General features: G+C 36.3%; 3 protein-coding genes and 1 pseudogene across 4 annotated transcripts; 1 reads left to right on the top strand and 3 right to left on the bottom strand.

The window, feature by feature from the left end:
- Positions 1-16,717: 16,717 nt before the first annotated feature.
- LOC143592945 (palmitoyl-acyl carrier protein thioesterase, chloroplastic-like) lies at positions 16,718-19,309 on the bottom strand (annotated as a pseudogene). The gene is made up of 6 exons (XR_013146014.1): positions 18,790-19,309; positions 17,948-18,081; positions 17,667-17,780; positions 17,395-17,566; positions 17,244-17,312; positions 16,718-17,046 (listed from the first exon to the last, which is right to left on the bottom strand). The product of XR_013146014.1 is annotated as a palmitoyl-acyl carrier protein thioesterase, chloroplastic-like (transcript).
- Positions 19,310-23,807: 4,498 nt separating this feature from the next.
- LOC143592943 (uncharacterized) lies at positions 23,808-24,506 on the bottom strand. Its single transcript, XM_077072719.1, has one exon. It carries the CDS (start codon positions 24,504-24,506, stop codon positions 23,808-23,810), a length of 699 nt encoding a protein of 232 aa, XP_076928834.1.
- A 7,617-nt stretch (positions 24,507-32,123) lies between these two features.
- LOC143592944 (nudix hydrolase 20, chloroplastic-like) lies at positions 32,124-33,665 on the top strand. The gene is made up of 4 exons (XM_077072720.1): positions 32,124-32,197; positions 33,086-33,201; positions 33,283-33,403; positions 33,492-33,665. The coding sequence occupies exons 1-4, from the start codon at positions 32,127-32,129 to the stop codon at positions 33,559-33,561; spliced, it is 378 nt and encodes a 125-aa protein (XP_076928835.1). The 5' UTR covers positions 32,124-32,126; the 3' UTR covers positions 33,562-33,665.
- A 384-nt stretch (positions 33,666-34,049) lies between these two features.
- On the bottom strand, positions 34,050-36,594 carry LOC143592942 (3-hydroxyisobutyryl-CoA hydrolase-like protein 3, mitochondrial). Its single transcript, XM_077072718.1, has 9 exons — positions 36,480-36,594; positions 36,367-36,419; positions 36,174-36,308; positions 36,004-36,100; positions 35,761-35,890; positions 34,742-34,920; positions 34,543-34,667; positions 34,367-34,468; positions 34,050-34,224 (listed from the first exon to the last, which is right to left on the bottom strand). Exons 1-9 carry the CDS (start codon positions 36,592-36,594, stop codon positions 34,123-34,125), a joined length of 1,038 nt encoding a protein of 345 aa, XP_076928833.1. The 3' UTR covers positions 34,050-34,122.
- Positions 36,595-71,447: the final 34,853 nt, after the last annotated feature.

The following is a 71,447-nucleotide window of genomic DNA, read 5'->3' as shown; positions in this document are numbered from 1 at the left end:
CCCGCCTGTTTACAGTCAACTTGTCGATGACCTGTCTCACCACATTTAAAACACTTCACCCCGCTACTACTAGCCCCCTTATAAGTCGACCCAGTTTTGTTGACCCCCGACCTCTGTTGACTAGGCACGACACGAGTTCCTCCACCACCCGACCCTGAATTTCCTCCAGCAGCGGTTAGTGAATACAAACCGCCCACCCGACGGTTTTGTTTTTCAAAGGCCAACGCCCGTTGGTGCGCCTCGGCGACTGTTAACGGATCAAAAAGATTTACAGATTCCATGATCTGAACCCTTAAACCCCCAATATATACCGAGCAATGAGTTGTTCATTGGTTTCTTGAATATCATTACGAGCTACCAAATGATAAAACTCGGTCGTATAGTCATCAACCGATTTGGATCCCTGCTTCAGATTCTGCAAACGTTGATACATTAACCGTTGAAAGTTGTGAGGTAAAAAAGTATCCCGCAAACACTTTCTCATCTTGGCCCATGTCAAGATCCGTGACTTTCCGAGTCTATTTCGTGTCATCTTCAACTGTTGCCACCATGCCGACGCCCTCCACGTAGCCTGGTAGCGATTAAAGGTACCCGCTTATTTTCAGGAACCTCTCGGAATTCAAACACCTCTTCTACAATAACCAACCAATCAATGAACCCTTCCGGATCTAAACTAGTCCCATCAAATTCTGGGATATCAGTTCAGATCTCAGCATCCCAACGCTGGTTGCCATCACCAGGTTCTTGCCTTGATCCCCTCTCATACCCCTCTTTGGAAGACGAACCATCATGACCAAAAAATGGATTATCGAAGTCACGCCCCACCCTGTTTTCAGGTACCTGTCTTCTATGATTCATCAAGTCAGCCATTCGATCAGTGAGTTGATCGACCACTTGATCCAATCATTGCTCCACCCGTGCCATAAATTGTTGTTCCAACTCTCGTTCATAAACCTCATCGAGTGGTCTTTGTTGTCTCCTTGGTGGCATTTTAGAGCCAGGAATTCGGCTCTGATACCAACTAATGCAGCGGTATAAACAAGATGAAGATCGAATCACGTTGATTCGGTGAATACCCATGACGAACTTCGAAACTCCCAAATCCTACCCAAAGGTTCTAGGGAAAATGAAGAGAAAATTGATAATTATTGTAATTCAAGTCTAACCTTTTGGGATTACATTACAAGCATATAAAAAGACTTCCAAATACGAAATGGGCCTAAAACGGGCCATGGGCCAAACACAAACCCAAAAACAAAAACAGAAAAAGTGCTGAAAAAAGATAAAAAGGCCCAAAACTTTATTTAGGAGGCGTTTTTGGGCTTCAAACAGGGGCCAAACCACCGTAGGCGTTTGCCACAATGTGCTCCTTGTCTCAAGCTTCGATTTGACTGGTAATGGGCCTGAAACGGAGCTTCGTGGGCCACCTTTTATTGCGCGATCTTGGGCCTCCAAATACATAATAGCCCGGTCTTCAATACTTGGGCCCACATCAGTAAGCCTTTAATGGCCATTCGTTAACCTTAGCAAATTGGAACTCCTTCGTGTCCAATTCGTTAAGGATTCACACGAATTAGATCAGCGAATCATTCACTTAACGAATCAGATATGGATTCGTCAATTTGAAACGAACTAGAAGTTAGTTCGTTATTTTTTATAGGTAATTCGCTTGTTCTTCTTCGTTAACTTATTTACTTGATAGCGAATCAATTGATTCGTTATATTTCTGTAGTGAATCAGATTGATACTTTAACGAATTACATTTCAAAATTAATTAATTAATTAATGTTACTTAATATCGTAATATAATAAATATTCCAAGAAGTCTAAACGCATCGATACATTGATTACACACGAAGTCTAAAATTAATTATATTGTCTTTTGATAGATATATATAAGGGGTTAAAGTATATAAACCTTGTCTGATTTCTAAAACTTTCACATTACTTATATTCGTTTATATTTATACAGTATAATGGCCGATCAAATGGATCAAGACCCACCTGCTGCTCCCCAAGAACATCAACAACATCAATAACAAGTTGAAGTAAAGTTGCTACCATTGATAAGAAACACAACATATGTGCTTATGTTGATTCAGATGTTGCTAACGAAGCTCAGTTTGGGACAATGTTAACAATTTTACGGCGTTCGGTGATACACTATGCTATAACTACTCGACCCACTGTTTATCTGAGCATTATTAGGCAGTTCTGGAATACTGTTGAGTTTGTTGAAGTCGAGAATCACATTCAAGTCACTATCAACCAAACTCCTATAACAGTGGATGTTGAAGTGATTCGAAGGGTGCTTTGGTTTGGAGACAATGATGATAACCCAAGTGAGTTCGACAAAGAGTTTAATCAAGGGTTTGTTTACACGTGTACGTTATGGTGGAGATATTGAGGATTCTATGTTTAACAAGAATGGTCTGTGTCCACCCTACAAGTATCTTCTACATGTGTTGATTCATTATTTGGGTGGTCGTCGAGGTAGATTTGATGAATGCCGAATCAGTTTGCAATCAGCTTTTGTGGCACTTGTTCTGAACAAGCCATTTAACTTCTCAGAGCTGGTCTTCGATCATTTGAAAGAGCAAGTTCAGCAAACGGATCAGAAGAAGAAGTTCTTAATGTATCCCCGATTTCTGCAGTTGATAATTCAAGACTTGATACCAAATTTGGTTATTGATCAAACATTGGAGGACGATGTGCTTCCTTTGGAACACATGAAGGCAAATACTGTGCGTAGAATGTCGATCTATCGCAAGAAGAAGCCACGGGACAAACGTATGATTGGTCATATTATCAACCCTGATTATGAATGTCCTCCCGAGGATCGTTGGATCCATGATGACTCGGATTCCAAGCGTGAGGGAGGAGAAGGTGGGAATGATGGAGATGACGATGGTGATGATGGTGGAGATGGTGGACATGGTGGTGATGGTGATGCAGCTCTTCGAGAACAACAAGCTGCAGTCAAAGCCGCGTTAGCTGCCACAATTGCAGCTCAACGTGAACGGAAACGAAAGGGTAAAGCACCAGCTTCTGAAATTCCAGCCAAGAGACGTGTATCAGCTGGAGCTGGTGTAATTATTGGTGTTCCACCGCCTCGTACAACTATGTCTCAACGCCCAGCAGTGCCGCTTACTACTAGCACTCCGGCGCTTACCTTGACGACGACGATGGTCCCTCATGACAGGCTTGGTATGATTCCACAAATGGCTTTAGCTGAAATACCAATGCCTCTGCTACACGTTCCACTGTTCCTCCAACACCGTCCATGAGGCCTCCTCCACCTAGTGATGTCTCTTTTATGAGAATTACACGGCCTCAGGGACCAGTCCAGCCTGTTCATCCATCCTTGTACAATATGCCACAGAATTGTCACACAGACATGCTTTTGAACCTGCTTCACTTGTATGAAAATCAAATGTCTGCTGACCGCCTGAATCAGGAATGCCTCATGGAAAATCAAAAGAAACTGATGGGATATGTCTCTTTCTGCCAGAAAGAAACGAAAGCCCTACTTGAGATTGTTACGTCTTAGGGGGTGAAATTAAAAGAGCAAGAGGAACTTATCCTACTATTAACTTGTAAGGATGATGCACTAAAACGACTCAAGAATGATAATGAAGATCCTGATGAGTCTGGTGCTGGTAGTGAGACGAAACAAGCTCATGAATCATCTACATGTACAGGTACTGGTTGTGGTGGTAATTCAGATAAGCAGATTATTATTTATCAAGACTATACAGCTGCCAAACCTATCGAGATGATAGAAGCTGATACAGTCATATTTGTTGATGGATCAGGGATGGTTAGGAGTATAGTGAACAGGAATGAGATTGAGGTTGGTCAGTTTGTTGAGCGAGCCTTAACACGAGAGCAGATTTCATTACTGCTTGGTCTGAATGACGAACGGTTTGACCGTGTTAGAGGGTGAGCCTGATGTTGAGGTATTAAACGATGAAGAGATCTTAAATGATCCAACTGTTGAGATGAACACGGATTATATTTATGAAGACGGGGAAGTTGAGGCTGAAGACGTCACTGCTGAGGAGTATCCTGACTTGTTTCAACACACAAATGTTGATCAAGGTGCTCCAGCTTTCAATGAGAAAACGTTTAAAGCCGCTGAGGATGATTTGGAAAAGACGTCCAAGGGTAAGAAGGTGGTTGATACGAGATTCAAATCAATCGAGAATCCAACCGATGCTGATATTGCTAAGTGGTTCAGCTATAAGACGGTGAGTAAGATTATAAAGGCTTATAGATATGTGGATCAAGAACAGAAGGATGAAGCTGCTGCTCGTGCAAAGGCCAATCAAATGACTTCATTCAAGACTGTATCTAAAGTTCAAGGTGACATTGTTTCTTGCCTTTTCGATTCTAAATTAAAAGTTTGTATTGTTAAGTGGGAAAAAGGCGTCCAGTATTATGAAAAGATGACGGACGTTCTTTCTTTACCAAGATGGGATGTGAGGACATTCGCTTGTCCTCCTTTCATCAATCGGGGGGGGGGGGGGGGGTTATCGACATGCAGAATGGTTTCATCAACATCTGATGTTCGAAGTCAATCATGGTTTCAAGTTTTTCAAGCCCCATGTCTCTACACGTAAACGTATTGATGAAATTGATCCAAGGACGGGCTGGAGGAAGCTTGCTCTCAAAGTCAAGCTGCCAAAGACCTTGAAGCGTGTGACAAAGACGCTGAATCAACACATGGCCAGCTCTTTCAACCGCTGGTATTACGATTACCGAACCGGCGAGGCCGTCATTGTCTTGGGAAAGGATCTGAATACTGAGCTGATTAATATTATCGATCCAATGTGGCTCATTAATTTAACCGAGACCGATAATGATGTGCTGCACAAGAACAAGATTCTAATTGAACGCAATGAAGACTATGATCTGGCTATGCAATTCCAACGCGTTGTGCGTATATGTTATGAGAACGGGATTCATAGCTGCAGAGATTGGCAGTCCAAGCGTTTCAAGTGAAGATCAAAGACAAAGAGCTCAAGACGAGGGGTGTCTGTTAGTACACGGTTTTGCATCTCGAGTCTTTGTATTTAACGTTAATGTAATTTTCGTTAATTTATGTAATAAATTATTAAGACTTTAAGTTAGTTCGTTAATATAATGTCTAGTTCGCTAAGGATGTTTAGTGAACTAAGACCTAAATTATTATCCCTCCTGATTCGTTAATGATGTTTAACGAATCAGGGGGTGATTCGTTAAGAGTATTTCATTTAATGTATGTAACGAAGTGGACTCTAGCTCGTTAGGGGATGTTAACGAACTAGGTCCATCTTCTATTTATATGTGAACACTGCTCACAATTAATGTAAGTTTTGAGAATACTATTATCGAACCTCTGTCCATATCTACTCTCAAGCTTCATTAACGTATTCAATCTTAATATTATACATGCACATATATACAACTAATACTAATACTAATATATAACATATAATCAATAGCATCATGAACTAGATCCGCATAATCAGTTAAGTAATCTTAGATCTGAGATCGATTTAGGCATTCACAGGAATACAAAGAAGAAGAAGGTCCCGAAAAATGGACAGCCTCTTCAACGTATCACAATCACGTACCCCCCCCCCCAAGATAGAACAAAAATAGAGGTTCATTTAGGGTTAGGAACACTTTCTGATGGACCAGCAGCACCTTTCACTTTCGCTTTCTCCACTAAAACATTCTCAGCATTATGGGGCTAAACACCAATAGGTTCTTTGTTACCCTCCACTTTCTTGGCAACAGGCTCCTTGTTCTTCTCCACCTTCTTATCAGTAGTTGTATTAATAGGCTTCTTAGCAGCAGTCTTAGAGACTTTCTTAGAAACATTGACCGGAATATCCTTTGTAAAGAGGGCTTGGAAGGTACCTCTAACGGTGAAGGAGAAGGGCTTTTGGAAAGCTTCTCCACACCAGCAGGTCAAAAGCCGGTGATTGAAGCAACAAGGGCAACATCCTCATCCAAATCAATGGGATCAGTAGTAGTGGAGCTAGGAGCAGATATTCCTTTAAATCTCTTGCTACTCCGAGCAGGAGTAGAAGCAGCCTTCCTAACGATACCTTTGGGAATAAAACCAGAAGAGGTGGAAGTGGGAACATGATCACCAGATCGACGGAACTCCTTAGTATCCTCAACAACATTAGGAAGACCAGGGGTAACCTATGCAGACACAAAAGTAGCAACAAAAAATCTTCAACCTGTAAGGCCCTGATCCCGGTGCCCTACTTGGATGTTGGATTTACTTATAAACATAGTTCTAAATATCAAAGTGAATTAAAACTTTTCGCGTAATATAAAACTTCATCCATATATTACATAATCATTCATATCCTTCCATAATAAACAAACTTTTATTTTTAAACATAATATAAAAAGTCATATTAAAACATCACGACATTCCTTTAAAGATGCGAGCTTCTTCAGTCCAATGCTATGTGTTTGCATTCAAGCGAGCTGCCTTAGCCTATTCACATGCGTGCATACTAAAAGTCAGCTACGCTGAGTGAGTTCTAGGTAATCAAGCAACATACAATACATTCACATACTTACATATATACATATCCGAAGATACATATTACATACTTAACGTTTTTACCTTTCCTTCATACATACATACATACTTTCATACTTTCATTCTTCATACATAGCTATCTATACATTTTTAAGAGCATCTTGCCCGAAAACCTTCGCAGATATTATTAAGGTCTGCAACCATGTAACCTTCGCATATATTATTAGGGTCTGCAACCCTGAAACCTTCGCTGATATTATAGGGTCTGCAACCCTTTAACCATTCGCAAAATTTATTAGAGTCTGCAACCCTTTAACCTTCGCATATATTATTAGGGTCTACAACCCTTTAAGCATACAACCATACAATCCATACATATATTTCCATACAACCATACACATCATACATACTTTTAGTTATATATATATATATATATATATATATATATATTCATTTACATCTACGTACATACTCTTAACCCTTTCTATATCATTATAATATCATTCATATAGCATACACCTACCACTTAAGGTAAGTGTATTAACTAAACACATATGAGTATGCACAAAGCCCCGAAAAACATAACAGAGAAAGGGGCTAGAAACTCACCTGTAGTCGATTTATTTCGGAATTGATCGTAATGCTCTTCTTCTGCTGTGTGCGACTAACTGTATTAAGGCACATTGGTTAATTATTACTTCTAGAGTTCGTTTTCTCTTTTAGCCTTTCTTTCTAAGTCCTTCACGTTTTAAACATTACCTTTCATTATTAGTTATTTACATATCCTCAGCTCATATATCATATCATTCCATATCTATAGTTTACATACGTATATGCTATATATCTTTCATTTATTTGGAAAATAACTCTGGACAGTATAAGTTTTAGTGCATATAAATCCATACCAGCGTATAAGTCATTCCCTGTGTAAGTCAGCACGTATAAGTCAGTAAGCTCGTATAAGTTGGTCCACGTATAAGTTACTCGAATAATTTTTACGACGTGTAACTTATGCGCTCCGTATGAGTTATGCGTAGCATACTTATGCGATATACCCACATATATGCCTGCACAACTTATGCGTCCAACATACATATGCGCAACACCTATGCGCTTCTGTACATATACGCCGCCATACATATACGTCCGCACATACGTTGTCTTACATATGCGCTGCTGATTTACATATACACTCCTGAACATATGCGCCCGGATAACATATACGACGCATATGTCACACCCCAACCTATGGCTGTAATGTCGGGGCGTGAACTGATTGTCACAGCTCACAAGGTTACTATCATGAAATTATAAAGCGACAATATCTAATTAATTATTTATTATCAAACAACATTTATATACAACAAAAATAAAGAAAATTACAAATACAAAACCAACTATTCTTGTATATGTTTTATCCTAAAGTCATCTCTATGTGAGCTTCAGTTCGATAAGCAATCCAAATCTATAACCTGCAAATGCGTACAAAATATATGTTTGTCAACAATACATATTGAGTGAGTAGATCACCAGTTTTGACACAAACAAAAATGGTAATAATATATATGATATAAGTGAATAAAAATAGGCAAAACTGTTATATGTGAGTATAAACAATTAAACCATAGTACATACATAAACAATCAACCATAAAGAAAGGGCTAAACCGTTGCCATGCGAATGGGCATTGGCTACCAAAAACGAGGTGTCGGTGAAACCATTGCCAATGTGATCGGGCTCCGTCCACTACGACGGTCGTATGATAATACTATATTGGTTACCAAAAACGAGGTGTCGGTGAAACCATTGCCAATGTGATCGGGCTCCGTCCACTACGACGGTCGTATGATAATACTATAGTGAGATTATGTTGGACCTCTCCGAATGCGATTCAAGTAAGCAAGTAAGCAAATAGCAAGTAACAGATCATTCAATTGTTACACAACACAAAGATCACAGTTTGCATTTGAGAAATAATAAGATAAATAGTATGATAAATGGTACGCAAGTGTCCCCAAAACATTTGAAAACAAGTAAAATAGGGGAGTGATTACTCACTAGATCGGATGTACGAAATATAGCCATATAGATGATGATGATGAGAGTATCATTCGGAATTTACCGTCAAGGATTCCTAGTTAAATAATAGTAATATGAATTAATTATAAAGATAAAACGTGATTTAATGAATGAGGATTTCGATGTGATTTGAGTTAGGTTGAGATTAAGATGTTTATTAATTGATCGATTAATCTCTACGGTCATTGTTATTATTAGTCTTATTAGTTATAAATTCCTCAATACTTACCCATGATATAAAATATAAATAAATACTTAAATAATTCAATTAATATATGCTTTTAATTATTTGAATAAATAACATACAAATATATGAATAAATAGATATTAATAATGTGTATTATTTAAATATAATAAGTAGTATGATGCAAATAAATATTTTGTTTATGCCTTTTAAAGAAAACATCTATTTAATACATTTATAATATACAATTGTTACAATTTAAAGTATGATACATGTATATAAGTAGTATATATTTTATATAATAAATTAATATAACCAAATTTTATAAAGATGTTCTATGACTAGAAAACACCAATAATGATGTCAGGTTTTAAATAGGTTAGAGTTTATTAGTAATATAATTACAATGCTTACATATACATAAATATATATATATACGAAAACAACGGAAGAGAATGGTAAAACGTAACTTAGAAACGTTGATTTAACAAAATCATGTTTGTTTTGTATTTAATAATAATAAATCATTTAACATTAAATCTAAACAATATACAAATAATAATAAAAAATAAATAAAAAAATGACCAAAATTTCGCCACTGCCGGATTCGAACCCGAGCAGGTGGCCGGCATAGCCCAACAAGCACGCAAGCACAACCACTGTTCTACGAGTTCAGATGTTAATCAAACACAAACATATATATAAATACAGTATCTAACTTGCCCCCCAAATTAAGAACAAACCCTAGAATTAGCAATTGCCCAAACCAGTTTATGTTCGATCAATTAAAGTTAGGGTTATTGTTAATGAGATCAAGACGAGTCAGAAACATATAATTTATACCTGTAAAAGATTTGAATTGATGACATAATTATACGATAAACAGACGGCACGAACAGGTCTTAAAAAATACGATATACGGCTGCTGTAGTTGCAATTAATCATGGGGCTATGGTTCGCGAGATCAGGAAAGAGGTACATACACGTTTAATTTGATTGAAATCCACTGGTAATGGTGTTATGACCATATCATATATGACGGGTTGTTTAATATGGAAATTCGTATCTTCACGATCATCTATTCCTAATTAAACGAGTCGTTAAGACCGATTATGGCAAGATTATCAAAGTGATTAATTCGATTACCAAGTTTATAACGAGAATTGTGGTCCAAGGTGTTAAACGAGTCCTCGGGTATGATATGGGTTGAGTTTTTGTGAAATTGGGTAAATGGGGTTTAGATACTAATAATAATATTATTAACAAATAACGAAAGAAACTCCAGAGCACTAACCTCTGTAATAGGGAAGGTGACAATCATACCTAAATAACAAAAGAAGCTTAAAAACAAACATGTAACATAACTTTGTCATCCACAAAGATCTTGGGTTCAGTGTCTAATCCATTTGGTACCCAGGCCTGGGTAGGCCAGAAACACCTTCGGGAAATTCATGTGAGAACTGAGCCCCGGTGCGGAAGCGTGAATAATCGGTATTAATGGTGGAGCTCGGATCCGGGTTAGGATCGAATCGCACTCATAAAAACTCTTGAACAATAATAATAAACGGATATGAAGAGTTTGTTTCGATTAACAATAATAAATAAAGTAGGATGAACAATTGTATGTAATCGAAACACAAAAGATAGATGTAGTAGTATGATTTCATTAACCGAATGATTGTCATGAAGAACACTCATACATACATTCATACATACATAATCATAATCAAACGGCCACCCGAGGAGAGCTCTTCCCGAGGGCAAACTCTCAACACAATAAAAAATCCACAATGCACACATGACCTATACAAATTACCTAAATCATCTATTTATACTAGTCTTGTGCCTTGGTCTTCACTCCACCGCCACTTGGATAAGACCAAAGTAATACAATATAATATAATATTTCACCCATCAAATGCTTCAATTACTCGTTATAATATCTTGTTGTCTTTCTTTAATTTCTTATTATAAACGAGTAACGATTTGATGCGTCGGTCTAAAATATAATATTCAACAATCTCCCCCTTAGACTGATGCCATCGAATCACTTTCACGATCACCTCATAACCCGATGCCTTTCATAGAAATTCTCCCCCTCACAATAAGCGTCTCCCATTTTTCATTTCAAATCATTTTCTCTTTATGTCTTTCGGATATATTTGTATAGGCATAAGATCAAGTATTCAAACTTTAATGATCAACTATGAGTTAATCCGAAACCGCAAAAGGAAATAAACTCAAAAATTTTCCTTAAAGTGAGTCTTTCACTTGATTCGACCAAAATTTGCAATGAAATTCCATATAATTTTTCTCCCCCAATTTCGTTGCAATGTCATAAACGATTGTGTCCTTAAATCAAGTGCGGGTGAACATCTTCAATTCAAACAATCTTGACAATCTCTATCAAGAATTGTTGATAAATATTCAAAATAAACGAATTAAAATATACCTTTTGTGGTTGAAAGTTGACATTTGAAATGATCTACTCTTAAAATGATCCGGAAAAATCAACCATCTTGTTCTTGTAAGCACTTTGTTGAAGTTGTGAAATTTTCATGATTTTTGCCCAATTTTTGCTCAAAAATCTTAAAAAATGACCAAAATGCCCCGTTGACCCGACACAGTCAACGGCTGAGTTGACCAGAAAAGTCACTTCCAAACGTTCACTCATACTTGGGCAACAATTTTCATTTAGAACACACGGTCAAAAAGTCAATGATTAAGCGAGTATACATTCCTTTCTTCATCTTGGCCCGTTTGACTTTGAAAGTCAACTGCATCAATATCCAAAAATTTCTTCCAAAAACTTGAAATATTTCACAAACACAAACTTTCTATTCACTAGCACACAGTGTGCTTGAGAGTAAAAAGATGCAGTGATTTCATGAAGGTTTTCATTACTAGCACAAAGCATGCTAGTGAGCAAAAAGTGTGCTGGAGCCTCCATACTTAGAAGATTTTCCATCAAAACTTATGATATGCTCGTGCACACAAGATGTGCTCGAGATGAATACTGATATGCTCAATAAAACACGATGTGCTCGAGACTTAAAACATCACATGCCCGACAAGCACTTATGTACTCGAAACAAAAATTAAGTGCTTGTGGTCAAAGTTATGTGCTCTAAGCCTTAAGAACTTATCTTTTTATGCTTGGGCTTGAATCACTTAACATTTCGAGCATATAATCCTCGTATCTTCGGTTTTAGAACATGTACCAGCTATAAAAAGACTGAAATACCCTTGTAAATAATCAGCCCGTTAACAGCACCTTTTAACAACATTAAATCATCAAATTTCAGTGCATTTTTGGCCCGTTTCAGCAGCAAAATCAGCACGTTCAGCTCGTATATCAGCAAAAACAGCAACGAATCAGCAATATTCAGCACATTTTCGTTCGTTTCAGCAATTCTCAGCACTTAAAAAGTGTGTTTCAGCACGTTTTCGTTCGTTTCAGCACTTAAACAGTGCGTTTCAGCACGTTTTCGTTCGTTTCAGCAGTTAAACAATGCGTTTCAGCACGTTTTCGTTCGTTTCAGCACTTAAACAGTGGGTTTCAGCACGTTTTCGTTCGCTTCAGCACGTATTCAACATGTTTTTGACCCGCTTCAGCACGTATCAGCTTTCAAAAATAACCAGATCAACAATATTTTGTTCGTAAATACACATATCAGCAGCATTAAACTTGTATCAACAGTTGCACTCAAGTGCTCGGGAAATATCTAAACTTGTTAAGTGCAGCAGCTACTGGTACTTCATTCAGCCACATTTAAAAACTGCAGAAATTACTAGAATACCCCAGCCGTGATTAACTACTCGAACACTTGTTTTGCAATATTAATCTGTTCGGGATAATTGCAATTCATATCTGCTACAACATATCAGCAATAAACATTTATTGAACTTTAATCATAGCTGCAACAGTTGTATCAGACTTGGATCAGCAACTATGTACTCGAGCCAGCTTGTACCCACAGATCAACAGTTGCAGCCTCAGTACATGACCAGATCAGCAGCAACCTTCTCGAATTATGCGGCAACATACCAGCAGATCAACAGCTAACTGTTCGGTCATAAAGCATTCAGTTTTTCAGTTTGTACCGGCACAGAAGTTACTATATTACCCCTGCTGCATCAACATGTAATTACCAAAACTGTTCATATATCACTGAATCAGTATTGGCCCTTGTATATGTACAAACATCAAATTATATCAGCAATTGTTCAAGTACGCAACAGCAACAACATCAACTTGTGAATAACTGCTCTGCTCGTGTACAAAATTCAGACCCTGCTCTATATGCATATCAGTAAAATGTTCAAACACGCAAATCTACTCGAGAATATATTAGCATCAGCTAACAAGTTACTCGAATATCACCATATCTGCAACTAACTACAACATCTAACTATTATCACTCTTTTGATCTCTTGACATGTTCGTGATTGAATTTTAAGTGTTCGAGACAGAACAAATATGCAGCAATTGTTCAGAATAAAAACCATCAACTCAAAACTTGCATCAACAACCCATAACAACTTTGCAGCAACATACTACTCGTTAAGAATACAGCAGTAGTTGTTCAGGCCCAATACAAATATGTCTCTGACTAATCTAGCTGTGCATCATTACATGTACTGAATGAACAACAGTTTTACATACCCAATCAATTATAAACTAATGAATTAAATTCTATTTATGACTGATTATAAAACAAAACGTATCAGCATTTGATTTGGATTATGAAAGCTCATGACTTAAAAAACCGTTTTCCCAAAATTTCACAAATAAACCCTAATTTCTTAAATCCAAAATTGAACTCTTGATACATGAAATTAATCATAGAAATCAGTCCATATCACCATGAAATCATTATTCTAACACTAATTTATCATCAATCTCATCAAACACTCAGATCTAGAACATCGATATAAACGAGTTCGACTGGAAACGAACCGAAATCAGTAGATCTGGAAGAAACTGAATGTATAAACATGAAATTGATGTTGAATCTCCGAACTAATCATCGACCCAAACATCAATCCACATCCATAATCCTTCAATCATCAAAGTTCATCCAAATCCATGTAAAACCCCATAAAAAACTTCAACGAACTTCAAGTTTAACTTTCATGGCAGATTCAAGAGCAAAATGAATCAAGTTCAGCGGTTAAGCTGAACGATTTGGTAACCTCAATCTGATACCAATTGTGAGAACTGAGCCCTGGTGCGGAAGCGTGAATAATCGGTATTAACGGTGGGGCTCGGATCCGGGTTAGGATCGAATCGCACTCGTATTCACTCTTGAACAATAAAAATGGACGGATGTGGAGGGTTCGTTTCGATTAACAATAATCAATAAAGTAGGATGTACAATTGTATGTAATCGAAACATAAAAGATAGATGTAGTAGTATGATTTCATTAACCGAATGATTTTCATGAAGAACACTCATACATACATTCATAAATACAAAGGAACGGCCACCCGGGGAGAGCTCTTCCCCGGGGGCAAACTCTCAACACAATAAAAAATCCACAATGCACACATGACCTAAACAAATGACCTAAATCATCTATTTATACTAGTCTTATGCCTTGGTATTCACTCCACCGCCACTTGGATAAGACCAAAGTAATAAAATATAATATAATATTTCACCCGTCAAATGCTTCAATTACTCATTATAATATCTTGTTGTCTTTCTTTAATTTCTTATTATAAACGAGTAACGATTCGATGCGTTAGTCTAAAATATAATACTCAACAATTAAAAGTTTGCAACACACAGATCGAAGGCTATTAAGGAAGGTAGCGTCAAGCTCCTCGGCCTTCGGCTCAAGAGTGTTCAAAGTAGGCTCATGCTTCCTCCACACCGGAGGAAAAGGCAAAATAGAATCCGACACAAAAAAGAAATTATCTTTCCACGGAGAAGTAAGTCCAACAGTGCTCGAAATCAACTCAGTCTCACATCGAGTCTTCTCCATAGTAAACCAGTTTCTATTCTTTGCAAGTTGATAGAACCATCGATACATAGGAAGGGAAGGTTCATTGCCTAAAGCACGACAACCAATCTCGAAATGCAGAACTCTTGCTACACCAACAGGAGCTAATTGTCCAAGACAAACACCTTGATACTCCAAGACACTTAAAAAAAAGCTCAAAAAGCGTATCGAAGGTTGATTGATCAAAGTATCGAGTGTTAAGAGCGATTTTAACTTTAGGACGGCTCGAAACAGGAGTAGAAGGGTTAGGCAATTCATGCTTCAATTCAGCCCCAATCCCGTAGTCCAAGCAAATTGATCAAGTTCTGTGTGGGCTAATTTTGAAAATTGGGTAGCCATATCGCCCTTAGAATCCATAATCAGAATGTATCTTTGGAAAGGAGAAGAAGGAATTAGGGATCACCAGATGAAAAAGGGAAGTTACAATGGAGAAATAAAGGGAAATAAAGATGGAGAGAGGTTAATAGCGGTTTTATAACTTATAGATGATTTCTTGAATTTCAAATCCCCAAGGATAGGGACATGTGGAAGGTTAAGATTGAACTAGCCAAAACTATAACCGTCAGCCTTATAATGAACTCCTGACGCAGGGTCTAATTGGTTAGACACAGCAGGCAACAACCGTCAAACTAATAGAAATAAGACCTACAGGTCACTACGAAGCTTCCAGCGTCCACCCTAAAGTTTCACAAACGAAACATTAAGGTTTTCTAGCTCTCAGCTTCTGGACCACAAGTTAGGGAAACATTTTCCAGCTCTTGGGCTCCCTATAACAAAGACGAAAACAAGAAAATGGGTAATGCTTTGGTCGATAAAGAGGCATGCCACTCCCAAACGCATTAAACACCAAGGGAAAAAAAGAGTTGAGTCACAAGCATTCATCATTGCAATCTAAATACTTCTGAATGGGGGGCTGCTGACGTGGGTACTCTTACCCACCCATAAGCTTAAAAATAAAGAAGCAGCTCACAAGCAAAGGAAGTTTAGGAATAAAAGAGCAGCAAGCACAAGCTGCCGGATGGGGAAGCTTGAAACTTGCCTAACAAGATTCTTAAGTTGACCAAGAAGCTCATGCTACAGTAATGTCAGAAAAAGTCGCAACTAGTCAAAAGCTGGTGTCTGCCATAATGTAAAAGCAACTACAAGACAAAACAAAAGTTGAGCGCAGGTTACACAAAAATGGCATACACCCAGTCTGCATGAGCTGAAAGGAGAGCTCACATTTTCTACTTAAGAAGCTTCAGCTTCCCTAGGGAAGCTTCCGAGTGCCTATCAATAGAACATTTCACCAAAGGTATTTTTAATCTCATTCACTCTAATCTCTCTAGACTCCCTCTTCATACTTATCAACCTAAAGACCAGATTACTTATTCTCACGCCGGAGGTTGATCGCGGGAGACCCCCTCCTGCGATGAGACTAACCGGTCGTGCTTTTCTTTTATTCTTTGTAGGAACATGAAGCTTTGATAGGATCACACTCTTGAAGCGTTGATAGGATCAACACCAACATGCTTTTTGCAACCTTCCATCCAATTTGGTAAACGTCACCAACTTGACAAAATATGTCACTGTTGGCATATCCCCGGTTTTGCATACTTATAGAAAAAAGTTTCACTAGATTAATATCAAAACACATTTCAGTAACCATATAGTTTACTAACATAATTAAAAGTAACTAAATAGCTAAGTACGTATTTAACTGATATTTGGTTATTTATCTAATTGTAGTTGAATAACTATCCAAAGTTATCTTTCAAAAACGTACAATGGTTGGTATCTTGTTAACCCAGAAGGGCGGTGAGTATCAACAATTCAGTGAACTTGCAATCTATTTTTCTAAGTTTTGATTATTATAAATATGTAAGCTAGCCAAGACATAACAAGTTATTTCCAGGTGCACATATATGATGACTGGTTATTTCTTTATACACACTCTCATCATATACTACTTCATAATTTGATTCTCATATTTCAACCGCCATTCGGTCCTCCCCTTCACAATCTCATCGCCAGGAGCATCATTACTTCCACCATCAACTAAAAGAACATGTTGGCATTCAACATGGTTGGAATCAGCTATTTTGACATCGTCACACTCATCGTCCCCACCACTGCCGCCCAATACTGACATGAGTGAATTCACCAAGCTATCCTTCTTACATTCTCTACGATACTCGAGTGTAATGCTCGCAAGTTCATACTTCTCCACAACTTGAGTAGCAGTCTGTGATAATAACCACGTATAATTAGATGGACTTTAAAACATGATAATTGCATTGTATTTGTGTGGGTAATTAGAGGCCTCGGATATAGGTAAGTTTCCCCCCATCACACCCACTCCAGACCGTACCAATACCTCTGCTCTGAGCGAGATCATAATCGGCACGTTCGTTTTTGTTTTTAAATAGAGAAAATGCTTACCTCAAGAATCCAACCAATATACTTCACATTGTTAACATGCTGGTTGATACCCAAGTCAGTCCACCTTGGCTACATGAAAAACAATCAAAAATATCAAATATGAATCGAACAATTAATGATAAAATCTTTGGAAAGATTAAGGTTGACTCACAGTCAAACCCTTGCGAACATAGTCAGCAGTGGTCTCTTCGAGTTTAGGTGATTTTATGCCATCACCATCCACAATCGGAGGTGCGTCTGCAAAATAACGCTCAATTTCACTTCGAACTTCATTTGGAATTTTTGATAACTTCCTTGTCGATTTATTCATCATAACCCAATTACTGCAAATGATAATTAAAAAAACACATAAATTGTCGGTATAATTAGCAAACGGAAAAGTTGTAAAATATTTATTAGAAAGTGATATATAAGGTATATGACCTTGAAGCTCTAGCTATAATATCGCCTGTTTTGCAATCACGAAGTAACCAATCACGCCGCATACTGTTTTTTCCATTTTGGCCTACCCAAGTATCAACTTGAACAATATCGCCCCTACAATAAATTTCAGAATATCAAATTTAAAGGTCATGGGTTCAAGCCTCTACCCAAACCATTTTTCCACATACCCTACCTATGGAACAGAAATAATTTATGGCTGTGTTTCTTTGATTGATTATCAAAATGTCAAACTTGAAATATTAAGCAACATTGAATCTTACCAAGTTGGATAACGGTCAACAACCACTTGCATCTTAGTCACCGCCCAAAATAAATTATTTTTATACATCTCCGGTGTTGAACCAAATCCATCACCCATGAGTCCAATATACTTTACATGATTAAGGGAAGTTTCCTGGGAATCCATCAACTATTTAGCTTCCGATAAACGACTACGAAAATATTATATAACAAACAAACAATCATACCCAGCAGAATCCCACTCGTAAAACAGTTTTTGGTAGGGTCTGGAAAGGGTGGGATTGGGAAAATCTTTTCTCTACCCAAGGTTATAGAGAGTAAGGGCGTGTATGGGACGATTTGGGTTGGGTACGTGTTGGGCTCAAACCAAATCAATAACTGAAAATTCAATTAATAGAATTTGAAAACCATTCGGTTTTGGTTGCCTATTTCAGTTTGACTCAGCTCGGTATTTCCGGTTTGACCATCATGGCTTGAAATTTTGGGCCAAAAATCTTTTTTTTTCCCAAAGTAATGAATTAATGTTTTAAAACATTGGGCCTAAACCTTTTCGTTAATTAAAACATAAAATGATAGTTATAACTTAGATTCTCATTAAGTACTTTAAATTCAATTTATTTTTTTTTGAACTCAAATTAAATTATATTAAAAATAGTTCCAATTACAATAAAGAGGCAGGTAAGCGGGCAACAAGCTGCGCCGCCACCCCCTTTTGAATGGCAAAACTGATCCAAAACTGATATTGAATCAAAAGTTCGGTTTCTAAGAAAACATAAATCCAAACAATTTATTTCTTCTTGGGTTTGGGACATTGGGTTTCATGCACAACTTATGAAAATACATTATAAAGAACATAACGTACCTGCATATAATTCATTAGCGTTTCAATTGATGTCGTTCGATCAGCACCTACTTCATATGATCTAATAATGAAATTTTAGCGGAACACGAGGCTATCTAGAACCATTCTCCCAAAACCCCATGGATCCAAGTCAGCAAGCCGATCAAGTCGTTTAGGCTTCCAGTCCAGCGTCATCCATTGCTTCTCTGCAGCTAAAAATATTGTCGTGATCGGAGCAAGAAGCATGCTCCAATCTGGCAATTGGTTGATAAAGGTTCTCGAGTCATGTGATGACGCAGTATCATTTGTTCTGAGTCCATTCATGGCGTGTGTTTTACTCTCATTAAATTCCTGTGAACTTGCTTTAACTTGAACACCACCAGAATCCATAGTTTTCTTCTTGATCTCACGCATATTTAAACTACCCGATTCATTTCCATGTTTACCAGACGTCTTGGCTCCAAAATGAGGCTTTGGGGAAGAAACTGGAAATATTGATGCAATGCTAGCAATCATGTTTAATCTACACCAATGTTCAATCAATTAACTGAAGTTGATTTATAGCCTGTTAGGTTCAAGAAGAAATTAAATTATCATCTATTATGATTAACCTGAACTTGTAAATTGGATTTATTTCACATTAGCTAGCTAGGTGTTAATTGCTGAACCTACCTTTCATAAATACAACACGCCCAACAAAATTGAAACCGTAACACTTTTACCGGCTTACCAAACAAAATCAATCAATTACGGATAACCCACAACCAAACGAAGATTTTTAAGTTAAATCCATAAAAACCGAATCAAACTTATAGATTTTTAAGTTTTAAGTTATAATGGTTGAATATATAGTTTAACCCAAATATTTTTAACTCGATTGTATAATAAATACTAACGGACAAAAAAATATAGGCCAAATTCATTATTTTTGCCAACTTTGTTTTCGGCTAAAATTTTCAAGCCCCCAATGGCAAAACCGAAACCAAATGGTTGACGTTTCGGTTTTTGGTTCGCTTTTAGCTTAAAACCGAACCGACACTCGATTTCATTCCTAAGTACACAGCTCAAATAAATAGATCAGAACTTCACAATACGAAACAAATGCATGCAGATTGTAATTAATTCACCTTGTTCTTAGCTAATGAGGATCAAGAATGTGTGCAAATTGCTGCTGGTATGTTTATGCAATCAAGGATGTGTCGCCATTGTTAAAATAAATTGAAAATTGCTGGATTTTGTTCTCGGATTCTTTGATTTTTGGATTTTTGAAGAGAAACATGTCAAGTGTCACCTATCCACCTTGCCTACCCGACATCTGGCTTTCAGCTGCTCCCAAATATTGGATTATTATTATTTTTTTAATATTAAATCTCAGTTTTGTAAAATATATTCAATAAATATAAATTTTTGTATACATTTTTTTAAATTTCTCTTGATTCCGTAACTTATACACCCATCTAGGATGATAACAAATTGGATCGATAAACAATAATATGAACACAATAGATATTGGAAACGATTTCTTTATTAACCTGAATGTGCTTGTGATGATTACATTCAACCAGGGAGGGGTATTTTTACCTTCCGGTGACGATTATTGCCGGAGATGGTTATTCCGACGGTTACTCCGGCAAGGGCTCGATATTTAAATCTTTACACAAACTATCATCTAATTACATTTATGGCACTAAACTATACTAACGGTATTTTCTAATAAACTTAACAGGGTCGATGATTAACTAACAATCACACCCTTAATCTCGATCTTGTATTGCGAGGCCCTTGACACCGAGTAGTTCGCGCATCTCCATGAACTTGATTCTTGGTAATGCCTTCGTTAGTATATCTGCCTTCTGTTCCTTGCCACTAATGTGCTCCACTTTGATTTGTTGCTTCTCCACGCATTCTCGTATGAAGTGGTATTTTGTACTTATATGTTTGCTTCACCCATGAAACATTGGATTTTTCATCAATGCTATTGCTGACCTGTTATCCACAAACAGTGTCACTTTCTCTTGCTTCCAACTAGTCAAGTCTTCTAACAGTCCTTGTAACCATAAGGCTTGACATGCAGCTGAGGCAGCTGCCATGAATTCAGCTTCACAAGATGATAGAGCAACTGTAGATTGTTTCTGAGTATTCCATGCAATTGGAGCATCACAGAAATAAAATACAGTTCCATTTGTGCTCTTTCCATCATCAATGTCCATGTTATAGCTGCAATCACTATAACCCTTCAATACTTTTCTGCCTCCTTTCTTGTACTGAATTCCATACTCGATTGTACCTCTTACATATTGTAGTAAGTGTTTCACGGCTTTCATGTGAGCTACTTTTGGCGAGTGCATAAACCGACTTGCATATCCTACTGCAAAGTTGATGTCTGGTCTTGTATGAGTTAGATACCTTAGACATCCTATCAGCTTCCGGTATTCCATTGCATTTTCTTCATCTCCTTCTTCATTCTTTGATAATTTTAGACCTGCTTCCATCAGGTATCGCGTAGGATTACATTCTAACATCCCAGCGTCCTTTAATAGCTTCTTTGCATAACCCGATTGCTTTAACGTCACCCTTTCTTCATTTTGTAGTACTTCGATCCCTAGATAGTACTTTAGTTCTCCAAGATCACTCATTTCAAATGATTTCTTCATTTGCTGCTTAAATTTTGAGATATCTTCTTTATCGTTTCCTGTTACGATTAAGTCATCAACATAGACGCCTACTATTAACTTTCTTTTTCCCTTTTCACGTGTATACACTGCTGCTTCTCTTGGACATTTCTTGAAACCAAGGTCCTTTAAAGTATTATTTAATTTAATATTCCAAGCTCGTGGTGCTTGACGTAGTCCATATAATGCTTTTATTAGCTTGTAGACCTTGTTTTCAGCTCCTGGTTTCACGAAACCTTCAGGTTGTTCTACATATACTTCTTCGTTTAATTCACCATGCAAGAATGTTGTCTTGGCGTCGAGGTGATGAATAGTCCATCCTTCATGTGCAGCTAGTGCAAGTAGTAATCAAACGGTTTCGATTCTAGCTACTGGTGCAAATACTTCTTCATAGTCAATACCATGTCTTTGTATGTATCCTTTTGCGACAAGGCGTGCTTTATATTTTGTTACTTCACCTTTCGCATCTTTCTTCAGCTTAAATACCCATTTCAAACCAATGGGCTTGTGTCCGGTAGGCAGGTTGGTCAGTGTCCATGTTTTATTTTTTTCTATTGAATGTAACTCGTCTTTCATTGCCTTTTCCCATGCATTATTTCCAGTTGCTTCTTTGTAATTCATTGATTCTTCGTGCAACAATAGGAGTTCATTTCCATACATGTCAACTCCTTGAATTACAAATTTCCATGCTCGTCCATGGCTGGAGATCTTTCATATATTTCGGCCAAATTACGTAGACCTTGAATTGATGTGTCATCTATGTTAGGGTCTATCTCTTCACTTTCGTTTACAGATTCATTTTGTGAAAACACAGGAGATTTATCTTGACCTGGACTGGATGAGTTAGAGTCTGTTGAGGGTGTACTTTGCTCTATCGACTGTGATCCTTGGCTTGGTGGGGTACTTGGGGTTTCTGGTTCATCGGGATCTTCCTCATAGGTCTCATCTTGATTATCATCGGTTGTGGTTAATTCTCCTTCAACCACAAAGTCTACCCATTCGGGTCCTTCATCGGTGTTTGTGAGATGATTCTTCCAATCCCATGCCTTGTTTTCTTCAAATTCCACATCCCGGCTCACCATTACTTTATTTGTATTTGGGTTATATAACCGATATGCTTTACTTCCTGGTTAGGTACCCAAATAAATGGTTCTTTCACTTCGATCATCAAGTTTCCTTAAATTTACTGCAAGAATCTTCGCGTGAGCCACACAGCCGAACACTCTCATGTGTTTCAAATTCGGCTTTCACTCTGACATTGATTCATATGGTGTTATGTTATCGAGGGCCTTTGTTGGTGTGCGATTTAGCACATACACCGCATGTCTCACTCCTTCACCCCAAAAGTTTTGTGGGACATTCATACCTTTTAGTAGGCACCGTGTAGTTTCGATCACGGCTCTGTTCTTGCGTTCTACCACTCCATTCTGATGTGGAGTGTAAGGGGCTGTGAGTTGTCGTAGTATACCATTTCTTTCACAAAATGTCTTGAACTCTTTCGAGGTAAACTCTCCTCCTCTTTCGTTTCTTAAGGTCTTAATCTTATGACATGTTTCAATTTCAACTACTTCTTTGAACTTAACGAAAAAGTTCAATGCTTCATCCTTAGACTTTATGATATATGCCCACATATACCGAGAGTAATCATCCACCAATAAAAACACATATTTGTTACCGGATTGTGTTGTTGGTGAGATTGGGCCACATAGGTCGCCGTAGACTAATTCGAGCGGTCGCTTTGCTCGAAATTGTGTTTGAGCTAGAAATGAGTGTCGTGTTTGTTTTCCAGCTAGACATATATCACATACTTGTGGCTGATGGGTAAAATCTGGCACACCCTTAGCCATATTTTTCATAACAATCATTTTAACGAACTCGAATCCAATGTGTCCGAGTCTTGCATGCCACAACATTGATGTCTCGTTTGCTTTTATAAGAAAACACATTGATTTTCCCGTATCAAGCTTTATTGTAGAGATGATTTTGTGATCTTTCCACCTTCATCAGGAGATCACCGTCATCATATATCCATAAAAACTCATTCTTTATTCGTATATCACACCCATTTTCAGTAGCTTGTCCTAAGCTCAAAATGTTATTTCGAAGATCGGGTATGTAATATACGTCGGTGATCGTCTTTTATTCACCGTTATTGCAATTTACTCTTATTGAGCCTTTTCCTCTTATCTTCACATGTGAGCCGTCTCCGAATTTTACTTCTCCATTAATGTCTTCATTTAATTCATAGAAATGAGATTTAATGCATGTCATATGGTTGTTGGCTCCGTTGTCTAAGTACCATATATCTTTATTACTTGGCTCAGCTTCAGATTTTCTTGGTGTTATCTTTTATTCATTGAGGAAAATTTAATCTTCTGGTTTGGAGCTACAGCTAGCTAACAAGAGAGTTTTTATTACTTGTTCGGTTTGAACAATATTGGCTTCTTCTTTATTCTTGGACTTTTGACACTCAAATGCGTAATGACCAAGCTCATTACATTGGTAACACTTTATTTGACTTTTGTCTTTATACTTTGACCGGTCCTTTCGATCATTTGACGATGATCCTTGACCTCCACGGTTTTGTCTAAATGACTTTCCATGCCCACGGCTCTTTCCACAGCCGTTGTAATTATTACGATTTTGTCCTTGCTTAGGACGATGACCAGCTTGTTGTTTATACTTTCCTTGCGAGCGAGTAAACAATAGTTTACTATCCTTCATACTCGAATCTTCTTTTCCTTTGATTCGTTCTTTATATGCTTTAAGTCTCCCTATGGCTTCTTCCAACTTCATGTTGTCAACATCGTAGCATTGTTCGATTGTTGCAGCGATATGAATAAAACGATCTGGCATGGAGTCAAGGAGTTTCCTGACCATGTTAGATTCATCAATTGTTGCGCCAAGCGTTACGGCTTTGGAGACTAGCCCGTTTAATTTTCCCGAGAAATCATCGATGGTTTCTCCATCTTTCATCTTTAATGACTCAAACTCAACCCTTAGAGTTGAGAGTCGTGCCTTTTTACTCTTTCGACACCCATATTTCTTACTTTGATTGCTTCCCATATTTCTGTAGCTTTCGTATATTGAGCTACTTGTAGTACCACGTCTTCTAGCAGTGCTTGATAAAGGTAGGCTATTGCCATGTTCTTTTTTTGGTCAACAACTTTTCCTTCTTCTGGTTTAATGGCCTCCCATAATCCATGAACATTAAAAATTGCTTTAATTTTTACTGCCCATATTGTATAGTTCATGGAATTTAATATGGGACATTGAAATGATAACGACGTGTTATCCCTTGGGTGGTTGGGTTGGCTATTCTGACTTGTCGAGGTTTTTTGTTCGTCTGACATCGTGCGATCCTTTTCTTTAATCGCTATAAACGGGTCGGTTTGCAATCGGTTCATCGATGCAAAATTCAAATTAAACAAAACTTTCCTTTTAAGATTTCAAGTAATCTTAATTTTCCAAATTTGAAAATTAAAATTTTTTCTTAAAAATTTACGTTGTTTTGTTTTTTTTTTATATTGAAAGTTAAACAAAATTATTTTGTTTAGTAAATATCCTTTTTGACTTTTCCTTTTCTCACACACGATTCCAAAAAAAAGACTTCCATATTTTACGTTTTCTTCACCGGCGATATACGGCCGATCTTCTCTGGTTCCTTAAGCCACACAACCGGCGATTCAAGTTTCTTCTTGAGTCAAAATGGAGCCGTTCTCTTCGTCTCCTTTAATCGCTCGTCTAGTGATCTTCCCTCGTCGTAATCGCACCACTTGCGATATCAACTGGTAGCCCTAATATGATGTTCAGGCTTCAATGATTTGGGGTTTTGCAATCTGCAAGGTTATGAAATCCACAGTCACTTTGGGATTTCGATTTCGGAACCGGTAACGGCTTTTCTCTATTATCAATTTTAGGGTTAGTAAAATTGATCAAGAAACACTCGATCTTCTTGTTGTTTCTGTCTGTGTTCTGATACCAATTTGATAACAAATTGGATCGATAAACAGTAATATGAACACAATAGATATTGGAAACGATTTCTTTATTAATCTGAATGTGTTTGTGATGATTACAATCAACCAGGGAGGGGTATTTTTACCCTCCGGTGACGGTTATTGCCGGAGACGATTATTCCGACGGTTACTCCAGCAAGGGTTCGATATTTACAATCTTTACACAAACTATCATCTAATTACATTTATGGCACTAAACTATACTAACGGTATTTTCTAATAAACTTAATAGGGTCGATGATTAACTAACATAAGACACTCCTGATTACTTTGATTCATTTGTATATGATACAAACCAAGCAATCTAAGTTTTTTATTGAAGTTACGTAAACCTTTCTTCCCTAAAATCATTCAAACTGTTATTATCAATTTGTAATATAAACTGAGTTAAACGAAACATATATTATATAGTTTGATTACGGTTTCCTATATAATTATTCCAATTCTACCTAAACAGAATATAATTAAATTTTTAATGAAAAACAAGTGAGTCGAGCTAAGTTAAACCGGGTTTTCGGAAAATTGTTAATGAGTAAACTTCTAACTGATTAAGCGATCATTGTTTGAAGCATCGTTTAGCGATAACTTTTACATCAATCAAATTGTATCATTCTTCCAATCAAAACACTAAAATATCAGTTTGAAGAACCATTTGTTTTCAAGTACCTAAGGTTCTTCAAGAACCATCATGTCTAATCTCTTTCAAGAGACCTTTTACTGCACCTCGACTTGACCATCTTCATTACTTGCTCCAATTTTTAAGGAAATTTTACCTTTGGAACCGATCAGTCTACCACGCTACACGCGTGCATTAGACTTATTATCAATACGTGTTTGTCCTTTTGGGACATTTATTAATTGGAGCATTAGCAGTTCGTATAGGTGTCTTAGTTAGACACTCTCTTTTGGTCAGTGAATCGTCTGGTAGATGATTCGTTAATCTTTATACATGAATTATCCTTTGAACTTTTAGTTCATATAATTTAGTTTGAGGATCAGTGATAATTCATTCCAATTAAATTCATTTTCTAACTGCTTTATATCTCCCCCCTAATGTTGGGAATGTTGTTCACTAAAGTGAAAACTAATGAGCCATAAACAAATATCTCATTAATAACTAGTATATAATCATAGATAATATTTAATACCAGCATACATTCCCAACTTCCTTTGTGGCCTCATCTTTATGTCTTGTGGTGGATTAATTTCAATATATAATATTAGATAAGAAATACTTGGCTACTGACCAAAAACTAATTAAAATGTGGAGGAAGTATCATAACTTGTTGGCTTGATGTGAATTAGTTTTTTAAACATGTAAAATTATATGTACTCAAATACAAACATGAACCTTTGCTCTTGTGATAATTGCCTTTGTAACCAATTATAGACGTTGAGTAATCGTCTTTAACAATTTGTTAGAAGTTCAACACTTATTCCAATTATCAATATTAACTTGGGAATAAAATTCATCATTATAACATTATGTAAATATACCAATATGGAATAATATGCTTGCTATCTTATTAGCTAAGCCATAAATCATGCAAACATGAAGTTGCGATCTTGATAACCATTTAGACGACGCATCGATTTTCAAAACACTAAATAGTATCATGTTAGGATATATGTATCCTTTTCTCAATTCCATAACATCTAGGGATTCACACCCTCATTGAGTTTGTAAATAAATGATTTTCCTTGAGAGCAATATACATGTATAAGTATTATGAAGAATCATTTGGTTCCTCAATATATTTCACATCATTGACTCGGTGTGGTCTAACCGGTCGTGCCATTAGATAATCATGATCCATAAACTTTAGGTTTATGATCGTATATGTAGTATACTTCTTTAATGCAAGACTATAAATATGAAATGACATTGTATTATCGTTTCAAGTGATCGTGTTATTTCACTTTGGTATTTCCACACTTTGATCTCATATAGGATCAATCACTTTGCCACTTGTAGTGGTCAATCTCATTATTAGCATCAATATCATTAAAATTACAATGGCCGATCTCATTACTAATATGACCATAATCGATCTCGTGGTGACCATTATTACAATTTGCACAATTATGATTGAGATCACTACATTTACAATAATTTATATATATCACAATCAATTCGCGGAATGAAGTAAAACCAAACAAGTTTCATGGTTTTATAACTTTCTTGAACTCAAGAATAAGAAATCATCTCAAACACTTCATATTGCTACTTCAGAAGCGTACTTAAGATTTGGCAAATGCAAATGTTTTATCCAGGTTGTCTTTATAAAACTTTCTCTCCACATAATATAAAATGAGAAATAGTGACATGGTTGAGTCATGTAAGTCATGTGGGTCTTAAATCTGATGACCCTTTGTAAAACAATAATGAGATTTTTTAAGAATATGACATTACAGGTGTCATAGTAAAGCATATTTCTACTCTTTTATATGATAAATAAACCATACATTTGGTTTAATTATTTGATTAGTACTTCCCATATACATAAATCACACATATAAATATAAGGTATTACATAATACAATATGTCATCGTATAAACGAGTTATTATAACTTATTAAAATAAGCTTTTTTTTCGATCACTTACAAACAACTAAGCAAGTATATAATCTATGTATAATTTAGCATCATATAACTAAACAAAAATATATCTTACACACAAATATATGGTAACTATTTCCAAATAATATCAATTAATTTAAAATAGGTACTATAATTAACGATTATAATAAACTGATTTCTATAGAATCATTAAAGCATATAAAATCCACTAAATATTTCAAATAAATTTAAGATTCTTTACAAATTATTACTAGCAGTCTAGCATTCAAATATGTGATTATTCACGGATTAAATTATAATTCTAACGGAAATCATAGTACATCATATTGCATTAATATTGAATAATATATTGTTATTCAACATGCATAACCAAAATCATATAAAGAAAATTGTAGAACAAGTTTAATTGAAATTTTTATTAAAGAATAATAATAATCATAGCTTTAAAAGTTGAATATCTTAACTCAAATAAAATTTGAAGGTCATTGAGACGGATATATGCCGTCAACACAACAGTTAAATAAAACAACTTTTATTTAGAAAAAGGAAACATATAATAACGTTTGATAATAATTGTTTTTAAAGTAAAGATTTATTTAGAACACAATTCATAAATTTATTATCACAGTTTCTATAATAATACCAATTCGAAGCATCTAATTTATGCTTTAAAAGTTAATGAAATAAAAAACCTTCGTTTGATAGATTTAATATATATATATATATATATATATATATATATATATATATATATATATATATATATATATATATATATGTTTTACAATGGGCTCGAAATATTGATTATTGTATTTAACTATAATTCAATCACAGTAATAGAATAATTCTATAAAAGTTTAATAAAAAATCTTTCGTATATTCAAACTTGATTTTTATAAACTTATCATAGATACTTAATGCTTGGAATTGATTCTTGATTATTATGATTCTTGGAACTAATCATATGAAAACTGGGTAAATCAAAATACGATTAAATCAAAGCTTTAGAATATTTTGGTGTTTTACGGTTCTTTTTCTTTTCTTTTAACCAATTAAGTTTAGGTTATACACAAATTCTCCCAAATTTCCGATAAACTCACAAAAAGAATTATAACCGAATATTAAATTATGTGACTCAATATAATTAGAAGAAAACCAAGACGAATCTCTGACGCATGCAACCTAGTGTTGCATACTTACAATATGGATCATGTTTTGAGTTAATAAAGAACAATGCTATGTTAATAACACAATACAAACTTACCTTAAGATTCGCGATCCAACTCCAAAAGCAATTCGTGCTGATAACGTGTTGTGAAACAAGCCTAATAGCCAAGTAATATGACAAAGAGATGTAGGGAGAAAGATGGAGATTTTATTCATTCGGTGTGTATCACAATAAGATACAATGATATGTATATAAAGGAAAAGATAACTTGAATAATAAGCCTAATCTATATTAAGTATTGATAACCATAATAATATATATTTATAACATATGTCGTATTATCGTGACATTTTAGTTTATTAATATAAACTGAGTTAATCAAGGCAAGTGGTTAATTGTGTATCCACTCATTTTTTGATAGTATGCCTACACATCCAGATATATATCAAGAAAGAAAGTTATTACCTTATTGAGGTTCTGTCCCGCGGGTATCACAGCTTTGACGCGCGAGTACGGTGAAACTGATTCACGGATACTACGGCCATATGTTTTCAAAACTTTTATTCCAAAATAAAGATGCACACAAAGTTTGGAGGTTGTTATAGAAATTGGAAATTAATTCCATTTCCCCTTAATGCAATAGTCACATGGTTGAAGAAAATGGGTTTTTTGGTAGCATCTAATGACCATTAGATCAAGCGTAGTCGGGCCATTTTCCCGGCGTTTTGCCCTATAACGCAGGGGCACACCACCCCCGCGGCGTTTTGGGTATTATTTTTTCCGGAGTTTTGTATATAACGCGAGAAGTGGCTCATTTTTCAAGGCCTGATTCACCAAATTAGCTTTCTCCAACATAGATTCATGAATTTTGACCGGATCTCTCATCGGAATGGCTCCACTGGAATGGCTCCAACATGTACGACTTGTACGAATTGAAATCAAACGATTGGGTGTCTTTGACTTTGGTCAGAATTGCAGAGATTGGCAAGGAAAAGGGTAGAGATTTCCAGGTCGGAGGTTGAGGTTGAAGGTGTAAGAATGGTAGAAATTTTTTTGGTTTTAGGGTGGGTGGATGGGTGGGTTAAGAAGGAAGATACATATACAATTTTATATTTAATTATTATTTAAATGAATTATTATTCATAAAAACAAAAATAATTAATAGTGACTGGGCACCACATGGCGGATAACGCCTTGGGGTGAGGCTTTATGACTACACCTTATTTTTGTAAAAAACAATAACTCTGACTGGGCGTCACGTAACACATAATGCCTCGTAGTGGGGCTTTATGACTACACATGGTCTTAAGAGGCTACTTCTTAATGGTTCATAACCTCTTATAGTGTGCTTATTTTACGAAAAATATCAAGGTCCTCTGCCGCAACGATTTTAAACAAGTTGGAGGTCGGTGTCGCCTACCCGCCGGAATGCATTGTTGGCCCGAAGTGATCAGTTTTCTTTGGCTTGCCAACACGCTTATGTAACTCATGATGGCCGAAGTTGACCTGCTTGAACCCGCTTTTGACCTGCGGTGGCTGGATTTGATCTGTGATTGCATTGCTCGGAGCTTTCATGTGGTCCGCGTAAGCCGGGTTGACCCGCCGAAGCTTTTCTCGCTGGCCGAAATCGACCCGCAGAAGCAAGATTAGCTGATTAAACAAACACTTAGCGTATTAACTGATTGAATTTCCTAGGGTTCTTAATCAAAATTGGGTATTTTAGTTTTTGCAAATATTAATTTTTTTTCTCGTATATAAACCAACTGACACACCAGCACGCACTCGCATGTGTGTGTTCAACCCATTGAACCAGCCAGGGGCGCGGGTTCGAGCCCCTTGGACACAGTTTTTTCTATTTACTTTTATTAGTTGTTTTATTGGTTTTAAAGGATTTATTAATTAATTATAATTATATTAATATCAAATAAACATTATTTTATTGAAACCAACATCTTAGAGCATACGTTTTCTTGTCAATTAATCCCGTCATAGGTTTTTGTATATGTATATGTATATGTATATGCATATACATATATATGTGTGTGTGTGTGTGTGTGTTATAAGTATATATTAATAATAAACCTTGTTTTTATTAAAACCAAGGTTTAATGTTTGATTATGTTGATTCTAGTAAGCTTTAATTTTATGAACTTTCTAGAAAACTTAGTTGTTTCATAGGTTGTTTAAGTCATTATAGCAAGTTTTGTGATTTTCAGTACTTAAATGATTTATTCATGTATAGTCGAGTACACTTTGATGCTTATTAGCTTTCGAGTAAACTTAGATGTTCTGAAGGTTAGTTTTGTCTAGCACACTTGATGTTTACATGAAACTTGTTTGAATATGCTTTACAAGTCTATTTCGAGTAAACTTTGTTGTTTTAGTTGAAATATGTTTTTATCTAGCATAGTTCATGATTGTGTATGTGATTCTTTGAAATTACAAGTGTTTTCGGGCAAACTTTAGTTTTCAGGATTAGTGGTGCGTCCGGCGAAATTAGACAAGGAGGCAAATCATAGTTTTCTCTTAAATTTTCAAGATGTTTTTTTTATTTAATTTAATAGGTATAATGATGAATTTGCTCTTATGGTCAAGATACATGACTGATTAAAGAAGAAAAACTAATTGAATTATGGTTAAAAGATAAACAATGTTGGATTTGTAAACGGAAATGATAAAACAAATGAATTTTAAAGATAGGAGAATAAATTTGAAAACATAAAGACAATTTTTGTCATAAAATAATATGTGTGGTGACCAAACTGGGCTCTGTTTAGTGTTAAATAAATAAATTTTGATTTGGGGATATCCGCGGGAGTCGACGAACGGCGAGTAGGTAAAAAGAAACATGTCGTCAGTTGCGTTATTCCGGCGTCAGATCATCAACTCACTGCCACAATATTCATATTCCAAACGGTATGTCGTGTGCTGAGAATGTTGTGAAGGAATGTGAGGAAGAAGCAGGAATACCAAGATCCATTTCTAGCAGGTTGTTTTTAGTTTATCGTTGTATTATTACTTTAGAGCATATACTTGAAAGACTGTAATTGTTTATAAAGAATAACGGGTTTGTGAAAACTAGAGGTGGCTAGGGTTGTAAACGAGCTAACCTGGCTCAGCTTGGCTCGTTTACAAACCTAGTCAATTGGAGCTGAGCTGAGATCGCTTGTTTATTTTAACGAGCTGAAATGTTGAGCTCAAGCTTGGCTCTTAAAAAGCTCGATTCGGCTCATGGCTTTAGAGCCAGCTCGTTTTTGTGTTTTATATAAGTTTTACGTTTACATGTATTGATGTATGTATAAAAAGAAAGAATTATTTTTATCATACGCATAATGCGTCATTAATAAGCTACAAAATTTTAATTCATAGATATTAAAATTTGGTTTATAATTCTGGGTTATAATTTTTATATATTAAAATTTGGGCTTTACTTTACACGAGCCGATGAGCCAGCTAAATGTGCCTAACGAGCGAACCAACAAGTTGAGCTTCCCTTTGCTCAGGTTCAACTTGTTTACTAATGAGCTGATTCTGAGAGAGCCGCGAGCTTTTTTAATAGCTTCGCGTTAAAATGGGTTGATCGCTAGCACTTTTTTCCATTTTTAATTTCATTTTTATAAATAAAGAATGTTATTTACTTACTACAAAAACAATATTATCACAATAATAATCTGAATTTTTGAAAAAAAAAAAACAGTTTAAGAAGGTTGCTTGACTTTAGATGACTAGTTAAAAAGGGGTATATTGAACTGGTTTAGTTTCAACCCATCTGGCCCGTTTAATATAAAAACAGTCCAAATTGCCCCATTCGTAACAAATGGGTTGAAACTAAACCAATTGTTTGCAAGACTAATTGGCATTAAACATTTGTTTACAGAGCGATCCCCGTTGGTGTTGTGTCATACATGGACATTGATGGGTACAGATTTAAGAGAGATGTGTTGTTTTGTTACGATTTGAAGCTTCCAGAAAGTTTTGTTCCCGAGAATCAGGGTAATGCGGGCGACTATTTGTTACCTTAAACCTTTGTTTAATTACTATTCTAAAACATACAAATTGTTGTGTGAATTGTAGATGGAGAAGTGGGGAGCTTTAAGTTACTCCCGGTGACACTCGTGCGTGAGGTCATTCGAAACACAGAGTTCTTTAAAGCAAATTGCAATCTTGTCATCATTGATTTCATGTTCCGACATGGGTAGGTATCGTCCTTTATTTCAAAATCATCAGTTTTATTATTAACATTCTGTAATGTTAATAACTGGAGTATCTATTTTGTTATGTAGGTGCTTGAAGCCTGAAGATGATGGGTACTTGAAGTTGTTACAAAGCTTGAGAAGTGGAGATTGTTCCTAATCCTAACTGTATCAACCTTGCTTTCTGACGGCCACAAAATCTCCTATTCTTTAGTTGCAATGACCATTCTTAATCTTGTAATTTCTGATATATTATCAAGTTGAGTTCAAATTAATTGTTATTTACTTAGTTTTATACACATACTTATAATTATATATTTAAAGTAATTCATATAGCAGTATTATTATTATGAAACTACATATTAGTTATGTTAAATATAACGTATTATATTTATCTATATAATAGGTTCCTTTAAACTCACAAGCCTAGTCATGTTCGATGATATATATAACACTAGTCTCAATTCAAGCTTTTAGCGATCATATTTCAACAAGCAGCTCGACTTGCTTACGCCTTTATACTTTCAATCTTATTTGCTTGATAATCGCTAAAGTTGTCGATTTGTTGGGCTTTGGTAGTTTGATAACAGAATTATAGATACGAATTTGAACACTTTTAAGAAACTATCAACAGTGAGAAATTTATTAAGTAATCGTATATTGTTCGAATCCCTGGTGTTGAAACCAACTCGTCTACTTGTTAAAAAGACAAATAAACAACTCAAACAGCCAGTTTATCCGCCTCTAGCTCCAATGGTTGAAAAACTGCTTCCACTTCACTTAAGTTAACTTCATCTAAACTTGATGGATTCCACTTGGGGTTCTGTAAAAATTCAAGAGCAAAATAAAAAATTAACCCAACCAAAAACACCATGAGAAAGATGTTGAAGTTTACCATTTTGACTAAATTTAGTACTTTATTGGCTAAATAACATTGAAAAGTTAAAAATGCAACGACAGCAGACCTGATCTTTATACACCAATACTGCTCGTACCCCTTCGGCAAAATCACTTCGACGTGTAGTCCTTAATGCAATGTGGTACTCAGTTTTCATAACACCGTTTAACTAAACAATAAAAATAACATAGCAAGTTTTAGTATTTTGTAGCATAACCTTAAAAATATTGCATGAAAACTAACCGTTGATAACTCCTCCTTGGTACCCAATGCAGATGCGACTCGAGAGAAATGCATTTGTGTTAAACAAAGAGAAAAGGGGGCGCCTTTTTTAAGCCCTGAAACCGCATCCTTTGCCCACTCTGCAACTGCTCATCATAACAAGGATCAAATGTTGATAAAAGAAATCAGATGATTAGTCAGCAGCATAACTAAACCTTACCTTTAGGATCATCACTTTTCTGATTCTTTTCTAGCTCTTCCATTATTTCCTTAACAGATTTATTTCCACCAAATGCCGAACTTATGTGTGGTAAAAGCAACTTTAATCGCGGTTCTGAATCAACATTGTTATTATGCTTTGCCAATATTTCTTGCACTTTAACATGTGGATCCTCTGAACTGTATACATGTATTCAAAATTTAGGGGTGGCAATTTCCGACCCAACATGAAAGTAATCATGTTTTGGGATGGAATATCTAACCTGTTTAAAAAACGTGTCGTTTTCGGGTTGACCTGTTTAATTAAAAGGGTCATGTTTGAGTTGACATGTTTAGCCCGTGTGTTAAACAGGTCGACCCATTAACCTGTTTAGTTAAGCAGATCGACCCACTAACCTGTTATTATGACCCGTTTAGAAAAAGGGGCCTTCTTCGGGTTGACATGTTTAATTAAATGGGCCGTGTTTTGACTAACCTGTTTAACCCATCTAGTTAAATAGGTCAACCCACCAACTTGTTTAGTTAAACACAAATCAACCAACTAACCCGTTTAACCCATCTTTTTAACAACCCACCAACCCGTTTAACACGTTTAGATATAAGATTTAAACAGTTCGTGTTCGCGCTGACCTGCTTAATTAAGTGGGCCGTGAGTGAGTTGACATGTTTAAACCGTTTGGTTAAGTTGGTCAACTGCCATCCTGTTTAGATAAACAAATGAATCCAGTAATTCGTTTATCACCCATTTTTTGTTACAACCCACCAACCGAAACATGTTTACAACTTGATTATTACCCACGTTTAGTTAAATGGGTGGTGTTCAGGTTACACAGTTTTAAGTGTGTGTGCGGGTTAGGGTTGATGTTTTTGATACAAATGAAAAGTTAGAAGTGGTTGAACATTTCAACCCGTTAACTTGACACAAGGACACCCCTTGTTCAAATATAAAACAAAGACAGATACATGTAAAATCATATACTGATGCCATTAAAAAATCATATACGTATATAACAAACGTACAAGGTGGCCGACAAAAGATCCCCCTTAAGCAGGCTCAAATTTCCAGATGGAACAAAGTGGGTCCCAAGACCTACATACAGTGCATCAGCTGGTGTCGACACCCTATTTCCAGTCATACCAAGATAAGCACCTGCCCAAATATGTAACTAACTTTGTTGAAACATGTTTCACAGTAACCATTAAATTTAAAACTACATGCATGCATGCATACATACATACATACATACATACATACATACATACCAACTGATCCTTCTCCAGGACCCTGTGCTGCTATATAAGCAAACCCGACATCTGGAAACAAACCAATTCCATTTTCAGGCATTGCAAGAAGTGTCCTCTGGTATGCACGTACAACACGCGGTAAGATATATACATAAATAAATATGAGTTTAAAAAAGAGTTTGGTTTACCTCTGTTATGACTCTATATCTGCCATGGCTAGAAAGACCGATCCCGAAGCCCATAGTTATGCCATCCATGAAGCTTATGTATGGCTTCTTGTATGCAAAGATTTTGCATATAAGAGAGTATTCAGCTGTGAACACCTGTAAAGAGTAAAGTTTAACAACAATGTTTGGGTATCGAACAGTGGTTAGTGTTAACCTTAATAAGGTCTGATAGTTGTTTGATGGTTGAAATCAGCTTCACATCACCTCCTGCAGGTAGAATAATAATACTAGTAAAGTAAGAAGTTGGTTAGTTAATTTGCTGATTACCCGCTGAGAAGCCACGTGGCGAGCTTCCCTCAACGAGAACACATTTGACGTCTGGATCTGCTTCCCATTGTATTTGAAATCCATATCTGAAAAATGAATTGAAAAGCAGATGCATGTTCAAAGTTCAATGTCTGTCTGAGGTTAAAAACAAAAAGAAAATGGAAAAGCAACCTAGTTGAGTGCTTTTGGGCGATCAAGAGTCAAAACATTCCCCTTGACAAACAACACTCGCATTGCACTTCCACCTTAACCTAATCGTCCCCATCTTCTTCAGTGACTGTTCCACCTTCAACCTTCGTTTCCCGGTTATTGTTCCACCCTCAACGACGGTTGTATTGGCCGATGAGTTATTGGACACCCCCTAATTTCACAGGTAGCCATGATTATATAACTAGTATTCAAGATTTTTGTTGTTTTCATTTGATCAACAATCAGATTATGACATCGATTTTTGAGCTGGAATTTGGGTTCATGCGACCCTTGCCCACCTACTGGTGGACTTTAAGGTCGGCTTAAAGTGTTGGCCGAACCTGATCTTTAGTTTCAGGTTAGCACGTAGAAATGAACATATGGGGTATGGATCAAGAGTTAATTATGTTTAATTAAGTGTTTTGTAAGTTAAGTTTGGTAAAGAATGATTTGTATTATTGTATGTACTAATGTTGTACAATAGCAGATATATATAGAGAATACAAAAACCTTAATTAGGGCCGGGCCACTATACTAAACATATTGACTAATATTCCCCCTCAAGCTAAGGCCGAGGAACGACCCTTAGCTTGGACTTCAAGAAGAGAAATCGTTCAGATGAGAGCGGTTTTGTGAAGACATCGGCAATCTGATCGTTTATTGAAATAAACTGAACTGATAGGGCCCCCTGAGCAACCTTTTCTCTTACAAAGTGAAAGTCAACCTCTATGTGCTTTGTCTGCGCATGAAAGACCGGATTAGATGATAAGTAAGTAGCCCCTAGGTTGTCACACCATAAGTTTGGGGCTGAGCGAATCGGAACATGGAGTTCACGGAGAAGTGTTTCAAGCCAGGTTACTTCCGCTACCGTATCAGCGAGTGCCTTATATTCTGATTCTGTAGATGAACGAGTGACTGTCTTTTGTTTTCGTGCAGACCATGAGACGAGGTTCGATCCAAGATAGATAGCATACCCTCCCGTGGATCGACGGTCAACAGGGCATCCAACCCAGTCTGCATCAGAGAAGGCACTCAAGGCATTGGAAGTCGTGTCCGTATATGCATGAAGCACACAAGAGGAGGATTTTGAGAGTAACAACATGATTGGCGGTTCCTTGGAGGTAGCATAGAATACGCTTAACAGCAGACCAGTGATTCACGGTTGGCGACTGCATGAATTGGCAAACCTTATTGACAGCAAAGGTGATATCTGGTCTGGAGAGAGTGACGTATTGAAGGGCACCCACCATTTGGCGATATTTTACTGTATTGTCAAATGGTTCACTGTCACCAAGAGATAATGGGGCACTAGTAGTGCATGGTGATGGGACCGGTTTGGCCCGCGAGAGGTTGGCACGAGCAAGTAAGTCGTTGATATACTTCTTTTGTGAGAGAACAATGTCTGAGCTGTACCGGGCGACCTCAATACCAAGGAAGTAAGACAAAGATCCCATGTCCTGGATGGAAAAGGTGTGACTGAGGTTGTTAACAACCTGATCAATAGCATTGTTGTTGTTACCTGTCAAGACGATGTCGTCAACATAAATAGGCATATACATCACTGTCCCATTAGCCGAATAGATGAATAAAGAGGGGTCAGTTTTAGACCCCCGAAAACCGAGAGACACAAGGACTGCTGACAGGCGCTGAAACCAGGCTCTCGGTGCCTGCTTCAATCCGTATAGGGATTTGTGGAGCAAGCAGACATGATTCAGTCTATGAGGATCAACAAATCCTTGTGGTTGTTGTAGATAAACTATTTCTTTTAAGTCTCCATGCAAGAAGGCATTTTGAACATCCAGCTGGCGTAGAGACCATTGTTTTGAAACAACAATGGAGAGAACTACTCGAATAGTGGTGGCTTTAACCACTGGACTAAAGGTCTCTATGTAATCAATACCTTGTTGTTGGCGAAACCCTTTAGCAACAAGACGCGCTTTATAACGCTGAATGGCCCCATGTTGATCACGTTTAATTTTATAGACCCATTTGCAATCAACCACATTTGTGTTTGGTACCCGTGGAACTAATGTCCAAGTTCCGTTTCGTAAGAGCGCCGAGTATTCATCGGCCATAGCCCTACGCCAGTGAGGGTCCGCGTTGGCAGTGGTAAAGGAGGTCGGTTCAGACTTAGCGAGAGGTGTGGAGGTGTGAAAGGATGCGGGTTTGAAGGATTTGGTTTGTTTAGGATTTTGGCGAAGGTTAGGTGGGCGTTGACGAGGATGTGGTGTTTGGGAGGGATTTGCGGTTTGAGTGGGAGGTGTGGTGGGATTGGGAGCAACATTTTTGGTGAACTGGTCAAAAGCGGAGGAGGGTGGGGCGTCGGTGGTTTGGCGAGAATAGGTGTGAGTTGGAATTTCGGTGTGAGGTGTTTGCGAGTTTGTGTGGATTGGTAATGAGGTAGGTGAGGAAGCAGGTTGCTGAGTAGGAGGAGTTTGTGGAATAAGTGGTTCAGGTATAGAAGATGAGGGTGTGGAAGGTATAGGATCGGATGTGGGATTGGGCACTGGTGGGTTAGATGTATCAGCAGTGGGTGGTGTAGGATAAGATGAGACATAAGGGTTAGATGTATGAGCAGTAGGTGGTGTAGGAGAAGAGGGTGTAGTTTCGGTGATAGAGAATGGAAAAGGAACTCGTTAAATCGAACGTGACGGGCAATGTAGATACGTTCAGAAACCAGATCAAAACACCGATATCCATGATGAGAGGTGCAATACCCGAGGAAGATACACGAAGTGGATCGAAGATCCATTTTGTGTGGACTATAAGGGCGAAGATAAGGGTAGCATTGGCATCTAAAAATTCTGAGGAAGGAGAAATCGGGTTTATGATGAAAGAGATGCTCGAACGGGGAGGTAGTTGAGTTTGTACGAGATGGAATGCGGTTGATTAAGTAGACCGCGGTTTCAAAGGCGTAATGCCAAAAGCGTTGTGGAACATGGGCTTGAGCCATTAATGTTAGGCCGGTTTCCACAACATGACGGTGACGACGTTCAACCACACCGTTTTGTTCACTGGTGTGAGGACAAGAGAGTCGGTGTATAATGCCAAGAGAGGCAAAGAAGGGTGAGAGACTTCGGAATTTTCCTCCCCAATCGGTTTGGAATGATTTGATTTTAGTCGAAAATTGTCGTTCGGCCATGGTAACAAAATGTTTAAATACGTCAAAGACATCTGATTTACGTTTTAAAGGAAACAACCACATGAATTTTGAAAAATGATCAACACATAAAAGAAAGTAAGTATGTCCATCAAAGGAGGTGACCGGTGCGGGCCCCCACACATCACAAAAGAGTAAATCTAGAACATGACTACTTTCATAATCAGAAGATGGTAAATGAAGTTTCGATGATTTGCCAATAGAACAAGAATTACAACGAAAATCAAAGTCTTTTCTAGAAATAGGTAAACAATATTTAGAAATCATAGTCTGAAAAAGCTGGGAGTGTGGATGTCCCAGTCGTTGATGCCATGTGGTTGTTGAAGCTCGAGTGGTTGAAAAAGCAACTTTTGGAATTGGTTGATTGTCTGGAAGGTTGATTTTGTAAAGGCCACAGTCACTTGGACCCGTGAGGAGGGTAATGCATGTAGACTTTTCCTTCACAACAAAAAAAGTAGAGTGAAATTCAAAGAAAACGTGATTATCGTGACAGAATTTTTGAACAGACAGAAGGTGTTTCTTGATTTCGGGAACAAGAAGAACATTTTTAAGGTAAAAGGTTTTGTTAGGTGAGTGAATTTTTGAGGAACCAATGTGTAGTATAGGAAGAGCTTTACCATTACCAATGTGCAGATTGTTCTCACCGTAGTAAGGCTCGGTGGAGTCAAAGCCCGACATGTTTAGAGCAACGTGACTGTTTGAGCCGGTGTCTGGCAGCCAAGAAGTGGATGCTTGAGAGCGATAATCAGCATAGTTGGCAGACGGCTGACGTGTCTGAATGGTAGACGTGTTCCGATTTGGGCATTGAGAAGGCAGGTGACCGATTCCACACCTGTTACAAGAACCATATACCATGTTCTGATTAGAAGCCAAACTGAACTGACCCGGGTTTCGACTGCCTCCCTGGTTGCGGTTGTAATTGTTGTTGTTGCGACCTCCACGGCCACGATAACCACCTCTACCTCGAGTGTTATTATTCGGACCAGCCCTGTTTGTGTAAAAGGCTTGAGAAGGCGAGGGTGGAGGTGCGCCAGAGGTAGGTTGTAACTAGAAACCAAGACGAGCAACAAGTTGTTGGAGAGCCTGAACCGTATCATTAGGGACCAAGGGAGAACCGACTGCTGTAGCAGTCGTGTATTCCTGGGCCGATGGCATCTCCGGAACTGGTTTCTTGATCATAAAATCATAATCCGCAAGAAGAGCAGGGAGTTCAAAAAAGACAGCTTGGAAATCTCTGGTGAGACGACCTTGTTTAACAGGATTGTATTCTTCACGAAGACCACCAACAACCAACATCACAATCTCTTTTTCCGTCATAGGTGCACCGATGATAGCGAGGGCATTCGCATATTCTTGAGCCCTCGCAAGATAGGCAGGAGCAGTTTCGTCTCCTTTCATTTGTATCTTCAACAATTGTGTTTTGAGGGTAAATTCCCTTGAAGCAGTGTGAGGGGCATAAGCACGTTGAAGAGAAAGCCATAAATCACGTGATGTAGTACCTTGAATGTGTTGGAAAGATGCCTCAGAGATGGTGGACATAATCAGCATACAAACGTGTGCATCATTGGCTTGCCAGATGGTGTAGTTCGGATTGGGTGTAATGACAGCAGAAGGAGCAGCACTTTCTTTACCAGAAGAAGACTGTTGAGTTGTAACTGTTGATGGGGGACAAGGGATTCTACCATCAACATATCCGATGAGGCTATTTGTAATAATAAAGGATTCAACCTTAGCCTTCCAATAGCCATAATTTGTAGGGGATAAAGTAAACCCAAACTTGTGGGAATTATGGGCTGTTTTGTCGGTTGTGGAGAAAGGCGTCAGATCTGCCATAGTTGTGATAAAGGTATAAACAAAATCTGTTTAGGGTTTGCTGTCGGTAGAAAAACAGACCTGTGGATCTGTGAGGAAGGATATCGGCAGGAAAAAAAAAGGAAGTGGCTTTGATACCAAGTTAAGTTTGGTAAAGAATGATTTGTATTATTGTATGTACTAATGTTGTACAATAGCAGATATATATAGAGAATACAAAAACCTTAATTAGGGCCGACTAATGTTAATTAGGGCCGGGCCACTATACTAAACATATTGACTAATATTGTAGTATATTAATAACTAAATGTGTCTTAGGTTTATGTCTAGGATTAGTTGATTGATAAATTGCAAAATACATATGTTTTTCCTTGTAGAATTTGTATCATATTTGATTGCTTTTAGTTCAATTTTGATTAGAATTTACATACTACTTACATTTTTGTGTTTTGTAGGTCTCATGTCTTAAACGTTGCTGAAAAGAGCAATAAACGAATCTAACACTGAGAACTCAAAAGGGCCAGAAGAGAACCAACATTGAACCGACACAATAAACGAGGTAACATAGGTTGACTGTGTCACGCAGCGTGGTTTTGGTGAGCAACTTTGTTGTTTTTCACGCCGCGGGATGCAACCAGGCCTCATTGTGCTCCTCGCGCGACGTGAATAGCCTAAAGGTCCATATAGTTTTGACGCCTGCAAGGGTTTTGAGGCTGGAAATTATTATAAATACATATTTATCAAAACCCTAACTATACACACGACTCGAGAGCCACCAAGGATGAATTTTGAAGCAAGGATTGCATATTTTGGAGTTCTTGGAGGCTAGGAATCAAGGTTTGAAGAGCTGAACGTGCGGGATTGAAGATTTTATGGCTTTTTATCATCCTGATTTCTCTATTTTCGCTTATTTTACTTTGTAACCATGATTTCCGGTTGTGGATTAATTCAAGTTTTGATTGATTTAATAATGTTAGGCTAAACATTATAGACTGCCTAGGATTTTGATTAACTTTTATTGACGTTTGTTTGGATTATGCTCTTGTTTATGGTATTATGATTAAGTAAACAGTTTGATTTTATTCATTCGATGCGTGTGTGTGCTTAGGTTTGTTTGATGATATTTATTGTTTCACTGAGTCTTTGGTAAATGTCTTTCATATAATAGGATTATGTTAGGTCATTTACTGTGTGTTTTTTACTTGTTTACAGTTAATTTGCAATAGTATGATAGAAATAATAATAATTAATCAAATAGATATAAGTGTGCTGCTAATATAAATATCTGCGAGGTAATAGATTATGTGATATGTCTTGGTTGGTAAACTGCAAGATTTAGTTCTTTATGAGGAGTCCGTCTAGGTTTGGTTTATCGATTATGTCTATCTAGTTGAGTTAATACATGTAAACTATCTTTGATTTCCGTGCTTTGAGGTATGATTTCGTATAAAGGTACTTTGTCATAATTGTGAGGAAGTCTAACATTAAAATTGGTGTCTTCAATAACTTAATAGAAATCCATAGATGTCTTCTTGAGAATGGTCATGGGTCATCTTCGGGTTTTCTTTAAGTTACTATTTTACGATCCAAGTTCCATAACAAAGTATTTTCCGATCAACTAATAACTGATACATTAGGTATTGTAGCCTAGGTGGTTTCTTATTGTCATTTGATTAAATCATATTAAATCATCATTTGTTTATTTAATTTGTTCTTAATTAGTTTAAATTTTTAGTTTTTAGTAACCCCCCCACCTCACATAATATAAATAAAATATTTGTGTTAACTAATTGAGTATGATTAGCTAGTTTACGAAATTTAATGAGTCATATGGGTTCGGTTATCCGGACTTACTTAGTTGTACTAGATTTAACCGGTATACTTGCCGGTTAGTAGTTTTAGTTAATTAAATTACTCAGTGTCTAGATTACATATTAAAACCCTAACTATACACACGACTCGAGAGCCACCAAGGATGAATTTTGAAGCAAGGATTGCATATTTTGGAGTTCTCGGAGGCTAGGAATCAAGGTTTGAAGAACTGAACGTGCGGGATTGAAGATTTTATGGGTTTTTGTCATCCTGATTTCTCTATTTCCGTTTATTTTACTTTGTAACCATGATTTCCGGTTGTGGATTAATTCAAGTTTTGATTGATTTAATAATGCTAGGCTAAACATTATAGACTGCCTAGGATTTATGATTAACTTTTATTTACGTTTGTTTGGATTATGCGCTTGTTTATGGTATTATGATTCAGTAAACAGTTTGATTTTATTCATTCGATGCGTGCGTGTTCTTAGGTTTGTTTGATGATATTTATTGTTTCACTGAGTCTTTGGTAAATGTCTTTCATAAAATAGGATTATGTTAGGTCATTTACTATGTATTTTTTACTTGTTTATAGTTAATTTGCAATAATATGATAGAAACAATAATAAATAATCAAATAGATATAAGTGTGCTGCTAATATAAATATCTGCGAGGTGATAGATTATGTGATATGCCTTGGTTGGTAAATTGCTAGATTTAGTTCTTTATGAGGAGTCCGTCTAGGTTTGGTTTATCGATTATGTCTATCTAGTTGATTTAATACATGTAAACTATCTTTGATTTCCGCGCTTTGAGGTAGGATTTCGTATAAAGGTACTTTGTCATAATTATGAGGAAGTCTGAAATTAAAATTGTTGTCTTCAATAGCTTAATAAAAATCCATAGGTGTCTTCTTGAGAAGGTTAATGGGTCATCTTCGGGTTTTCTTTAAGTTACTATTTTACGATCCAAGTTCCATAACAAAGCATTTTCCGATCAACTGATAATTGATATATTAGGGATTGTAGCCTAGGTGGTTTCTTATCGTCATTTGATTAAATCATATTAAATCATCATTTGTTTATTTAATTTGTTCTTAATTAGTTTAAATTTAGTTTTTAGTAACCCCCCCTTTCACATAATATAAATAAAATAATTGTTTTAACTAATTGAGTATGATTAGCTAGTTTACGAAATTTAAGGAGTCATATGGGTTCGATTATCCGGACTTACTTAGTTAAACTAGATTTAACCGGTATACTTGCCGGTTAGTAGTTTTAGTTAAGTTTTAAGAGTCTAGAATTATTACTCAGTGTCTAGATTAGTTTTTTCTTTTAGTTAATAAAATTATAACTACTTTTAGCACATCATTAATCAAGCTTATTTTTTGATGACCAAGGTTTTATCTTGATCATGGTTAAATCTTGAAGGTTTTACAATGATTAACTAATTACATAAAATTGTAAGGAATATATAACTAATTTAATACATAATATGTGAATGAATGGACCATTTGGTTATAAGCAAATTTGTTGCTACTTAGTTAATCATTTGCACGTTAGTTATATGATATTAAATGAATAAGTTGTTTTGATATACACAAATTTTGTTGCAGGCTAATTATATGAAAATTTGTTGCAGGTTAGATATATGCAAATTTGTTGCAGGTTGTATGCAATTTTGAACTTAGATTAATCATTTGTAGGTTGTTGTAAGTCAAATTAACAAACGAAAATCAAAATACAAGTGAATCAGTTAATCATGTTAATCAGTTAGTTCATGACTTAATCATGTTAATCAGTTAATTATTTAGTTAATCAGTCAAAAATGCATGTTAGTTAATTAGTCAAAATGAAGGTTAGATAATCAGGTTGTTAATTAGTCAAAACGCAGGTTAGTAAAAGTCAAATGCAAGTTTTGGTTAGTGAATTAGTTATTTTGGTTAACACATGTCAAAGTCAAATTAAATAGGTCTAACAATTAAAATATCAACACAATTAACATTTAACACCCACGTATATAAATAAGGGTAATTTAAGTGTAGTTAAATTTGAAGAAAAGCATAAAAGTCAAACATCAGTTAGTTTATATCATGGAAGGGAAAATGCATAAGGGTGCAAAATTTTATAACAATCACAGGGACACAAAATGGAGGGGTATTATCGTTTTTTTAGACTCAACTAAATAGAAGTTTATCATCGGTTTCACGGTTGGCTGCAAACTGCATCACATTGAAGACGTCATAGTGTAGGTGGCTTAAATTCGAAAGCTTGATCAAACTTATTTCTTTTGAAATTGGTTTAAAGCTTTTGTAACACCCCGACCTTGTGCAGAATACGCGGGGCCGATACTTAGATTGTCCATTGCTCGTAGACACTATTAAAGTGACACATATATATATATATATATATATATATATATATATATATATATATATATATATATATATATATATATATATATATACACACTAGTAGATGCCTGCGCGATGCGACGGGATCCAAAAACGGCTCGCAATACGGTAATGTTTTAGATCGGGTATAATGGACCTTGCAAGTTGAGGTGGTAGGTTGCGTTGACTCGGTTTTGCTTATTGCGTCGTCAATTAAAAAAAACACAAATTTTATAAGCATCGTAAAGGAATGGTATTCAAGTTTAATTAGCGATTATGCATAAAATCTGGACAGCTGCTTTGCATCAACGATGTTGCTATAATTTTCAGTTTATTTCTATGCACACCGAAGAAAAGAAAAGCACATTCCAATTAGGTAGATTTTCACACACACAAATGTATGCATGTATGTCGTGTCAATCCCAAGATTATTTTATTGGAACAATAGCTATAGAGTTGAAGACACTTGCATCAAATTCTATTTTTCTTAATAGATGTTCTATATACACCTTTGAATAAAGCATAAAATCTACCCCTATTAAATAAATTCAAAATTAAGCGACATGCAAATTAATCAACAAAGTTGTATCAGTACAAACTAACAAAATCTATCTATTCTAATAAAGCCTACTATTTTTGCCATTTGTCAATACCATAGCCTCCCTCACATTTTTTAACCAATTTTCATATATGGTCCTTATCTTTTAAGTCATTTCAATATATGACATTAAAATTATAGGTTTATTCCAACTAAATCCATTACTACATATAATAAGTATTCTTCATATGGATTGACAAGAGACGATTAGTGAATTTTGAAGTGTTAATTAAAGTGTTTATTATGGTTTATATTCAAAATAATAAACAATGAACATTCGATTCATAATATGTGGAATGCAATCAATCAACTAGGACTAAATCTTGATAACATCTGATTTAGCCTTTAATAACTAAAAATACATATGATTTTAAAACTAAAAGTTTTCGGGTTGACTCGAAACTTAGAATTCGAACCCAAGAACCAACCCAAATTACTTCGGTTCAGGTTCGGGTTAGTATTTTCTTGGGTTCGAGTTTCTCGGGTCGGGTTAGTTTGGGTTCAGGTTACGGGTTTTCTTGGGTTGGGTTTTATGTTACGGGTAAAGTGGCAACCCTACTTTCAACGATTATAAATAAGAATCACTACCTTCACTTTATGCAAATTTATATCTTCTAATATTTTTCTAACTCAGAATAATCACTATTTTTTGAACATGGTTTTAATGTTAGTATGCATTTTTCATTTTCCTGTCAATTACATTCATATGAAATAAACAAATCATTTTTTTATATTTAAATTTTTGGTTTTAATGTTGTGTATACAATTTTTAATTATAAAATATAAATTCAATTAAAAATTTGTCATACACAGAATATTAATGACAACAAATTTATCATGATCTATGTATTTTAAATTGTAAAGATTTTAATGATGATTATAACATCAAAGTTCAGGTATATGATTTTTGGCATAATTATGTTTTTCTTTGGATAAACATGAGCAGATGTTCTCAAATGACATCATATTAGTTGGTTAAAAGCTATGATATTTTATGTGTATGAATATTTTTTTTATTAGTATTATGGATATATATTATCATTTATCTAGAGTTGGTATGTACTTGGAGAACCTTTTTTTGTCACACGGACAACTATATATAGCTATATCAAGAGTTATAAGCATACCTATATGTTATTTTATTATGAGTTACAAGCAGACATAAACTAAAAAAATTGATTTTTGATAAACTATGTATACCTGCTAGTACAATCACAAATGTAGTGTAAAGGAAAGTTTTTACCTATTTGTAATATATTTGTGTAATCTTAGTTATGTAATTCCTGTAACTTTAATTTAATTGTAATTGTATTAATAATATACGATCAATTTGTTGACGATATTTAACTTAATGATCAAAGTTTAAAATTCTCAATAATTACTCGTGTAATACACGGGCCTCAAACTAGTTTAATATAATGGAAGAGGATATAATAAAAATAAGTTATTTGAAAATGACATCAATAAAACTTGTTTTTCAAATGAATTTTAACTTTAATAATATATTAATAATCATAATATTACGAACAATCTAATATTTGAACCTATAAATCCATTGTTCTAAACTAAAACTCATCCTTATACACATATACCATAATGTTGTTATACTACACCATCATAATAAAAATTATATGAAAATTAAATATTGTCAATATCTAATAATTATTAACTTTATCTTACACCAAGGTCCCCATATTATTTTTCCTTTTTGCGTTAAGGAGATTCATATTTAGTTAATGATTTTCAATTGATTAACTGGATTAAGTAAAATAATTATAATCCCTTTGTAGCTTGGTCTCGAAAATACATGAATTTTCTTTTAATTGCTATTGTAGTATAATTTGACTAAATACAGGCAGAAGTTAGATGAGATGTTTCATAAATCTCCAAGCTTTTGATTGACAAAACCACTCAACGAAAGGGGAAACAAAAAAGAAATACTTGACATTAAACCAAATAAAGCCCGAGCATAATACCATGGTGATCTCAATGATCTAACAATTCATTAAAAAAAACGTTTTGTAAACTGGAAATTTGATTTTTGGGTTTGCAAATATAAACTCTTCAGATATCAAAACAGAAGATGCTAAACAAGTACAAGACCTGCAAACAATAAAATTACCAAATTTCTTAAGCATGACATAAACCAAAAACTTAAAACACCTTCAGTTATAAGGCAGCAAAGCATGCACGCTGAATCCCTTGAAATTTAAAGAATTGAACAAATTGTGGAGATAAAGTCCTCTTCTCGTTCTCGTTGGTGAATATCATCTTCCTTCAAGACGATATATTTCTATAATAGTGAAAGCCATTTCCTACAAAGAAGATCTGAATTTCAACAAACAATATACTAAATTCAATTTGAAATCTATTAATGAAAGTGTGGGAAAATTAGATTAAAAAATAAATGATTATATACGTCATAAGTTCCATATAGGATTAAAAACGTCTAATTTCAGATAGAACACATTTTGACCCATTTCAGCCCGAATACATTTTAACCTGTTTCAACCTAACACACATATACCATAAAGGTCCTTAATAGGTGTATCTAAACTAGTCAAACAACAAAGTTTGTGAAAATAAACATTAGACAATCTGTGACCCACTTAAACTTCAACCAGTTTCCAAAATCTGAGACTGACTTTTAAATATGACTTCAATAAACAGAAACACCAAATTAATGTTTTGAAAATTAAACATGTGTTCTGAAAGTTTCTAATTCCACATACTAAGATTTAATATAAACGCCTTGAAACATCAACTTTGACTTTTGAGTATCTAGAAGTTTTGCAATATCTTTATTCAAAGTTTTCGTTGAACATGAAAAAATTAACCGAACATAATATATAGATGTTAAGACGACCTTCTGTTTGACTTTACTTGGCCAAACTACAAAAAAAGTTACCACTTGGGCAATTAAACCGTTTCTTTTGGTTTAGTTTGGTTTGGTTCAGTTACAGGCATTCACTGAAACCGACAATCTAGTTCTGGTCGGTTCGATTAATTTTTCAGTTAGTCAACAAGTGTATTTTGCTTGGACTCTTAAACCAATTTAGACATCACAAACTTTTGTTGGGCTGAATTTGATCTAGAACAAAGAATATTAGTTGTCTGGGTCAATTTTTAATTAAGTAGCATAAAATTTAAAGTAACACTAAAAAACAAGCGCCAACTCAGGGCTCAACAAGCCAACTCAAAACATAAATTTAACTAATATAATATGATTTGGAAGCAAGAATAAATTGTAGAAACTTATCTTTTATCTTCAGGCAAATACTATCTAATAGCATTCTCATTTTCTCATGCAAATTATAAATGGTTATCATTAATTGAGAAAGTTACATTCCATGTGCATTATCTTCTAACTACAATATAGTTCATGAAAAAAAAAATCAACAGAAAACAACTACAAGCTAATTATATTGAGAACAATTGCAAACGTTAGCTGAAAATGGGAATCAAATGAGATCTAACTACAGAGCAGACTTGATCCTACATATGGCATAATATAAACCAGATTATAATACACTTTTGATTTATCCTATGACAATAAAACTTACACCAACCTTCAGCAATATAACGAGGCACCCAACACCATATGCAACCATAGAATTTCGCTCAATTATGTTCATTACATGCAGTTTTGTTCATCTATGTTCATAAAACGTTCGTTTATATTATTAATAATGAACAAACATAGACAAACACAAACATGTAACATCCTACTTTTGATTATGATAAATAAATGGAAATTTTGTTTATTCGATAAAATGTCGTGTTTCGGTTTAGTTACATAAACTATACGATGACGGGCTTGGACTATAAAAGATGGAATAAAAAATGGAATGGGCCTTAGGTCCATGGGCTTAAGGGAGTATAAATACCGCTTAAACCTTAATCCTTTCCATTTTATCTATCTCCACACCATAGCCTACACCATCAAAAACACACACAAACACTATTCTTTAACCCGAGCCTAGATCCGAGGTTGAAAACCTGAGCTTGTTGGTGCAAGATCGTCGTGACAAACCTAAACTGTTTGTGCATAATGTCAGTAGTTCAGTATCTCGTGTTTTGTATGTGTCTGTAATCATGTTAGATTGTTTGTTTTGGTATTGAATATTGTTTTCCACAAGTTCGCCTGGGATGTAGGCGAACATGGAAATAAGCGAAGTTATGACAACTTCGCCTAGTATGTTAGGCGAAGTTGTCGCGGTCTATTTAAACCTCACTTCGGCTTATCTTAAAAAGAAGTTTTTTTCCTCGAACGTGTATTGGTGATTATTGATATCACGTGTTGAAGTGTTGCAATACAATCGTGTTTATTAGTATTGTGACGTGTGTTTGTTTATCGGTTCAATGTATTATCTATCTTACGCTCGTATCGTATTACGTGGGGATTCCGCACCTTCATGTTACGAGATACTCCTGTGTTGATCCGGCCGGGAACCTACAATTGGTATCAGAGCATTTGCTCGTGATTGTGTGGTTCAGGATTATCACATGGGTTTAAAGATCGTTCCGTTCGACTATTCGCGGAACGAGTTTACGTTGAAATACCTAGTTTTTGTGTCTTACCCATCTCCCACCATCAAATATACCCCAAAACACCTTCGCATACCTCGCAATACATCCAATTAAAACCTGCAAAACCTTGTGTTCATCAGGCGAAGTTGCCGTCATATTACGTAGGGTTTAAGCGAACTTACTGTGAAAGTGAAGTTAAGTCCCAGCGAAGTTAAGTCCAAGCAAAGTTAAGTCCAGGCGAAGTTAAGTCCAAGCGAAGTTATAATAACTTCGCTATCTGGTCACTGTTTAAAAAAAAAATACTTTCTTTGTATTTCGAGTCGTGTTTCTTCCAACTATGACTTCAATAAACATTACAGAACTGGTAAAAATGGAGGTTGAAGCCGGTTCAGTAACTAAAGCTCCAAAAATGCTTAAGGGTACCGATTTCGTTGCTTGGAAAGATCGATTTGAACAGTATGTGAAGTATCAAGATGCTAAGATGTGGGTTTGCATTCAAGACAGATACATTCCACCAACATCCTTGTTTGAAGGTCGTGAACAAATTAAGAAGTACAGTAAAATGGAAGAGGAGGAAAAGAAAACGTATGAGGCAGAGAGTAAAGCTCATGCAGCAATAACAATGGCTCTTCCACAAGAGAATCTTCATACCTTCAAGAAGTACAAAATTGCTAGAGAGCTATGGGAAGCACTAGAAAATAGATATGAAGGTAATGTGGGGATACGTGCTTCCAAGACAAAGCTGCTAAAAACCCAATTCTCTGTATTCAAGTATTTGAAAAATGAATCACTTGACGATATCATCACAAGATATTATCACTTGATGACCGAACTTAGTAATTACTCCATTGAATACAAGGAAGAAGAGGTAGTAGAGAAACTTCTTGATGCTCTTCCACCGAAATGGGAAATGTACACGGTTCTAATGAGAGAAGATAAAGACTTTGCCAAGAGTGATTTGGAAACAGTGGTCAATAAGTTACGAAATTTTGAACTTAACATGGTTCGGAAGGAGACACCAACTGATCAGGTTCAGGATCCGAGAATGTATGGTGCGAAAGTCACTCCAAGCTCAAATTCAAAATCAGAATCCTCTGCCTACTACTCAAAGGGAGAATCAAACTCAAACTCAACTCGAGATGGTCATGTGATTCTCAATATGGATGGCGACGTATGTTTCGTAGCTGGAGGTAGTAATCCTTCAAAACCTCAAGCCACAACTGGAAATTTCTCGTCAAATGTTCCAAGCTACAACTACTCACAGATGCCCATGAGTGTTAAATCAGCTGAACAGCAGTTTGCTCTCTATGCATCCTTCATTGCATCTTATGAGAACTACATCAAAGGTAAAATAGTCGACCCTGCAACTTTGGATGAAGACTATGATCAGATCGATGCTGATGATTTGGAAGAGATGGACCTGCAGTGGCAGATGGCTATGATAGTAAGAAGGGTAAAGAGATTCATGAAGAAAACGGGTAGAAAGTTCGTTGGAGAAAGACCAGGGTTTGATAAATCAAAGGTTCGATGTTAGAACTGTCAAAAAAATGGTCACTTTGCTAAGGAATGTGCAAATGTGAGAGTCGAACGAAGTCAGAACAGGCCTGCACAACAGAATGGGGGAGGTAGTGAGAATAGGGCTATGGTATCTAGATAGAATGGTGGATACAACTGTGCAGGAACAGTCAAACAGGGCTATAAACAATCTGTGGGTTGTTGACAGTGGCTGTTCCCGGCACATGACTGGTAACAAGAATTTGTTACGTGACTGGAAATCCGTTCAAGGAGGAAGGGTTAGTTTCGCTGGAGAGAGTGGAGGTAGAATCAGTGGTATTGGAACTGTGACTAATGGAAGAATGAAGTTAGAGAAGGTGAATTTTGTGGAAGAGTTGAAGTATAACTTGTTGAGTGTGTCTCAGATTTGTGACAAAGAATACACGGTGCATTTTACTAAAAATGAGGCAATCGTTCTTTATCCTGGTTTCAAGATACCAGAGGCCTGGGTGGTGATGAAAGCTCCAAGAGAAAAGAACACGTATGTGATGGATATGAGGTCAACTGAGATGACAACAGAAGAGTCATGTCTTCTGTCAAAGGCAACTGAGTCTGAGTCAGAGTTATGGCATCGAAGAATGGGACATATACATCTTCGCAAAATGAATTACATTGTCAAGAATGGGCTGGTACTTTGAGTTCCCTTAAAGAATTTTAACTTTGAAGATCAATGCTTGTCGTGCAAGAAAGGAAAGCAACACAAAAAGCCTCATCACTCCAAGAAGGTTAACTCAATTGTCAGCACCCTAGACCTACTACACATGGATCTCTTTGGTCCTGTGAATGTAAAGAGTCTAGGTGGAACGTCATACTGTTTGGTTGTAACCGATGATTACTCTCGATACTCTTGGGTATACTTTCTGAAGGCAAAAGATGAGACAGTTCAGTTGGTAATTAACTTGAATACCAAGGTTGAAAATATTGTTGGGAGAAAGGTTAAGTACATCAGGAGTGATAATGGTACAGAGTTCAAGAACTATCAGATGGAGATGTTCTGCTTACAGAAAGGGATAGAACATCAGTACAGCGCCCCGTATACTCTGCAACAAAATGGAGTAGCTGAGAGAAAGAATAGAACACTAATCGAAGGAGTCAGAACCATGCTGGCAGATGCTAAACTTCCCGTGGTGTTATGGGCTGAAGCTGTTGCCACAGCCTGTTATATCCTTAATCGTGTTTTAACTGTTAAAAGATTAAATAAAACTTGTTATGAACTCATGCATGGTAGAAAGCCAAACTTGAATGGTCTCGAACCTTTCGGGTCCCCATGTTCGATATTAAAGGCAAACTCAAAATTTGGTGAGAAAGCCGATGAAGGTATTTTAGTCGGATATGTTGTTAGGACTCCCAACAGAAGAGTCTTTAATTTATCGAACAGCAAGGTTCAGGTGGTATGTAACAATGACATTACGAGTTACAAATCACTAAGGCCTAGCATGGGACCCGCTGAAGCTTTCGACTATGATAAACTATTCAAATATTTTAATATGCCTTACTTGGATTTTGCAAAAGTTGATGAGAAAACTGCTTCACAGATTCTGTATGACGAGGAGGAAAATATTGTGCAACGTCCGCGATATGATGAAAGTCAACCATCCTCGTCATGTGCCGTTGATACTCCTGCTGCCTCTACTGAAGAAGAATTCTACAATCCATTTCACTCTCAACATCAATCACCCACTGATGAACTCTCTTCGAATTTAGAAAACAATCTGGAAGTCAGTCCGGTTTAGACTACTGGAGTTCACAAAAATCACCCTTTGGAGAACGTGATAGGTAATCTGTCTGACGGTGTTCAAACAAGAAGAAGTTTGGATGAACACACATGTGTTTACGCAAGCATTAAAGACATGGGTATCATAAATGAATGCTTGTACACCTGCTTCATCAGCCAGATTGAACCGAAGAATTATCAAATGGCTCTAAAAGATAGCTCGTGGGTTGAAGCCATGCAAAAAGAATTAGCACAGTTTGAGAAGATGGAAGTATGGAAATTAATTGAAAAACCACAGAATGTAAATGCTATCGGTACAAAGTGGGTTTTTTAAATGTAAGAGAGATGAGAAAGGGATAATTATATGGAACAAGGCAAGACTGGTAGTAAAAGGGTTTAATCAGCAAGAAGGAATCGACTACAACGAAGTGTTTGCACCTGTGGCAAGATTGGAGGCAATTCGACTATTTTTGGCATTTGCTGCACACAAAGAGATGAAAGTGTTCCAGTTAGATGTGAAAAGTGTCTTTCTTAATGGTAAAGTCGATGAGGTGGTGTATGTTGAACAACCTCCGGGATTCCCTGACCCAGATTTTCCTGATCATGTGTACAAACTGAGTAAAGCTTTATATGGGCTACATCAGGCCCCTCGTGCCTGGTACGCAACCTTGTCCGATTACTTGCTTTTGAATGGGTTCAAAAGAGGAAAGATTGATAGCACGCTGTTTGTCAAGAGAAAAGGGGGGAGATTTTCTACTCGTTCAAGTCTATGTGGACGACATCATTTTTGCTGCATCAAAAGTTGCCATGTGTCAGGAATTTGAAGTAGTCATGAAAAAGAGGTTTGAAATGAGCGCCATGGGCGAATTAACTTTCTTTTTGGGATTGCAAATAGATCAGAAGAAAGATGGGATGTTTATTCATCAAACAAAATATGTCCATGATGTGCTCAAACGCTTCAAGATGGACGATAGCACCCCATTTGATACTCCAGTTTGCGTCAACCACAAACTAGGTGCTGATTCTGACAGTGATGAAGACGTTGATCCCACCCAATATTGAGCAATCATAGGTTCTTTAATGTATCTAACTGCATCTAGACCTGATATTATGTTTGCAGTTTGTCTTTGTGATCGTTTTCAGGCAAGCCCGAAGGAATCTCACATGAAGGGAGTGAAGAGAATATTGCGGTATCTCAAAGGCAAGCCTTAGTTGGGATTGTGGTATACGAAAGGGGGAGAACTGGATTTGGTAGCTTACACAGATTCTGACTATGGAGGTTGCAATCAGAACAGGAAGTCAACAACTGGTGGATGTCAGTTTATGGGAGGAAGATTGGTGTCGTGGCTGTGCAAGAAGCAGATCTCAGTAGCCATTTCCACCTGCGAAGCAGAGTACAAGGCAGCATCAAACTGCTGCTCCCAGGTTCTATGGATACAACAGCAATTGTGTGATTACGGTCTGAATTTCACTCAAACTCCTATTTGCATTGATAACACTCCTGCAATCTCAGTAACTAACAATCCCGTCAAACATAGCAAAACTAAACATATTGACATTCGTCATCATTTTATACGGGATTGTGCTGAGAAGAAATTAATTGTGCTTGAAAAGGTTGATTCTTTGGATAATTTCGCCGATCTTTTTACTAAAGCGTTTGACCGATCCCGTTTTCAAAATCTTGTTGAACTTAATGGGATGATCAATCCCGAGTAACCTTGTTTTCCATTTTGTATTTAAAAAAAAACATCCGGTTTATGAGGGGTTTTTATTATTTCGCTGAAAATAGTCGTTCACACTTAGTTAGAAGGACACATACTCGTATGTGGTCGGTCCAGCTGATCCATTGGATCTTCAGGATAGCCGGTTACCTGAAGACTTTGACGTGATCGGGGCGATAGAATTTAAAATTTTTTTAGGGAGATGATATAATTTTTCAAGTCTATAACTTCGTAAAAAGTTTCGATACAATGTTTAAAAGAAAATTGATCCAATCATGGAAAGTGATAGAAAAACTAATTCTGTGTGCTTAACTGGTGAAGTTATTAGGCCTAAAAGACTCTAGAACAGCCATTGTATGTTATGGTAGCTTTCTTCGGTGAGTAAAAGTAGAAGTGATACAAACTAAATCTCCTCGATTTAATGTGGAGAATCATTCTGAGTTGTGCATGTCTCCATATACATCTTTTCGAATGATAGGCAGAAAAGTGATTACCCAGTCATACACGAGCCCGTGAGTGTTCTGATTCCCTAGAAGATAGTGTCAAGTACTTGCAGTGATCCAGATTCGGGACTTGCAGTTGTCTATAATTTGAAGCTGTATTAATGTCTTTATTAAAAAAAAAACATATATGTTGTTAAGCCTACTGAAGCTTATGTTGTTTCAAATATCAATAAAGAGGCAAGAAAGAGAACGGGAAGAAGATTCTAAAGATCGATGTGTGCTTACTGTTTAATCAGACACTACGGGTCGAAGTCAACTCGGGGTGACTTGGGGAAAGCCAAATACGCTTTGAGAATAGATAGGAGGCATCACAAACTCTCATGTGATGTCCATCTAAAGTTTGAGCTTAATTGAACCTAATACGTATCACGGAAGCGATGAAAACCATACTAAGTTTTATACTTGCTTTCAACCTGTTTCTTTATGTCATAATATCGCTGAACATGGATCTATTTGACAGCCACTTAATTAGTATGATTCCTGTTCGGATATTTTCTAAAACATGCAGGTTCTCGTCAAGACTGAAATTTGATCCCGTTTATTTAATTACTAAAATTTTCATTGCATATTTTGTTTTATGGTTTAAAACTTGGTTACTTGGTTCTTTGATCGTAAAGTTTAAATCTTTAACGGAGGATTTTAAAAGACAGTTGCATTTTGATCAAATTTATAAGGTTCTATTTGTAAATTAAAATAGGCGAACTTACTGATAAGGTTAGGAGGCGAAGTTGACCACCTGGTTGACCATAAGCGAAGTTAATGATAAGCTGTTCAGGGGCGAAGTTAATGGTAAGCGAAGTTAACAATAACTTCGCCCATGTACTTTCAAAAGTATAAAAGGTGTAACAGGGGTCAACTTGGTCAAATATTTTCCAACCTACAAACACTCGGCGAACTTATACCCACACTTCTACCCTCGGCGAACTTAAACCTTGAATCGAACCTCATTATTATTTGTTTCTTGTCCGTGATCAAGGTAGGTAGGATTGGTTTAACCTGTAATTTATATTAATGGTGTTAATTTGAAGCCTTTGTGGTCCGATTTGTGACATAGTTTGAGCAATCCTTTAAACACTCGATAAACTATCTGTTTTTACTGTGTTTGTAACCCATTTGGTCTTCTAGATCTCAATAGAACTATCTTTTCATGTTTTCATTCTCAAATACTCTAAGCAAAACCACGATCGAACCTCAGTTATACGCCGTTTCAGATTCAGGCGAAGTTGTACTCAACTTCGCCTGCTTAAGCTTATATTATTTAAAAGTTCTGGTTTGTTCTCAGGCGAAGATAGGGTGTAGGGCGAAGTTGTACTCAACTTCGCCATATGTCTAACTTCGCCTGCACATGAGATGTTATCATAACTTTTCTCATGGTAACAGGCGAGGTTATGATCTGCTATGTCAATGTTCTAACTTAGACCGTTTGTTGCGCAGATATGGCTGCTGTGGCAGGGGCTGGTGGTGCTGGTGGTGACGAAGGTGGTGACAACAACCGACAGTTCTTTCCGGGTCACAACATGTATATCACTTTGGATCCGGATGCTAGTGGTATAGACAACTATCTTGAGATCATATCATTCCTCGTTCGCTCACGTATTTTTCACGCCATCACGACTACTCTCCCCATTTCTCTACCAATTATTGAAGACTTTTGGCGAACGGTAGAATATGAATGTAGAGTTGATCCTCCGGTTATGTGCGCTACAGTGAACAATCAGGTGGTACAGTTCTCTGCAGATCAAATAAGGGTCGCTTTGCAGTTCGGGGTTGAAACTACAAATGATCCAACAGATTTTCCGGCTCCATTCAGAGATGGTGCGTTTCTACGTATGGGTTATTCGGGTCCGTTGGGTGACACTCAAAGGAGAAAGGGATTTTTATTAGATCAGTGGCGTTTTCTGATGCACGTGATGATAGTGTGCATGTCTGGTCGTAAAGCTGGTACAGACGGTATGGGGGCAACGATGCAATCTGCAATGACAGCCCTGACTTACAACAAGCCATACAGCTTTAGTCAGATGGTGTTTTATGAAATTGATCGTCAGAGACGCGCGGTCTCCAGGGAAGGATTTTTAATGTACCCGAGATTTTTACAGATGATTTTGAATCATGTAGCCCCTACGTTGCCTCAACGACGTCCTATCCGTTATGTTGAGAGTGTAAGTAAGAGAATCTTTGCGCAATGCAGGTCGTCAAGTGCTCGTAGCAAACCAGAGCTTCGTCCGCGGCACACTGCACTATTTGGTTATCTGGTAAATCTGGCTTATATTGCTCCTCCAGGAGATGAATTTCGAGACCCGGCACCGCAACAGGCTAATGTTCCTCAACCACCTCCTGTGGTTCAAGCACCACCTGTGGTACAGCAAGCACTGCCTGCTGATCCTGTTGCAGCTCCGGAAGAAAAGGTCGATTTTGAAGCCACCTTAGGAGGACAAGGGTTCTTCGACATGGAACATATTGATCCAGCTGCTGAAGTTCAAGCCCCAGTAGCTGAGGCATCTGGTGTGAATGTTTCTATGGTCGCTACGTCTGTGGCGGGTTCTGAGAGAACCGACTCTGACTCCTCCACTGACGATATCGTTGAAGCACAACAGATTCTGGTCAGACAAGAAAGAATACATGGCAAGAGAAAGAAAGACTCGGATGACAGTGAATCTGACTATGAGGAGCAGTTAGACAAGTTGGTCCGAAGATCGAAGAAGGTCAGAGCTGGTGAAAGTTCAGGAGTTGGTGAAAGCTCAAGGGTGGTTCGTTTCTCTCCACCCTCGTTATCTGGTATGACTATGGTTCCTGCTTCTATGACTGTGACAGTACCGATTACCTCAAGTGTTCCCGTGGTGACCACATCGTCATCCTTTGGTGTCCCTCCGACCACGTTTCAATTTACAGCACCAGAGATAGTCTCCTTGCCACCTTCTACTGTCACTCCATCGGAGGTTGTTGCAAGATTTGTTGAGTCAACGTTGGTTGCTACTGCGGGGTTGCTTGTTTCAATACCACCCGCAGTTACTCTTCAGACTACTTCTGATACTCCAGCTAGTTTGGGAATACCTCCACCTTATGCTCAAGACGTTTCTCACATGCGTTTTGATTTTGATGTTATCTTTTCTGATTCTGAAAGGATAGCTGCTCTTGAACGAGTAGTTGCTGAACAGTCAAGAATCAATCTAATCCATACTCAAGCTATCCAGCGACTTGTAGCAGAAAATCAGATCCAATCGTCCCTCCTTGTTGAACACGGTAAACTATTTGATGCTCTAAAACAGTTCTTAGCATCTCAGGGGGAGACGAGCTGCAAGGGCGACGAGTTGAGAACCAAGAAGAGACAAGATAGAAACGATGATCCCAATGCATCGAAAGGTGCAGGTGGTGAGTTGCCAAGAACCGAACAAACTCTTGGGACTTCCACATCTCAGGGGGAGTCAACTGGTACATCAGGTGGATCAGGTGGTGAAAATGTCGTGGTTGTTGATGATGAGTAAACGTTGGGTAATGACGATGATTTAACAGATGATGTGTTAACTATTGATGAGATTGAAAAGATAGGAGAACATATTGTGATTGATAGTGAGAGAGAAGAAGGTGAGATTGTGGATGATAGTGTAGAACATGATATTCCAGACGTTGACAAGGTGAATGTGAGTCAAGAGATGGATGTGTCAGATGAGTCTAAGTGGGAAGAACAGCCGAGATGGAAAGAAGGCTATGCTCAGTGGTTTGTTAAGACAAAGAAACCAGCGGTTCCAACAATGTTCAAAAAGAGTTACAATATCAAAGGGTATACTGAGTCGAAGAAAGATATTATTTGCTGGCTGTATGATGAGAAGTTAAAGTTATTTGTGATTAAACGCTTTGATGGGATTCAGTATTTTAAGAGGACGTTGAGATCGCTCAATACCTTGCCTGAGTGTGAGGTAAAGGATTTGGCTAAATTGGGTTTGATTAATAGGAGTGATGACAATATGGCTAGAATAATTGGGAAGATTGTGTGGAAAGAAAGTGTGAAAGAGAAGAAATTTGAGTTGTTAAAGCCTCAGAAAGGGAAGTTAGTTGAAGATAAGGAAAGGGGAATGCGAGCTGATGGCAAACCTTGGATGGTGATGAAATATAAGCCGATTCGGTGTTTGAAAGAAGTGCCGATGAAGATAATGCCCAAGGATGTTTTAAAGAGTCTCAAGTGGTGGTACATTGATAGTCAAACAGCTGAAGCTGTTATGGAAGATGAAGACGAACAGGAGATTCTGAGAGTGTATGATCCCATGCACTTGGTAAATTTGTCTCAAGCTGATTTGCAGGTACTAAACGATAAGAAGATATTCTACATTCCTACGTGGAAAGATGAAGCCAAAAAGTACCAGAGGGTGGTCTCTGTCTGTGTAAGACAGGGCGTTCATGCTTGAAGACGGGTGACACGAGATTTTTGGGATTACTAGACACGAGAATGAAGATAGAGATGAAGCTACTGCCAAGGGGGAGTCTGTTGGTGCATAATGTCAGTAGTTCAGTATCTCATGTTTTGTATGTGTCTGTAATCGTGTTAGATTGTTTGTTTTAGTATTGAATATTGTTTTCCACAAGTTCACCTGGGATGTAGGCGAACATGGAAATAAGCGAAGTTATGACAACTTCGCCTAGTATGTTAGGCGAAGTTGTCGAGGTCTATTTAAACCTCACTTCGGCTTATCTTAAAAAGAAGTTTTTTTTCCCGAACGTGTATTGGTGATTATTGATATCACGTGTTTAAGTGTTGCAATACAATCATGTTTATTAGTATTGTGACGTGTGTTTGTTTATTGGTTCAACGTATTATCTATCTTACGCTCGTATCGTATTACGTGGGGATTCAGCACCCTCGTGTTACGAGATACTCCTGTGTAGATCCGGCCGGAAACCTACATAAACAACATCAAGACCAGCTCGTGTTCGTAGAATGACTCGTTTAAGGTACGTTTATATTTAGAAATCGTCAAATAGGTCCAGATTCATTTAGATAATCTTAGATCTGTATGCGTATTGTAAAAACGAACCAAACGTGATGATTCTTGTTGAAAACCATTAACGATTGATAGGTTAATCGCTAAGCTAAAGAAACCGTAACATATATGCCTAAATCGCACCCCTAAAACATGTACGTTTGGCCGATTTGATGGCTAGGGTTTGTAGGCGCTTGGATTCCGAATACATTGATACCTAAATCGTGTTATTTGGTTAAGGAACGAAGGTTTAATCACATATCTAAGGTTTGTTGACTGTTATTGCTCTTGACGATTTTGACTTTGACCCTTGAGTCAAAGTCTGGATAAGAACTGTTGATGATTTGTTAAGGATGGTGATTCGTTACGCGGTCATAACGAACGGGACTCATTCGTTTAACTTGATAACGAATCAGCCCTTAATTCGTCAACTACCCATTCGTTAAATAAGATAACGAATCTGGAATGACGAATCAGATGGTAATAAAGGACGAATCTGGATAACGAACTAAGGTAGGTTATGTAGCGAATTAGATAACGAATTAGGCTTAATTCGCAAATGAGTTAGCGAATTAAAAAATAATTTTAAATCCTAATGGAAAATGTGTCCCGTTCGACCCCAGCTAAGGGCTCTGCCCCTTGGAGCCCACTAGGGGCTGCCGCCCCTAGAACCCCGCTACAAGGGGCGCTGCCCCCGGACCCCTGTTCGTTGCGGGTTATATAAAGATAGAAATACGATATGAGTAGTAATAGTTAATTGATACATTTAATTATTATATAGTTAGCCGTGCACAGCTCAAGAAAGGAATAACTATTAACGGTGAACGTAACCGCATTCAGGTGAGTTCCTAGCCCCACTTCCTTGTTATGTTTTCGGGGCTGTGTGCATACTCGATGTGATTTGTTAATACACTTACCTTAAGTGGTAAGTGTATGTCTTATGTATGAATGAATGCTTGATGATGCATGAACGATCTTCGGATATTGCATGTATCTTCAAGGGATAGTTAAAAGATATGTTTGATATATATTTATATATATGATATACAAATGATGTATGTACGTATGGAAGTTATGATAATGAATGTAGAGAAAGGTATGGTAGGTAAGGTTAGAAAGGGAACGGACCCTAATAATATCCGCAAACGTAGGGAACGGACCCTAATAATATCCGCGAACGTAGGGAACAGACCCTAATAATATCCGCGAATGCAGGGAACAGACCCTAATAATATCTGCGAATGTTCTAGGACGATGTATATGTAAATGTGTATGTATAAAAGGAAAGAAGGAAGGTATGATAGTATGAACGTACGAAGGAAGGTAAAGAACTATGTGTGTATATGTACCTTCGGGTGCGTATATATATGAATGTGTATGGATGTATTGTATGTTACTTGATTAATAAGAACTCACTCAACGTAGCTGACTTTTAGTATGCACGCTGGTGAGTAGAATGAGGCATCTCGCTTGATGAGGACACATGGCATGGAATTGAAGAGACTGACATCTCAAGGAAATGTTATGATGTTTTAAAGACTATGTTTTGATTTTAAATAACTATGAATGTTTGTTAAGACAAGAATTGAAAGTTATGTAATTTGTTATGGTTGAAGTTTTATATTCCGAGCAAAGTTTTAATTAACTCTGATATTTAGAACTGTGTTTATGAGTAAATCCAACAGTGAATGTAGGGCACCGGTAACGGGGCCTTACAAAACAGTCATTTTTAAAACCAATGAACACGAATAAGAAAAACCTGTTTGTTTATTTGTCCGCGACCGTTCATATGTTTGTTCTAAGAGAGAAAAAAATATATTTGACATCCATAACTTTCATGTTTCAAAAGGATAGTAAGATGATAAAAAATTGGTAACATCTTTTTTACCTCTATTTCATGAAAATCTATTAGATAGCGAGAAAAAAAAAATCACCACCAAGTGCAATAGAAAAGAAAAAATGTCGGTGGTAGAGTACACTCAACGGTTAGAAAAAACCGAAAGACAACCAACTAGAAAAAACTAAAAGACAACCAACTATTAACTTGGTCAGTAAGATATACATATCAACAAGTAGATAGGTTAATTTGTTTTAGAAGTTGTGTGCTTAGTTGCTTACTGATCCTCCATAGGTATTCGTTGAGAGCAAATGTGCAACTATGATCGTGTTCACGATGGTTTCAGTTGTTGGTGTTCTTGGTGGATGGGTCAACCTGTATCGATGATAATAGTTAGCAGAAGTTTTTTCAAAATAAAAATAGACATTCAAAGTAAGCACGCTGCAGGTGTACTTTATGGTTTACTTGTTTATGTGGCCACTGCCAAGTTGTGTCATGCATTGTGGTTGTTGAAGTGCTTATCATTTCTCAAAACTTGCATCGAAATCAGACTATAAGTTAAAATAATGCATTATATCCAACTCACAATATTTAGTTTTATTATATGTACCACACATGTATATGCCTCATAAAAGATACTGTACTCTTGTAGACCCATAGCATCAAAGCCTGCAATCTGCATAATTGGTCAAAGAAAGAAATGAGTCACATGAATAATAACCGGCCAATAAAATTAAGAGAATATCAAATATTGGGAGCTTACAAAAACATTGTGGTACTTCTGGTGTTACGCCCAATATGACCACAAATAAACGACCACTTTTTTTAAGGAATTAATTTTTTTTCTTGCATATCATTCTGAAATTTAACTTAAGGCGGAAACATATAAGAAACTATTGATCCAAAATATACCAAATTAGGCATATGAATATCATACGGTTTCATAACAAAATTAAGCTTTCATGTGGACAGAGAGTTTGTAAAAAGTGAACAAACGCCATTCCAAAAATTGTAAATGGTGTCCTTATTTGCAAAAGATACTTTCATGTAACATCCCGTTTCTCGTTTATTAAATAAATAAATTATTAGTTATTTTGAGTCGGGCTTGTGTCGGGTTAAATGGATAAGAGTTATGGACTTGGGTTAAAAGGAAAGGAGGAAAGACCATGGGCTAAAGCCCATGACCCCAAAATATATAAACCATAATCACCATCTAATTCCTCATTTTACACATAATCCATACACCACCAAAACACACACTTAAGCCTTCTCTCTAGTTCTCTCCCTATATAAACTGAAACCAAGAAGGAAACCGAGCACCGACCCGAGGTAATGATAGTATGATGTTGTTTTAGCTTAAACCCGTTAGATATGGTCACGAAACGATGAGCCGACACCGTTAAACCATTTAAGTCACGAGATCCGGATGGAATCGGGTATAAACCGAACCTAAGATGAGCATAGGGATCGCCCTAGCTCAGATCTGGACCAAACGGGACGAAAAACGGTGAAAAACGGTGGAAAAAGAGCTAGATCTCGTTTTTCCGGTGAAACATCGTTTTTCTGGCGGCGGCGCCGGAAAGGCGGCTGGTACAAGGTTAGCATGTCAGAGAATGTTTCTGACATTCTTTGACCTAACCCTAATTCGTTAACGGAGAGTTAACGAACTAGAGGTGATTCGTTAAGTTGATTCGCTGAGGAAAGAATAACGAACTGGCCTTAGTTCGTGTCCGGATTCGTTAAGGAAAAGATAACGAATTAACCCCCAATTCATTATAGTCATTCGTTAATGAGATAACGAATTAGAAGGTCCAATTCGTTACCTGGACTGATTCGCTATGTGGACTGATTCGTTATATTGACCGATTCGTCAGAGGTCCAGTTCGTTAGAGGGTTCAATTCTCTACAATGACCAGTTCGTGAAGACAAACCAATTCGTTATTAACCAAGTAACGAACTAGAAGTTTGATATATGTCAGAACAGTCCCTTGACTTAGAAAGAATGAATTAATTACAAATAAGCCCTTGAAGTTTGAGTTAGCGAATTAAATAATAATTGAAAATCCTAATGGAAAATGTTTTACGACAGTTAATGGAAATAAAATTTTTCCAAGCTGACTTGGCAGCTCGACCCGAGCCAGGGCTCTGCCCCTTGAACCCTGCTAAGGGCTGCCGCCCCTAGACCCCGCTGCCAGGGGCGCTGCCCCCAGACCCCCATTCGTTGTGGGTTATATAAAGATAGAAATACGATATGAGTAGTAATAGTTAATTGATACATGTAATTATTATACAGTTAGCCGTGCATAACTCAATAAAGGAATTACGATTAACGGTGAACGTAACCGCATTCAGGAGAGTTTCTAGCCCCATTCCTTGTAATGTTTTCGGGGCTGTGTGCATACTCAATGTGATTAGTTAATACCCTTATCCTAAGAGATAAGTGTATGCCATATATGTATTATGTGAAGGATGTGAATGATTACTTGTCGGTGCGTGAACGATCTTCGGATATTGCACGTATTGGCAAATTATGATTATGGATATAATGTTGTGAGTAATGTATGAATGATATGTACGTATGTTATGAATGAACGTAAGAGATAGCCTGGTATAGAAGAAAGGGACTGAGCCCTAATAATACTCTAGGTAGAAAGGGACTGAGCCCTAATAATACTCAAGGCAGGAAGGGACTGAGCCCTAATAATGCTCAAGGCAGAAAGTTACTGAGCCCAAATAATACTCTAGGCAGAAAAGGGATCGAGCCCTAAAATACTCGAGGCAGTAGGGCGTAATGCTCTGTAAAACGTATAAGTATGTAAAGTATCGATAGATGAAAAGTATGCAAAGAAAGAATAAAAAGGAAGAATGAAAGCAAGAATGTATATATTTATATATGTACTAAAGAAAGATGTACATGTTAAGAATATAATATGTATCTTTGGATGCGTATGTATAAGTAGGCGAAAGTATTGTATATTACCTGATTAACTAGAACTCACTCAGCGTAGCTGACTTTTAGTATGCACGCAGATGAGTAGAATGAGACAACTGGCTTAAGCGAGGGCACATGGCAGAAGAATAAGAGTCTGGCATCTGAAGACTTAAAGACGTTTTAGTATTTATATTTGAATTGAAAGACAATATGTTTTATTATGACAAAGTATGGATTTATATGTAATGTTTTATGAATGTTTAATGTTCCGCGAATGTTTTAATTAACTCTGATATTAAGAACTACGTTTATGAGTAAATCCAACGCCCAAATGTGAGGCACCGGTAACGGGGCCTTACATTCAAAATCACCAAATTAATTAACCAAATCAAGCACGGACATGGTAAAACTTTAAAGTTCTTCTAAAATTAAATTCTACATTAATTGTAAGAAGAATTATTACTATATATAAACAACAAATTTGGTGCCGCACTTGGCGGCACCGTATTGTTCAATGAATTTTGTTTATTAGTTCAGTTATCATAATAAACGTAATGTAAACTTATCAAAAGTCATTTTTTTAGTTTCGGTATCATAACAGACCTGCAAAAAACCGACCGAGTTCGCGCAAACTCGTGACCTTAGTTAAAGCCCATGATCGACAACACTCGGGTTTTACCAATGCTCAAGTTTGCCGACACCCTCCTCCAAAAAAATGAATAAATAAATAAATAAAATTGGTCGTTGGTCCACCTCAGTTTTTATATTTTTTTTTCGTTTTTGAGTTCAGTACCATAATGTACATAATCAAAAACAACCGAATTCGTGTCAAGTACCGACTTAATGCTCGGGACCACAACGATTGTGTTTCACCACCGATCGGGTTTGCCAACCAAATAAACATCGTCTTAAATATTTTGTTTTCTTATATGTTAATTTGCCGAATTAATTTTTGGGTTTTAACGCTCAAATTTACCAATGATGTCTATATCGTAACGAATGCAGCCGATATTGATCTATTCATGTCGACTCATCGTCGTAAAGCTCGGGTTTTACCAACATCTGTGTTTCAACGCTGAGGTTAGCTTCCCGGCGCGTTTTACCAACATCTGTGTTTCAACGCTGAGGTTAGCTTCCCGACGCAACGCGCCGGGTAGAAAAAATTGTTAAGAACAAACATGAAAACCCTAAAGATAACTCCTAGAGATTACCAAAGGAATAAAATTATAAAGGTGATTAAGTGAACCAAATGAAATTATAAAAAAAACACCTTATTTGAGACAACAGGCACTCCACCTTTAGATAAGACAACAAAACGAATCATATTATAGACTAAAGACGCTTTCTGTTTCTGATCACAAATGTCATCGCCTCACTTCCTGCTTCCAATTACAAAGGCCATACACAAAAGAGGAACTGAATGTGAAGAGAACACCAGGAAAGGACATCAAACTGAAAGAAAAGGGTGAAGAAGGAAAACAAACCTCAACTTCCGAAGCGGCGAGGATAGATGTAGGTGGTGGATTTCAGGAAGTTTAGGAAGAAAGAACATGTTTGTAGCAGCTTTCTTGCAGCGGTGGTGATTTCTCCGGGGAGCCTGAGCTTCCCTCATCCGCTCATTCTCTCTCACTTTCTTGCAAATCTCTTTTTTATTGATGAAACTGAGATAAAAGGGGCGATGGCATTTTTTCAATTTGAATTTTGTATACGTAGGTTTAAGATTTGAGCGGGCCTTTGAATTTGATACAATAAGTTTGAATTTGATGGAATAAGAGGTTGTATTTTAAGCTATAAGAGTTGTAAACTCTTAATTTTAAGAGTTTGTAGTGAAATGACCTTTATGTCATTCCTATATGTATATTAATATAGTATAGTATAGATAAATTGGTTTAAACATTTTTTTATACATTTTTCGCTTTATATATATATTTTTTAATTAATTTTTTGAAAGGTTTTTTTTGACCAGGGATGCTAGATAAATACTTTAGTTTTTTTTAACTTTTTCATTTTTTGTTTTATAATTTTTTTAATATTATTTAGGGGTTTATTTCTCTCTTACAAAAATGATGTGATTTAGGTGGCTGAGGGTGCATCATAAGGATGTTCCCCTGTTTTCCACTTTTTTGGAGTTCCCTTTTGAACCTAACTCTCTCTCTCTCTCTCTCTCTTTATATATATAAATATATATATATATATATATAAAGGGTGGAGTTAAAATAAGAAGTGGAGTGTGTCTAAGAAGTTTAAGAAATAATCTGGTGCGTTAGATATGTTGATATGACGATAGATATGGAAAATGTGTTTATTGTGTGGTGCGTTTTATTTTAGTTGCGGTGTGTTTATTGTACAGTGTGTTTTATTAGATGTAATTGTGAAAACACACTTCCTGCACTTTTTAGAAAACAATATACTTCTTATTATAACCTTGCTCTATATATATGACAAGTTTAAGAGGGAACACAAAAAAAGTGGGGAGCTGAGGAAACTCCTCATTTTATATTTAAAAAAAAAGTTCATTTTTTTGTGAAAAACATATTTTTACACAATCGTTTTTTGAGTTTTTTACATATAAACACATGTAGAAGCCGTTTTCAATATTTTTTTTAATTTAAGTTAAAAAACGATAAAAATACGTTTTTTTTCTAAAATTAATTTTTTTTATTAGAATGTCTTCTATATGTATTTATAAACAAAAAGTCTATAAAAGTTTATGCTAAAACTAAATTTTTACATGTGAAATCGAGTTTATATTATTTTTTTACATGTAAAATAAAGAGTTCCTCAGTTCTCACATTTTTTGAGTTCTCTCTTAAACATGTCGATATATATATATATATATATATATATATATATATATATATATATAAAGATCTTAAGAGAACACCAATTTGTAAAACAAAATGCCTTTTAAAGTAAAACATTAACGAAAGTAATATGTAATAAAGAATATGTTTTCCCCTTCAAAACACAATTAAATATCGTTTTGAAAACATTTCCAGTTAAAAATCGAGGGGGTTCGATAGAGAGACTCACTGTCTTTTAGCTTTTCCAAAATTCTCGTGTCCTATATTAGAACACATTTTGTTAATAAAAACTTGATTTTAGTGTTTATACAAAAATCCTTTTAAAATTTTTAGTCCTATTCTAATGTACACATAAGCGAATACACATAGTTCGGTTTTTAGTTAGTTATTATTTAATTAATTAATTAAATTAATTATTTAATTAATTAATATAATAAAATATTTATAAGTTTTAGTTGCTGGAATTTTTAAGAAAATATTAATTTTTTTTATTTTTCACAAAACTTGACGGTTTCATCGGGTTTGTGATTAAAATGCGTTTATTCGGTTTTTGGTTTAAAATGTAACTTATAAATTATGAAAAATACTTGTTACATAAATATTAATCAAGTTTTACAAGGTTACCTGTGAAAATATATTATTTTCATTTTTGTTAATATTTTCTTAAAAAACCGATTTTTCGACCGTTTAAGTTACCGACGAGTCAAATAAATTACACAAGTCTATACTAATCATCCTATGAACTAAACACACATATAATAACATATAATTCACCATAAATAGCAGTTTTGACCATGTATGTTCATAAGACACGTTAATCGAGTTTTTCGGTTCCTAGTTCGTCTTTTAGTTTACCTTAACAATGTTACTAGTTTAATTTGTTATTTATTTATGTACATTTATGTTTAAATATCCTAAAAATCCAGATTTTAATTTATTTTATAAGTTACTAATAATACAAAATTTCACTTTTAAATAGAAGGTTCTTATTCTCTTTTCAAAAGAATCTAATCTTCATATTTTTGAACATTGTTTTTTTCAACAAAATCAAGTATGCTTATTTTAGATGTTTCCATACCTTTATAACTACTTACTTTTATGATATTCTTACCTTATTCAATCTTTAATCATTCATTTAAGTTGTTAGGGTTTCATACATCCTAAAGAATCTATTCCATTTTATTCTTTTAATTTCACCATTTAACAAAGTTTCTATTATAAGTAAGTCATTGTTTATTTCAACAATGTTTTAACTAATCCAAGTTTCAAACTATACATCCTACATTGTTTAAGTTGTTATTAATCACTTGCTGTTTCCATCTATTAAAAGTATTTACATAAAATCTCATTTTTATCTTTCACTAAAATTAAAGTTTCCTTATTTAGTAGTTCCAACACTTTTCAAGTTTCAACTACTAGATCTAACATGCAACCTATCTTACTTACATTTAATTCATCCCACAAAAACTTTTAATTCAAAAATCCATACAAAACCTCTTAATTAACTTTATATTAAAAATCCCCAATTTTCACCATCGTGAACATATTCATGTTTTACTCATTTCTAGCAACAATCTTTAACAATATAGACCCATACTAACAAGTTAAAGACCCATAATCCATTCCAAGTTAAAGAATCAAGTTATCAAATATTCAAGAAATTATTAATATTCCATATTCAAACTAATAAACAATATAAGATCTTTTAGGATATATGTATGCATGTGTATGGAGTTTTGGTTCTCTCATACATATATATACATATATACACGGGACACACACATATGTGTACATTACACACATCATCAATCTTCCAATAAAACTCAAGTATATCAAATCTTCTATATCGACACTCAATCAATATTATCATGTTACTTACTTGGTTATTGAGGTTTTGAAAGATGAGATTAGAGATGTTAAGAGTGTGTGATTCCTAGCTTCAATCCTTCCTAATAGCTCCTTAATAGCCTAATACTTTCCTTGATCTTGATTTAGACCTCCATGTTATTGTTTATGTGTATGTGTGTGTTGATTCTTAAGTTTGAATTGTGTGTGGGTATCCCAATGGGTGTTTGGCCGTGGGTTTTGAAGGGAGAGAGGGAGGGAGTAGGGTGATGAGGTGTGTGATAGGTTGAGAGGGAATTGGGACATGTGTGATGATGAGTTGTCCAAGGGGTGGGGTGGGGGTATAGGGGCGGCCTAGGGGGGGTGACTATTTGAAGGGTTTTAACTAATAACTAGGTGATTTCCGATTATCCATTTAACGTATTTCGTGTTTTAAATATCCAAACGAATTCCTTTTTCAATAATTTTTGTCAGACTTTGAACGAAATCAAATTCCTGACAGTATGGACCATAATTTTTTTTTTGAAAATAATTCACGCGGGGTTCTTTCCGGGTCTTGTACTTGCTCCTGCTTGCTTATTTTCCAATTTT

This window comes from Bidens hawaiensis, unplaced genomic scaffold (assembly GCF_021521415.1).
Source record: "Bidens hawaiensis isolate Kalapana, Puna unplaced genomic scaffold, B.hawaiensis_p1.1 tig00041491_1, whole genome shotgun sequence".
Taxonomy (NCBI): Eukaryota; Viridiplantae; Streptophyta; class Magnoliopsida; order Asterales; family Asteraceae; genus Bidens; species Bidens hawaiensis.
This window is presented reverse-complemented; position numbering and strand designations above follow the sequence as displayed.

Bases quoted from the DNA above. Each gene is read 5' to 3' on its own strand.
- LOC143592943 (XM_077072719.1), bottom strand. From the start codon at position 24,506: ATGGGAAGCAATCAAAGTAAGAAATATGGGTGTCGAAAGAGTAAAAAG.
- LOC143592944 (XM_077072720.1), top strand. From the start codon at position 32,127: ATGTCGTGTGCTGAGAATGTTGTGAAGGAATGTGAGGAAGAAGCAGGA. The intron at 32,198-33,085 runs GTTGTTTTTAGT...ATTTGTTTACAG, and splicing joins CCAAGATCCATTTCTAGCAG to AGCGATCCCCGTTGGTGTTG. The intron at 33,202-33,282 runs GTAATGCGGGCG...TGTGAATTGTAG, and splicing joins TTTTGTTCCCGAGAATCAGG to ATGGAGAAGTGGGGAGCTTT.
- LOC143592942 (XM_077072718.1), bottom strand. From the start codon at position 36,594: ATGCATCTGCTTTTCAATTCATTTTTCAGATATGGATTTCAAATACAA. The intron at 34,921-35,760 runs GTACGTTTGTTA...ACATGTATACAG, and splicing joins GATCTTTTGTCGGCCACCTT to TTCAGAGGATCCACATGTTA. The intron at 34,668-34,741 runs GTAAGGTTTAGT...TATGATGAGCAG, and splicing joins GAAAAGTGATGATCCTAAAG to TTGCAGAGTGGGCAAAGGAT.